Source organism: Hyla sarda, chromosome 10, assembly GCF_029499605.1.
Source record: "Hyla sarda isolate aHylSar1 chromosome 10, aHylSar1.hap1, whole genome shotgun sequence".
NCBI classification, from domain to species: Eukaryota; Metazoa; Chordata; class Amphibia; order Anura; family Hylidae; genus Hyla; species Hyla sarda.
Window position 1 is genome coordinate 2524767 of NC_079198.1, and position 72089 is coordinate 2596855.

The window sequence follows — 72089 nt, forward strand, 5'->3', positions numbered from 1 at the left end:
CATCATACAGGATCAGTGATGTCATCATACAGAATAAGTGGTTATTATACAGGATCAGTGATATCATCATACAAGATCAGTGATGTCATCATACAGGATAAGTGATATCATCATACAGGATAAGTGATTATTATACAGGATCAGTGATATCATCATACAGGATCAGTGATGTCATCATACAGGATAAGTGGTTATTATACAGGATCAGTGATATCATCATACAGGATCAGTGATGTCATCATACAGGATAAGTGGTTATTATACAGGATCAGTAATATCATCATACAAGATCAGTGATGTCATCATACAGGATCAGTGGTTATTATACAGGATCAGTGATGTCATCATACAGGATCAGTGATATGATCATACAGGATCAGTGATGTCATCATACAGGATAAGTGGTTATTATACAGGATCAGTGATGTCATCATACAGGATCAGTGATGTCATCATACAGGATCAGTGATGTTAACATAGAGGATAAGTGGTTATCATACAGGACCAGTGATGTCCTCATACAGGATCAGTGATGTCATCATACAGGATCAGTGATGTCATCATACAGGATCAGTGATGTCATCATACAGGATCAGTGATGTTATCATAGAGGATAAGTGGTTATCATACAGGACCAGTGATGTCCTCATACAGGATCAGTGATGTCATCATACAGGATCAGTGATGTCATCATACAGGATCAGTGATGTCATCATACAGGATCAGTGATGTCATCATACAGGATAAGTGGTTACCATACAGGATCAGTGATGTCATCATACAGGATCACTGATGTCATCATACAGGATTAGCAATGTCATCATACAGGATCAGTGATATCATCATACAGGATCAGTGATATTATCATGCAGGATCAGTGATGTCATCATACAGGATCAGTGATGTCATCTAAAATCATCACCTGACTGGATGACTGTTACTAGTGGGGACCCCAGGGGTCAGTTCTGGACTCTATTCTCTTTATTATATTTATTAATGACTCTGTAGAGGGATTGTATAGGAAAGTGTCAACCTATGCGGATGATACTAAACTGTGTAAGATGATTAACACAATAGAGGATGGCATATACAGAAGTTAACACAGGGCAGTGCACTGTATATAGTAGAGTACACAATAGAGGACAGTGCACTGTATATAGTGGAGCACACAATAGAGGACAGTGCACTTTGTATAGTAGATAACACAGAAGAGGACAGAGCACTGTGTATAATAGATAACACAATAGAGGACAGAGCACTGTGTATAATAGATAACACAACAGAGGACAGGGCACTGTGTATAATAGATAACACGATAGAGGACAGAGCACTGTGTATAATAGTTTCACAATAGAGGACAGAGCACTGTGTATAGTAGTTACACAATAGAGGACAGAACACTGTGTTTAGTAGATAAAACAAAAGAAGACCGAGCACTGTTACACATGGATCTGGATATGTTGGAGGTCTGGGTTAACAATAAAATGATCTGTAGTGACCAGTGTCGGGCAGCTGCTGCCAAGTCAAATAAAATTATGGGGAGGCATCAAAAGGGGCATAGATGTACATGACAAGGAAATTATTCTACTGCTGTACAAATTACTAGTCAGACCACACATAGAATGCTGTGTACAGTACTGGTCAGACCACACATAGAATACTGTGTACAGTACTGGTCAGACCACACATAGAATACTGTGTACAGTACTGGTCAGACCACACATAGAATACTGTGTATAGAACTGGGCACCAGTGTACAAGAAAGATATAGTGGAGCTGGAGAGGGTCCAAAGACGGGCAACCAGGGTAATACGGGGGATGGGAGGACTACAGTACCCAGTAAGATTGTCAGAATTAGGGTTATTTAGTTTAGAAAAAAGGCCTAGGGGCGACCTAATAACTATGTATAAATATATCAGGGGACAGTACAGAGATCTCTCCATGATCTATTTATACCCAGGACTGTATATATAACAAGGAGGTGACCTAATAATATATATAATATATCAGGACAGTACAGAGATCTCTCCATGATCTATTTATACCCAGGACTGTATATATAACAAGGAGGTTACCTAATAATATATATAATATATCAGGACCGTTCAGAGATCTCTCCATGATCTATTTATACCCAGGACTGTATATATAACAAGGAGGTGACCTAATAATATATAATATATCAGGACAGTACAGAGAGCTCTCCATGATATATATATATCCATGACTGTACATATATAACAAGGGGGTGACCTAATAATATATATAATATATCAGGACAGTACAGAGATCTCTCCATGATCTATTTATACCCAGGACTGTATATATAACAAGGGGGTGACCTAATAATATATAATATATCAGGACAGTACAGAGATCTCTCCATGATCTATTTATACCCAGGACTGTATATATAACAAGGGGGTGACCTAATAATATATATAATATATCAGGACAGTACAGAGAGCTCTCCATGATATATATATATCCATGACTGTATATATAACAAGGAGGTGACCTAATAATATATATAATATATCAGGACAGTACAGAGATCTCTCCATGATCTATTTATACCCAGGACTGTATATATAACAAGGAGGTGACCTAATAATATATATAATATATCAGGACAGTACAGAGATCTCTCCATGATCTATTTATACCCAGGACTGTATATATAACAAGGGGGTGACCTAATAATATATATAATATATCAGGACAGTACAGAGATCTCTCCATGATCTATTTATACCCAGGAATGTATATATAACAAGGAGGTGACCTAATAATATATATAATATATCAGGACAGTACAGAGATCTCTCCATGATCTATTTATACCCAGGACTGTATATATAACAAGGAGGTGACCTAATAATATATATAATATATCAGGACAGTACAGAGATCTCTCCATGATCTATTTATACCCAGGACTGTATATGTAACAAGGAGGTGACCTAATAATATATAATATATCAGGACAGTACAGAGATCTCTCCATGATCTATTTATACCCAGGACTGTATATATAACAAGGGGGTGACCTAATAATATATATAATATATCAGGACAGTACAGAGATCTCTCCATGATCTATTTATACCCAGGACTGTATATATAACAAGGAGGTGACCTAATAATATATATAATATATCAGGACAGTACAGAGATCTCTCCATGATCTATTTATACCCAGGACTATATATATAACAAGGAGGTGACCTAATAATATATATAATATATCAGGACAGTACAGAGATCTCTCCATGATCTATTTATATCCAGGACTGTATATATAACACAGGGGCATCCTCTACTTCTAGAGAAAAGAAGGTTTCTACAGCAGCACAGACGGGGTTCTTTACTGTAAGAGCAGTGAGACTGTGGAATTCTCTGCCTGAGGAGGTGTCATGGTGAACTCAAGTAAAGAGTCCAGGAGGAGGGGTCTGGATACATTCTGGAGAGTAATAATATTTCAGGTCATGGAGAACAGATCTATAGGGACAGAACGTTCCTCTAGGGATTTATTCTGACGCCATATTGGAGTTGCTAGGAATGTTTCTTCTGTTGCGGAGCAACTGGCATCAGCCTCATGGGGGGTTTTGACTTCCTCTGGATCAACACAGTAGGGACACAATAGGGATTTTGGGTGAACTTGATGGACTCTGGTCTTTCTTATAAGCTATATAACTATGATGTCAATGGCATTATGGGAATTTGTAAACCCCCCCCCCCCCCCCAACACACACACAGTCACATCTCCCAGGGATTGGGTCTAATACTCTGTAGCCGCAGCAATGAGCTCTGTGCCCAGAAGATGGATGAGGCCTCTGTTCAGGATCAGTGGTCACTTTACAATAAGACGAAGGGGAAAGTGGCTCCTGTCAGTCTGAATTGTTACCAGACTCGGGGCCACTGACCTGTATGACAGGCTCCATATCCCGCAGCTGCCTCCTGTTATATCCTTTACCTACGGTAATGTTCCCCCGTCTCATCTATTCCCATACATGTCCTCCTTTATCCTCCTCATCCGTATGACTATATCCCTGCTGTATAGTGGGAGGCTATCCTCCGCAGTGCAGCATTATCAGAGCTGCAACTGACATCAGTCACATCCGGGGGTCTCAGCCCTGGAAATGTCATAGACTCTAATGATTGGTTTTCTATGACCCAATAAATATAGAAGACTGTAGCCCACACCAATCCCTGCTCAGCTGGTGCCCCCCCCCCCCTGTATTGTGTCCTGGTGCCCCCCATGTATTAGGTCTTAGTGACCCCCGTGTGTGGTGTCTTAGTGCCCCCATGTGTTGTGTCCTGGTGACTACCATGCATTGTGTCCCGGTGCCCCCCATGTGTTGTGTCTTAGTGCCCCCCATGTGTGGTGTCCTGGTGACTACCATGTGTTGTGTCCTGGTGACCACCATGTATTGTGTCCTGGTGCCCCCATGTATTAGGTCTTAGTGACCCCCGTGTGTGGTGTCTTAGTGCCCCCATGTGTTGTGTCCTGGTGACTACCATGCATTGTGTCCCGGTGCCCCCCATGTGTTGTATCTTAGTGCCCCCCATGTGTGGTGTCCTGGTGACTACCATGTGTTGTGTCCTGGTGACCACCATGTATTGTGTCCTGGTGCCCCCATGTATTGTGTCTTAGTGCCCTCATGTGTTGTGTCTTAGTGCCCCCATGTGTTGTGTCCTGGTGACCACCATGTATTGTGTCCTGGTGCCCCCATGTATTGTGTCTTAGTGCCCTCATGTGTTGTGTCTTAGTGCCCCCATGTGTTGTATCCTGGTGACCACCATGTGTTGTGTCTTAGTGCCCCCATGTATTGTGTCCCGGTGCCCCCATGTGTTGTGTCCCCCGTGCCCCCATGTGTTGTGTCCTGTGCCCCCCATGTATTGTGTCCCGGTGCTCCCCAAGTGTTGTGTCCCGATGCCCCCCATGTGTTGTGTCTTAGTGCCCCCATGTGTTGTGTCTTAGTGCCCCCATGTGTTGTATCCTGGTGACCACCATGTGTTGTGTCTTAGTGCCCCCATGTATTGTGTCCCGGTGCCCCCATGTGTTGTGTCCCCCGTGCCCCCATGTGTTGTGTCCTGTGCCCCCCATGTATTGTGTCCCGGTGCCCCCCAAGTGTTGTGTCCCGATGCCCCCCATGTGTTGTGTCTTAGTGACCCCCATATTTTGTGTCCCCGTGCCCTCTATGTGTTGTGGCCCATTTGTTGTGTCCTCGTGCCCCCATGTGTTGTGTCTTAGTGCCTCCCCCCCCTCCATAATGTGTCCCATGACATTATGGGGGTATCCCCTTGGAGAGGAGGGAGGACCACTATCCAGGATCCCCCCATAATTATCAGCAAACACCCTGGGCGTCTGAGTGAGTGGTCCCTCTGTGGACCAATTTATCAATACTTTGGCAACTTTTTGTTTATTTGCTTGTCATCTCTAAAGAGCCTGTTGTGCTCCTTTTTGTTGACCCCTGATGAATCCCTTGCATTGCTTATTTACAGTGTCTTTATAAATAGGGGGGGAAACGCGTCGGGACTTACTGTATATCCATATGTGTATAATTTACTGGACTCTAGGACATTGCAGGTTTATTTACTACAGGATATATTTCAGGATTTTGCCCATTATTTTTGTGTTGGTTTGTTACACATTTTGTGTTATTTGAGGACAATTATTTTATTACCTATTGAATAAATTCTAAGTTTTAAGTGAGTTAATATTTCAGATTTCTGTGAGTTCAATCCTCTGTGTGTCATCCTGACATTAAAACACTTTTAAAACCCAAATACGATTCAATAATAAGATATCGGGTGCAGGCAGGTAACATGGGGTTCACTATGCAAACTTGATGCCATTATTCTCCATTCCTCCAATGCATCTATTACCAACATTGTTTTATATTTTACTTCAAGTTGCACCGGAGCAATAAAAAATAAATAAAAAATCCTTGTCCTCCAGGTAATGCATAACTACAACTCCCAGCATGCCCGGACAGACATTTCATGAATGCATTTCATTACTGTAACTGGGTCATGCAATCACCAGTCTAACCTACACTAAAAAAATCACAGTGCTAAATGGAATGTGTCCCAACCAGGGGGCCACATTATCCTCTAGCTAATACATAACTACAACTCCCAGCATGCCCGGACAGACATTTCATGAATGCATTTCATTACTGTAACTGGGTCATGCGATCACCAGTCTAACCCACACTAAGAAAATCACAGTGCTAAATGGAATGTGTCCCAACCAGGGGGCCACATTCTCCTCTAGCTAATGCATAACTACAACTCCCAGCATGCCCGGACAGACATTGCATGAATGCATTTCATTACTGTAACTGGGTCATGTGATCACCAGTCTAACCCACACAAAAAAAATCACAGTGCTAAATGGAATGTGTCCCAACCAGGGGGCCACATTCTCCTCTAGCTAATGCATAACTCCAGCTCCCAGCATGCCCGGATAGATGTTGCATCAGTGCATTTTATTACTGTAACTGAGTCATGTGATCACCAGTCTAACCCACAAAAAAATAGAAAACAAATCACAGTGCTAAATGCAGGTTTTCCAACCAGGGTGCCTCCAGCTGTTGCAAAAATACAACTCCCAGCATGCCCGGACAGCCGTTGGCTGTCCGGGCATGCTGGGAGTTGTAGTTTTGCAACAGCTGGAGGCAGACTGGTTGGGAAACACGGGTCTAAAGTCTGAATCTGATTCAACGTGTGAACTCTAAATAAACCTGGGCAGTGTCCCTTTAAGGACATTCCAGCTATGACATTACTGACAGTCGATTTACATAGCAAATACTCTGTATCCGTGTTTGCATGTGACGTGGAGCGTTCAGGATGTGTCCGGCTGTCATATATGGACCGCAACCACTGGCGGCACATTAACCCTATGCTCACTTAAAAGGTGTATTCACATGCGGCAGATTTCTTGCAGAAACTTCTTTCGGTCATCTGCACGAGGCGGAATTGCCGAGCAAAAATATTCGGTTGCAGCAGAGTCCTATTAGTTGCAGTGGGATTCTGCCTCACTGTGCACACGGCGCAATTTCTGCGGTCATGGAAATCCTGATTGCAGTGTCTGCAGAATGAATAGACGTGTCTATTCTTTCTGCGGATTCCGCTCGGAAATGCATTGTTGTCTAGGGAGACTGCGCATTTCTGATCAAGTAAATGTGCAGAATATCCGCCAGTATTTCCTGATGGACATTCCGCACATTTTTGGCAATGTCAGTATGGCCTAAAACAAATTTTCGGATGCATAAAATTCCTGCAACAACTCTGTGCCGCGTGTAAATTTACCTTTTTTGATTGTCATTCAGGAAATCTGCGGATAAATTATTCGTAATTGTGGTGCAGTCGGACATATGGCATGATATATATATATATACATATATACAGTGGAGCATATATAACTCTATTACATAGTAATAATTCTGCTTCTTTTTTGCAAAAACAGCACCACTCCTGTCCACAGGTTGTGTGTAGTACTGAAGCTTAGTCCCATTCACCTTAATAGAGCTGAGCTGCAATACCAGCAGGGCCGGCTCTGCCTATAGGCAAAATAGGCAGCTGCCTAGAGCGCACTCTTGATGGGGGCGCTGCTCTGCCCACAGCAATAAAGTTAGCCAGCATGTGAAGCACCCAAGGTGGTTTACATTATGTCATCCTGACAGTAAGGAGATGACATGAGGAGGAGGTTTGTTACAATGTGTCACCCCAGTAGTAAGGAGATTACATGAGGAGGGGGTTTGTTACAGTGTGTCACCCCAGTAGTAAGGATATTACATGAGAAGGAGGTTTGTTACAGTGTATCACCCCAGTAGTAAGGAGATTACATGAAGAGGAGGTTTGTTACAGTGTGTCAGCCCAGTAGTAAGGAGATTACATGAGGAGGAGGTTTGTTACAGTGTGTCACCCCAGTAGTAAGGTTATTACATGAGGAGGAGGATTGTTACAGTGTGTCACCCCAGTAGTAAGGAGATTACATGAGGAGGAGGTTTGTTACAGTGTATCACCCCAGTAGTAAGGAGATTACATGAGGAGGAGGTTTGTTACAGTGTGTCATCCCAGTAGTAAGGAGATTACATGAGGGGGAGGTTTGTTACAGTGTGTCACCCCAGTAGTAAGGTGATTACATGAGGAAGTTTGTTACAGTGTGTCACCGCAGTAGTAAGGAGATTACATGGGGAGGAGGTTTGTTACAGTGTTTCACCCCAGTAGTAAGGAGATTACATGAGGAGGGGGTTTGTTGCAGTGTGTCATCCCAGTAGTAAGGTGGGGTGTGTCAAAGGGCGGAGCCAATGGGCGAGGTCAAGGGGCGGCAAAAATCCTTGCACCAGGCCTGCATACCAGACACAACCTGTGGACAAAGGTGGCGCTGTTTTTGCAACAAAGAAGCAGCGCTTTTCTCATCCTGGAAGACCCCTTTAAATGTAACGAAATGTATTAGGTGTAAGTGCTCTGTCTCCTTACACATCCTTCATCATCTATTGGGTTAATGTTGATTCCAAGACAAAATTTTGTGCCATGACCATAAAATATGCATTTTCCCCCCAAATCAGAAGAAAGTAACTTCCCATCTCGGAGTTTTCGGCAGTGAGTTACGGCACATTGTGAGGTAATTACTGTGAACGTTGGTGTTTTTACCTGCTAGGCTGGTGGATTTATCGTCTCATCCAGTCTTTATGAATGCAGAATAAATGTATTTAGGGAAGAAAGAAAGAAAAAAAAAAAGGAAAAGTTTCCGTCTTGCAGAAAAGACTTCAGTGCAACGCGATGAACTTGCTGGGAGCTGCGGTTTATGTCGGTGCATTTATCAAGAGAATTGCAGGTGTAGACAATGAATAATTAAGACATTCCTGCGTTTATGTCCTGTACGTGGATCAGACTCTGAGGTTCCCATTGGCTCCCTACGTCTTGGGTCTTCATAAAACAGAGATTGTTAAACTTCACTGAATGCCCTTGAATGGCAGAACAAGGATGAGAGGGTAGAGGAGGCCCTTAGGTGAGGGCACAGTCTGCAGATCCACCTCCAGGAACCTGGGAGACACTTCATCCGCCAAGAAACGCAGGTGGAAGTTTCGGCTAATGCAATAGATGTTGTTCTCGATGACCACACACTGGAAGGGCGATGGATACGGCATGGCGTATGTTGCACATTCATACCAGATTCGAGCTCGAATGTTACAGCGGTGAACGCTTATCCCCATGTTACGGTTCAGGTCAAAGCGGTAGAGAAAGTTGCCGGTGGCTATTATCTCTGTGGTTCTGTCTTTGCTGCCGCTGATATGACTGTTCTTCCACGTTTTCTCCCGAAGGTTGTATCTTAAGAGCATATATCGGATGGTCCCACCTGTGACGTAGATCTCTTCATCGTATGCAGTCGCCATATGAGCAACCGCAAAGGTGTCATTTGGTAGGGGCGCTACAAAGCTCCACCTGTTCAGACGTGGGTCGTATCTTTCAACGGTGTGTAGGCATTCCCCCCCGATAGCATAGAGGCAACCATCAAGTGCTACCAGTTTGCAGTGAGGTCTTGCTTCTTTGAGTGGAGCCACTTCCTTCCAGCCATTTGTCAGGGGGTTGTAGCACAGGACGCGTTTGGTTGGTTTCATTTGCCTGTTGAGACCATCAGACCCCAGAACGATAAAAATGTAGTTAAATAGAGTCGCCATTGAGCAGCCTCGGCTGACGGCTTCGCGTGGAATGTGGGATAATGCGTGCCACTGGTCATTGTCACTGTCGTAATAACTTAAGCTGCTCTTGTTTTCAGGGGCATTGTTGGCCTGTGTGTCAATGTCTGCAACAACCACAAAACGCTTTCCCTTCATCCTGCCCTCCAGAATCAAGTCCCTCTCCGTGGCATTGAGACGCCCATAGATTGTAGGGTTCTGCAGAATGTGTAAGTAGTCGTCAGTCATTGTTTTGTAGGTGGCAGCCAGCAGGGCATCATGGTTGTGTTTCTTTGCCAAACACAAGACGTCATAACAGTTTTCCAAATTGAGATGAATATCAAGAAAGGATTCTCCATCCAAAGCAATGCGGTAGGTGTTGGGTCCAGGCTGTGCCGCCATATCACTGTCCTGATCACTGGAGGATGAGGAGGCTGCGTGGACAGAAGGAATTATATTTGTTTGGATTCCTTGGGTTTTTGTGTCGTTGTCTTCCTTTCCTTCCTTCTCTTCATGGTCTTCGTTCTGCTCATGGGATTTGTTCTTTACTTCTTGTGTTTCATCTTTTGTGGTGTCATTGTTAGTTGCCCCTGGATGTACCGTGATGCTTATGTCTTCCCTTTCAGTAGATGATAATAAATCTTTAAGATTTGACTGATGTCCATGAACTCCAGTGTCAACATGAAGATCGACTTCATCTGTGGCCGACTGAGGACTGTATTCCATTATCATCTCTGTGGGCATAGGTGTTGGGCCACCATCTGCAATCACTGTATCCTTCATTGGTATGTGGATGGTCTGGTGTCGTTCTTCTTCTGTTTGGTTTTTGTGTCTGGGGGGCAAATCTTTAGAGTCCTGCCCTGCAGACCCATCGGCCAGCACTGCCTTTTCCTGCATTTCTCTTCCTTCTGGGTCCTGCCTGCAGTCAGGGTTCTGTGTTTTGCACTCATCTCTGTGGCCATCACTATGGCCTCTAAGTTGAGGTAGGCTTTGCAGGGGATCATTCCTAAGCCGTCGTTCTTCACTCTTTAGACCACTTTGATCTTTGCAGGTGACATCATTGGACAGTAATCCCTCCTGAAGGTTCTTGATCCTGTGATCTGTGACCGAGCTGTTCTGCAGGTTGTTGTGTACACTCCTCAATCTCAGGTTTCCAGTTTCATCACCTATGTAATCCCGTAGAGGGGTTTCCACTGTGCGGGTGCTTTTGGCTATGCCACCGGCTGGGTCATGTTTGCCATTTGGCTCAGTGCTCTCAGGTTGTCGTAACTTATAGAATCTATAGGCGAGTGCCAGCACTAATACAGCAGTAGCTGAGAGTGCTACTTTCCCTATCAGCTGCATGTCCGACTGCCACTCTGCGCTCTCCCACACGGTGTTAATCATTATTCTATAACGAGTGGAGGCCAAGAATGTCAGGAATCCGTCTCATTACCTTTGCTGTTGAGAACCAGTTGGGTCCGCTCTAGAGAAGAGTCCTCTGTTTCTCCGTGTTACCTTGTATCTAGGGACTAGTGAGTTTTGGAGAGCCCGGAATCCTGCAGCACAGGCTGTGCAGGACCGCATTGCCATCTGCTCTGCACAGCTTTGCATATTTCAGCAAAATAGGAAGGGCAGGTCACCAAACATCCGTGGAAACAATATAACACTGGGCTACTGTTTACTAAGTCAACACCACTTCTGCATTTTCCTGTACTAAATACAGTACATTCATATTACGTCTAAGCACCTGGACTGACCAGTTTACCTGTATGGACCAGAGTTGCCTATAGCTCAATGTATTCTCTGCATCTGGACTAACTCTAGAATAACTCTGGAACCATGTGTACCATAGAGTCTGTATCCGTAATACTACCATGGATGAGGCAAAGGCAGAGCTGGCTCCACCTGTAGGCAAAATAGGCAGCCGCCTAGAGCGCCCTCTCCATGGGGCCTGCTCTGCCCGCAGCAAAGTTATTGCACACTGTTTCCAGGTCCTGATAGCAACTGTTCAGCCCAGTAGTAAGGTAATTATATGAGGAGGGGGTTTGTTACAGTGTAGCACTCCAGTAGTAAGGTAATTACATTAGAAGGAGGTTTATTACAGTGTGTCACCCCAGTAGTAAGGTGGGGCGTGTCACAGGGAGGAGTCAATGGGCTGAGTCAAGGGGACAGCAAAATTAGCTTCTTCCTAGGGTGGTAAAAATCCTTGCTCCAGTCCTGGGCAAAGCGGTTTACATTTGACATACAATATGGCGACTGGCCCCACTGACAGTTTCAGGTGAGGGTTCACAAAAAAAAAACTATTGTCTTCATGGAATAGAAGGGCAGGCCCTCGATGTCAAGTCAAACGCGTATGGGAGAAAAAACATGTCCAAGGCCCCAAACCCAGGTAATGCATTTATACAACTGCCTCCTAACCAGCTGTACACAGGCTCTGTAGACCATATAAGTGATTTCAGTGCAGTCACATCCAGTGATTCACTGCTGACATCTTCTAAGATTGGAGTCATTCACGCTCCCTTTTTTTCTTCATCCAAGCCAGAACGCCATGATGATGTCTTCCACCTACACCTTATCTCTGCAGACTTTTTCTGCTCATTGCCCCCTATTTCCCACCAATCACATCAAATAACATGCTGGTGATCCCCAATACTGAGCATGTGGCTGCTTCCCCCCTACCCTCATGGCTGTAGCTTGAGGGCCACATTTTGGAGACCTTTTTTAGAGGGGGGGTGTTTTCTTTAGTGCAACATAGATGTCAACACCTCCCAGGAACTAGTACTCAGAGGAAGGGGCCCTGTTGTATAGGGGCCCAGTAAAGAAAAATGTCAGCCTGTTCACCCACACTAAAACTAATACACTGGGTTATAGTATGGGGGAACAGGAGCCCGATGAGGGGTCATTGACTAAAATACGTTCCATCGCTCTGAGATATGTCCCACCGAAGATCCGCTGCTATATTCTCTGAATTGTGCGCTAGAGGTGGGGCCTTGTCGGCTCAATTTGCATATGCACTGTCTTTGACTCCACGTCACCAGGAAGTGGAGTCACAATGAATACTATACTATACCATACTGTAACCCAGTGTATTAGGTTTAGTGTAGGTGAACAGGCTGACCGTTATCCTTTAAAGGGGTACTCCGGTAGAAAACTATTCTTTTCAAATCAACTGGCTCCAGAAAGTTAAACAGATTTGTAAATTACTTCTATTAAAAATCTTAATCTTTCCAGTACTAATCAGCTGCTGTATGCTCCACATTGAATTTCCTTTCTGTCTGACCACAGTGCTCTCTGTTGACACCTCTGTCCATGTCAGAAACTGTACAGAGAGGTTTGCTATGGAGATTTGCTCCTGCTATGGACAGTTCTTGACATGGACAGAGGTGTCAGCAGAGAGCACCTTGGTCACATTGGAAAGAACTACACAACTTCCTATGGAGCATACAGCAGCTGATAACTACTGAAAGGGTTATAACTTTAAGTATTGCAAAGGTTAAGATTTTTTAATCAAAATAATTTACAAATCTGTATATCTTTCTGGCACCAGTTTATATGAAAAATGTTTCCCTCCGGAGTACCCCTTTAAGTATAAGGTATATAGTATATATATAGTTGTCCCCTATGGCATCTATATGAATGTAAATACAAACCCTTTACCCAACAGAATGACTGCAAAAAAAAATATTTTTAATTAAAAAAAGATTCTCTGTTCCGGTGCTAGACTGATGGACCCGCCGCCCCCGCCGTCAAATGTTCGATATTGATTCACGACCCGATCTCTGGTTCTGTGTGAAAATCTAATTTTAAGCCTCTGCCGTGACTTTATTTTTGACTGGCAGCATCTGGCGCCTCCACGTATTTAAATATACGAATCTGGATGCGGTCCCAGGGGCTGAGACGCACTTTGCTGAAATAAATTATTTTAAAAGAGAACAAGGAGATGAAAGAAATAAATGAAGACAGCGGCGGAATTAAAAGATAATTGGAGACTACGGCGGGTTGTGTACACAGCATCCCCGCTTCGCTTTTGTCTTCTCGTGGATAAGTTTAGAACCCCCAATGTTTGCTGAAAGGGCGGATCACAATATCTCCAGCAAATACAAAGTGTGAAATTTAAATAAACAAGTTATTTCATCCAGGATTAACGCCTCATTGTGCGCCGCTCGCTATCACCCGCCTCCTGCGCTTCGCTGGGAACGATCTCACTGCCGCCACCTTTTTTTTTTACATGAAAGTCAAACAAGTAGAACGGATTAAATGGAAGGAATATTCTGTATGCAAGATGGGGAGGCGAGGAAGAGCGATGACAGGAACCGCAGAATTAGTACGTGGAAGCCGGCGCGCGCCACCCGAGTGTCACACCAGTTGCCTTCCTTTTAAGATATTCACGCACCAACTAGTGTGCGGATATCCAACAAGGCGACGATAAAGTTGCATTAATACTGATCTGTAAAATCACCTTAAAGGCAAAGTGTCATCCAAAGAGAACTAGGCACAGAAGAACATGCGGGCGGCACCACTGTGTGTTAGTTACTGAAGATCAAATGGTTAAAGAGAATCTGACACCCTGCACCCAATATACTGGTTATGGTGCGGGTGAACAGCTTTACAAAGAGGGGTCACTTACTTAAATCTGTTAAGGCACTGTAATCTTCCTGCTGCATTGCCATCCAGTGGGCAGTGGAGGCAGGGAACCGGCTCAACTAGCTCTTCTGCCTCCTCCATGTTCTCTGTCTGTCATGCATGCCGTGGGTGAGCGTACAGAGAGTAGAATGCTCACCCGTGGCAGTGATTAGCATAATAATAAAGGGGGCGCTGCAGACGTTGAATATGGAGGAGGCAGGGGCGCTGGGTGAGCCAGCTCCCTGCCTCAATTGCGCACTGGATAGCAGTGCAGCTAAGGATTACAGTGCCAGAACTCTGCATATACTCAATGGATTTAAGTAAGTGACCCTTCTTTGTACAGCTGTTCACCAGTATATTGGGTTTAGTGCGGGTGAACAGGGTGTCAGATTCTTTTTGAAAGATAATACCATGGCAGAGCAATAAAAACGTAATGCTTACATGAAGTCCAATATAATGCACAATGAAAATGTAGCAAAAGTAGAAAAAACATGGGCACTCACCTGTAAAGTGTAGCTTTTATTCCTCCATGTTTAAAAGTGCTCATAGACAGGAAAACAGAGACGACTGTGACTGCTACATTTAAAAAAAACGTATTAAAAACTTTTTACTTATTGCCCATAGCAACCAATCAGAGGACAGCTTGAATTTTAGCAATTCTGGCTGCTCTGGGCAACAAGTACAGTTTGATATATCTGCCCTGTTGTCTTCCATTTTCTTATTATTCTGATCTCATAGACAAAAGACAACATGTCCATTGATCAGCTAAGACATGTTAGGATATATTAGGACATAAAGTCAGAGCATCTCCAGAATGGCCAGTCCTGTGGGGCGCAGTGATCAGTACCTACAAAAAGTGTCCAATAAAGGACAACCAGTAATCACCCCAGTCATTGGGGCTCAGGGAAGAACTAATGGCCACGAGAACAAGGTTGTGGAGTCTCAAGAAAGGCCACCCGGGACAGGATCTTGGGGCCCTAGGAAGGACAATTAGGGACCAGGGACATAGAGACATAAGAAAGGACAACTGGTGACCAGTGATCACCCAGTCATTGGGGCTCAAGGAAGAACTAATGGAGTTATGGAGTCTCAAGAAAGGGCAACCAGGTACAGGATCTTGGGGCCCTAGGAAGGACAACTAGTGACCAGGGAAAGGGTCATAGGGACATAAGAAAAGACAATTGGTAACCAGTGATCGACCCAGTCATTGGGGGCTCAAGGAAGAACTAATGGTCACCAAGGACAGGGTCATGGAGTCTTGAGAAAGGACAGTCGGGGATGGGATCTTGGCAGCCCTTGGAATGACAACTAGTGACCAAGGACAGGGTCATAGGGACATAAGAAAGGACCACTGGTGACTAGGGACAGTATCATGAGGCCCAAGGACGGACAACTGGGGTAAGAGTCATAGGGGCCAAGATTCATTGATGTTTGGGGGTTAAAGGTTAACCCATCTGGTCCAACAGAAAAGCTGCTGTAGAGCAAACTGATCCCGAAGACCGGTCAGAGGGACCATGTGACCCCAGTCCACCACCAATAGTGTCACAATGCGCATCAGAACTGGAGCATGGAACAATCGAAGAAGGCTCCTAGTCTTATAGATGACGTTCTCCATCATGTGGACGGCCAGGTGCGTCACTTACCTGGGCAGGAGATGGCACCAGGATGCATTATGGGAAGAAGATGGCGGGGGGCAGTGTGATGGGGAATGTTCTATTTGAGACCTTGTGTCCTCATCATGTGGAGGTTATTGTGACCTGTACCCCCTACCTAACCATTGTAAAGACCAAGTCCCCCCCTTCATTGCAGCTGGACCCCTAATCGAAGCGAGACCCCCTAATGGCAGCGACCTCTCTTCACATATAGTGGTACGGACAATCATCCTCCTCCTCCTAACCATTAGCTCCTCCCAGGGTGGGCGTGGCTTAGACATTGAAGTCAGAAATGTCACATACATACAATTCCTATATTTCTACACTTGCGTTGGCCATTGTTCGCTATATCTTTGGTGATGGTCGGGGGCCTCCCCGCTGTGGTCCTGTCCTCGTGCTTTACATGAAGAATGGGAAGTGAAAGCCAAAAATAAAGTTTGTCTTATTGATCTGGAAGCTTGGCGCCCTGGACCGGTGTTTTTCTCATTAATATTGTGGCAGCCGATGAACGTCCTTATCATGTGTTTGTTTCTGCCAACGTGTAATTACTTTCTGAGTTTCTGTAATGAATAGAGAGTTTTAATCTCCGGGAAAGTGTCTGCACCGGGGACGGATCTGACGGGAATGGTAATGTCTGCCTTTATGTAAAAACCTCCGTACGGCCCGTTATAAGGACCATTACCCTGCATCGTATCCGAATCATTGGACCACCTCAGAATGGTGGATATTAACCTATAGAAACTTCCATGGAATAATGACATGAGCTGCCCTATGAATTTGGGTTGACGCGTTTCGCATTACAGCAGGTTGCTTCATCAGGCAACGCCTGATGAAGCAGCCTGCCGTGCTGCGAAACGCGTTGCATCTTGGGAAAAATAAACCTATGTTGGCTTTTACCTTTGGTTCGTTCTGTTCAGCACCATAATTACCCACAGCTAGGTGGAAATGAGACCAACCTCCTCAGGGCTGCAGGGGAATTGTAGATTAAACCATAGCACAGCACAGAAGGGAGCTCAGGTGTGCTGCAATGGGTGGGGTGGCTGAAGTATGGGAGGGAGAAAAGTGACCTCACACTTGCAAACAAAGGGTTCCTGGGACTTGTAGTTGGAGGGAAGAAACTTAAACAGGAAATAGCCAGTTCACACAAAGAAAGCAGCAGTGTTTTGATAATATCACAAGGACCACGTTGGGTTGGAAACGTGTTACGCACTACCCTCTTTACATTTTTTTTTCATGGATATTTTTTTGTACAGACTATATATATATTTACATGGTGATAACTTTTTTTCTATAATCAGGAACTTTCTAAACAAATAGATTCACCGACCCGGAGCAACAGAGTCCATGAGGGCCCCACATCCACGGAGGTCCCTGTTTTCTATAAGTCAGTGCATGTTCTATAACAAATGAAAGCAATGTTTTTTATGTCTCACTTAGACGTGTCAGGGTAATAATCCCCATATTGCCCCCGTACTCAGGAGATGACACTTAACGAAAGGCTCAAAGACAGAGAATGGTCTGACAGCTGTAAAGAAAGCGAGACGGGTATCTGCCGAGGACAGCGCCATTTCATTAGAGAGTCCTGGGAAAATCAATCTGGGCCGTTCGCTGGGAACATTGTCAGAGCCGCGGACCATGATCTTTTAATGGGGCTTTCAGGCCGCTGACAGATCTCGTCTGCACTTATCGAGCCTCATACACGCACAATTAGCCTCTTTTAGGGCCAGTCAGGCGCTCACAAAGGACTCCGCTCACTTCATGCTTTTGTTTATCTCGGGGAACTGTTGACTTTATCGCTTCAAATTCAATCACCAGATCCACATCTTGTTTATGTCCAGACATCATTTTACCGTACGGCCACAGGAAAATGTTAGTAAATTCTTTGCAGTTCCATGAAATTCTGGTTAAAGGGGTACCCTGCCGAAAAACATCTTATCCCCTATATTTAAAGGTTAGGGAATAATATGTCCGATCGCGGGGGTCCCCATAGGCCACGTTCACACTGCGACTTTCTTTAGCATTACTGGATTGATTTTAGTTATCGAGCTCCAGCTGCAGCCCACAGGATCACATACAACCCAATGGATTTCTGTGGACTGCAGCTGGAGCCCCATATTTAAAGGAGTAGTCTGGCAAAAAACATCTTATCCCATATCCAAAAGAAAGGGGTAAGGTGTCTGATCGTGGGGGTCCCGCCGCTGGGGACCCCCATGATCTCCGGTGTGGCACCCTTAGTCATCTGTGCACGGAGTGAACTCCGCTCCGTGCCGGATGACTGGCGACTACAGCTGTCACACCCCCTCCCATAGACATGAATGGAGGGGGCGTAACATGACATCATGAACCTGATCAGACATCTTAAAGGGGTACCCCACCAGCCGGGTCCAGAACATTTAGTTCTGAACGCTGTTTGTGTGCTGTGGTGGTCGGCCACGCCCCTAGTGACATCAGGTAACGCCCTCTCAATGCAAGTCTATTGGAGGGGGCATGGTGACCGTCACGCCCCCTCCCATAGACTTACAATGAGGGGGCGTAGCCTGACGTCAGGAGGAGGTGTGGCTGACCCCCACAATGCGCACACACAGCGTTCGGAACTAAATGTTGTGAACTCTGGCCAGTGGAGTACCCCTTTACCCCTATTCTTTGGATCACAGGTGTCTGGTTTATGTCTTATACAGAATGTGTAAAGGTCCACAGTGCAGGGAGAAAGGAGACGATCCAATGTAATACGCTGTAGACGCCCTTTTAGAACCAAACATTTTCTGTAGTTGTAAATAATATTTACAAAGTTGAGGAAGAATTTTAGACCATTCCTCCTTGTAGATGTGGTCTTCTATATTTCTGGGAGGCCTTGTGTGCAGCGCCCTCTTCAGGTCAGGCTACAGCATCTCCATAGGGTTGAAGGGGTATTGCAGTAAAGGATGATGTGTGTCCTATCCAAAGGATAGAGGATAAGTGTCTGACCGCAGGGGGTCTGACCGCTGGGACCTCCCCATGATCTCTAGCTATCCTCAAGTGCCCCCTACAGGTCATGTTTTCAGAATTTACTTGGTCTTTAACAGGGGATATAATTTTGGTCAGTCCATCAGGCATCACCACAAGTGTTCTCTGTATGGGATATCCTCAAATCATACACTTGGGGAACACTGACCCAGTGGGATCTATGTGAATGGCTGCAGTACTGAAGGCCAAGTTTTGCAACATCTGAAGGACTGCAGTTTGAAGACCACTGCACAAAGGCCTTGATTTACCTTTCAGGGACAGTGTGGATCCTCTGGAGAAGGCAGAAAGGTTTTTGGCTGTCCGGGCATGCTGGGAGTTCAAGTTTTTCAACATCTGGAGGGCCAGTGCATTAGATGGAGGTCCTGACCAATCTACCTTGTCCAAGAGATGGGTTAACCCCAAAGTGACTTACATTTGGTACCTCTTATACACTAAGGATCGGGGGATGGACAAGAGGCCACATACTGTTATGTAAAGTGTTGCTCCTTGTATTAAAAACATGTCTCCCCCCCCCCCCCCCCTTGTTCTTTGTAGCTCACGGCGGCACCTTCTGATGAATTCCTGCCTGGTCTTCTGAATACAATCGGCGGTCTCCTCTATCTCTGGTGTAGACAGTCGCCAATATACAGACATGTTGTTCCAATATTTTACACGATGCTCTTATGCCGCGGCATCTTTGTCTCGGGGACTTATGTTTGTGCGCTAATCAATGAGACAAAAGAATCCTTATCCTGAAGAGCGCCCCCCTCCCCCGCCGGTCCCCGCTCACCGTCCTGACTTACACAATTAAGACTCTTTTGTTCTTCTTGTCCCCGGATTGGCCGCCTGTTTACTGCGCTCCTCTCTATAAGTCCGCCACTTACTAATGTCCTCTCTATTGTGCATCTTCTTCAAGAACACTTCTGCCAATATTTCTAATAGTCGCCACATTGTAACCGGGACGGCGGGATGTAAGATTGCGGCTTCTCCTCGAGGAGGACGGGACGTCTGTTGTGCATCACAATGTGGAGGAGATGAATGGATCTTCTGGGGATTTTGTTGGTATTTTCTGCCTTTTTTTCTTGGGTTCATATAACTACGCAGATGAGTCGCGGCAGTGGCGGGAGGCTTAAAGGGGCACTCCGGTGGATACCAAATGTTTTCCAATCAACTGGTGTTAGAAAGTTCTACAGATTCGTAAATGACTTCTATATAAAAATCTTAACCCTTAAAGGGGTACACCAGTGGAAATAAAAATAAAAAAATAATCAAATTAACTGGTGCCAAAAAGTTATACAGATTTGTAAATTACTTCTATATACAAATCTTAATCCTTCCAGTACTTATCAGCTGCTGTATGCTCCACAGGAAGTTGTGTAGTTCTTTCCAGTCTGACCACAGTGCTCTCTGTTGGCAACTCTGTCCGTGTCAGGAACTGTCCAGAGTACAAGCGAATCCCCATAGAAAACTCATCCTGCTCTGGACAGTTCCTTACATGGACAGAGGTGTCAGCAGAGAGCACTGTGGTCAGACTGGAAAGAACTACACAACTTCCTGTAGAGCATACAGCAGCTGATAACTACTGAAAGGGTTATAACTTTTACATAGAAGTTATTTACAAATCTGTAGAACTTTCTGGCACCAGTTGATTGGTAAACATTTGATATCCACCGGAGTGCCCTTTTAAGCCTCCCACCACTGCCGCGACTCATCTGCGTAGTTATATGAACCAAATAAAAAGGCAGAAAATACCAACAAAATCCAATAAAGACCAATTTAGCTCCTCCACATTGTGATGCACAACAGACCACCTTTCTGGCACCAGTGGATTTGAAAATGGAGTACCCCTTTAAGGTGACCGTACACATTAGACTTTAGCTGGGTAAAGAATGTGAATAGGGGTCGGAAGAAATAGCTGTTCGACCAGCGGATGTATAAGGTGAATGACAATTTATCACTCACCGCCATGTAATTCCCGTAATCACCTCCTGTCCAAATGACTCGGATGGAACGGAGAGGATTGATTTACATTAATAGATTTCAGGTTCCTTCACGACCGGTGACGAGATGGACAGAGAACACCTGTCACTGCGAAAAACCTACCGCCCCTGACTGCGTGTTAGTATGGCAGCGTTCACACAGTGTTTGTATTTATCGTATATATATATATATGACTGTTCCCCCGCACTGAGCCCGATACACTGGGTTATAATGTGAACAGGAGTAAAATGAGGTATTACTATTAAGGGCAGAATTAGTGCATAATGAAGGCGGGAGCTGACTTGCCGAGCTTCTCTGCCTCCGTCCAGCATGCTGCGCAATGCCCGCCCATGGGACTCCGGAGACTAAGAACAATTACAATAGGATCAGTATTATCGTAGTTATTTTCTTGTATATAGGGGCAGTATTATAGTAGTTATATTCTTGTATATAGGAGGCAGTATTATAGTAGTTATATTCTTGTATATAGGAGACAGTATTATAGTAGTTATATTCTTGTATATAGGGGCAGTATTATAGTAGTTATATTCTTGTATATAGGAGCAGTATTATAGTAGTTATATTCTTATAACTAGGAGCAGTATTATAGTAGTTATATTCTTGTATATAGGAGCAGTATTATAGTAGTTATATTCTTGTATATAGGAGCAGTATTATAGTAGTTATATTCTTGTATATAGGAGCAGTATTATAGTAGTTATATTCTTATACATAGGGAGCAGTATTATAGTAGTTATATTCTTGTATATAGGAGCAGTATTATAGTAGTTATATTCTTGTATATATAGGAGCAGTATTATAGTAGATATATTCTTGTATATAGGAGCAGTATTATAGTAGTTATATTTTTGTATATAGGAGCAGTATTATAGTAGTTATATTCTTGTATATAGGGGCAGTATTATAGTAGTTATATTCTTGTATATAGGAGCAGTATTATAGTAGTTATATTCTTGTATATAGGAGCAGTATTATAGTAGTTATATTCTTGTATATAGGGGCAGTATTATAGTAGTTATATTCTTGTATATAGGAGCAGTATTATAGTAGTTATATTCTTGTATATAGGAGCAGTATTATAGTAGTTATATTCTTGTATATAGGGGCAGTACTATAGTAGTTATATTCTTGTATATAGGAGACAGTATTATAGTAGTTATATTCTTGTATATAGGAGGCAGTATTATAGTAGTTATATTCTTGTATATAGGAGCAGTATTATAGTAGATATATTCTTGTATATAGGAGCAGTATTATAGTAGTTATATTCTTGTATATAGGAGCAGTATTATAGTAGTTATATTCTTGTATATAGAAGCAGTATTATGGTAGTTATATTCTTGTATATAGGGGCAGTATTATTGTAGATATATTCTTGTATATAGGAGCAGTATTATAGTAGTTATATTCTTGTATATAGGAGCAGTATTATAGTAGTTATATTCTTGTATATAGGAGCAGTATTATAGTAGTTATATTCTTGTATATAGAAGCAGTATTATGGTAGTTATATTCTTGTATATAGGGGCAGTATTATTGTAGATATATTCTTGTATATAGGAGCAGTATTATAGTAGTTATATTCTTGTATATAGGAGGCAGTATTATAGTAGTTATATTCTTGTATATAGGGGCAGTGTTATAGTAGTTATTGTATATAGGAGCAGTATTATAGTAGATATATTCTTGTATATAGGAGCAGTATTATAGTAGTTATATTCTTGTATATAGGGGCAGTATTATAGTAGTTATATTCTTGTATATAGGGGCAGTATTATAGTAGTTATATTCTTGTATATAGGAGCAGTATTATAGTAGTTATATTCCTGTATATAGGAGCAGTATTATAGTAGTTATATTCTTGTATATAGGAGCAGTATTATAGTAGTTATATTCTTGTATATAGGAGCAGTATTATAGTAGTTATATTCCTATATATAGGAGCAGTATTATAGTAGTTATATTCTTGTATATAGGAGCAGTATTATAGTAGTTATATTCTTGTATATAGGAGCAGTATTATAGTAGTTATATTCTTGTATATAGGAGGCAGTATTATAGTAGTTATATTCTTGTATATAGGAGGCAGTATTATAGTAGATATATTCTTGTATATAGGGGCAGTATTATAGTAGTTATATTCTTGTATATAGGAGGCAGTATTATAGTAGATATATTCTTGTATATAGGGGCAGTATTATAGTAGTTATATTCTTGTATATAGGGGCAGTATTATAGTAGTTATATTCTTGTATATAGGGGCAGTATTATAGTACTTATATTCTTGTATATAGGGGCAGTATTATAGTAGTTATATTCCTGTATATAGGAGCAGTATTATAGTAGTTATATTCTTGTATATAGGAGCAGTATTATAGTAGTTATATTCTTGTATATAGGAGCAGTATTATAGTAGTTATATTCTTGTATATAGGAGCAGTATTATAGTAGTTATATTCTTGTATATAGGAGCAGTATTATAGTAGATATATTCTTGTATATAGGAGCAGTATTATAGTAGTTATATTCATGTATATAGGAGACAGTATTATAGTAGTTATATTCTTGTATATAGGAGCAGTATTATAGTAGTTATATTCTTTATACGGTTTAGTAGTCACATAAGTGTATGGCTTGTCAGGAGTTATCACCTATCGGGAGTGTCTTTCCATGTTGCTGCAAATAGTTTTTAAGATGTCTGATCAGGTTCATGATGTCATGTTACGCCCCCTCCATTCATGTCTATGGGAGGGGGTGTGACAGCTGTAGTCACCAGTCATCTTGCAGGGAGTGGAGTTCACAGATGACTGGTGACAGATGACTAAGGGTGCCGCACCGGAGATCGTGGGGGTCCCCAGCGGCGGGACCCCCACGATCAGACACCTTACCCCTTTCTTTCGGATAGGGGATTAGATGTTTTTTGCCGGACTACTCCTTTAAATATGGGGCTCCAGCTGCAGTCCACAGAAATCCATTGGGTTGTATGTGATCCTGTGGGCTGCAGCTGGAGCTCGATAACTAAAATCAATCCAGTAATGCTAAAGAAAGTCGCAGTGTGAACGTGGCCTAATACGTGAGGGGAGAACCACTGTGACACTTGCTGGTCATGGGGATTGACAAGCTGTTATAATGTAGATATTGTAGCAGTGACTGCTGGGAGCCCAATGTCTTCACCGTGTACGGGGACATGTGCGGCGCAGACACTGCGGGAGATCCTTGTGTTTTCCTTCAGATATCCTGTGACTTTCATGTGTGAATGTTATGAAGCTGCAGAACCTTCGGCCCCCTTAAGACTTTTCTTCTAATGGGCCGGGAGTCAGTCGTCCGGATCCCCTGAGGATACGGAAAAAAAAAAGGCAAAACTAATCCTGGATGTGGTGTTTGTAGAGTAAAGTCCTTTATTTCTGCACCTGAGGAGTTTTGAACCAGTTTTTCTAGGTCACCATCTGCGTAGAAGTAGTTTTCATACAATAATAACTTCACTTACGGGATTCACATTAAAGGCGCCGTGGAACTGAATGTGACCCCCAACCTGCAGCCTCTGTCTCTCCAGGCGGAGTGCCACAGAGAACAAAGGCGGGGAGGAGCGGACGCCTCGCCGCCGAGCTTTCTCCAGTTACGGAAGCTGAGGTGCGGCGTATTTGCAGACCTTACTAACCGTGAAGTGCAAACTCCACAACTGCATGAATTTTTTTTTATATCATTTCACTTTTTGCCAATGTTTGACTATTTATTTCTACGGAGTTCTGCATTTCCTCAGTGACATCATCAGTGACATCATCGCCCCCTTCATCTGTCCGGAATATGGTGTTGCAGAGGGTGGGCGATCTCCCAGAGGGATCGCAACTGGGTGAACATTTCTTCTGTACATGACCCAAATAGCTCCTAGAACTCAACTGAGACCTCCCCCCTTAAAAGAGAACTCCCACAAAATGAAATTACCTTTATATAGCTGCACATGATAAGTTATATAACTTTGCAAAATGAAGTGTAATCTTTCCTGAGCACATACCCTGTTTCTCTCCATGCAGGAAGTCCAGGAGATCTTATTCCACTGATGACTAGCGTCTATCATAGACGACACTTCACATTCCCTTCTCCCCAGCTCAGAGAGCTGACAGCTTCAGTGTGCTGTATTTTAGTGTCACTGATTGGCTGGAGGGCAACACACTCCCCTCACTGCTCACTCTCTCAGCTGCCCCTCCATGCAGCTTACACTAAAAACAAGCCCAGTGTGTGTGTGGAGTTTTTTTGCTGACTAAACAAGATTTTTAAAGGCTGTTTATGGGGACTATGGGGGTCTGATTTTGAATCAAATCAACTGGGATACTTTGTGGAGTCGTAGTGAGCTTATATAAATATATATAACTTATCTAAGTTGGGTTTTTTTAACCACTTTTGGCTGGATATCTGTTAATAATATAAAAAGACGTGACAATTGAGTGGGGGTCGGCCACAGCTTTATTTATGAATAACACATGAACAGGTACACAAGGCACACTGGCTTCATGTCGACTCCGAGGGGTACTGCCACATCGCCTCCGGTGCGCAGGTCCACCACCGGGCTGAGCACAACTCTGCCTTATCAAGACCGCCCGCTGTGACTTAAATACACCAACTGTAGCAAGAGAAAAACAGACATGGTCAACAAGAACAACAGGGAGGGACGGCAGGACAAACCTCCTGGCCCAGGGACAGACTGAGCTAACGCCGCGGCAGGAGCGGCTATAAAAACTAGGAGGAGGAGTCTCCCAGATAATCGCCCGGGAAAAATTCACCCTAAGGATTGGGTGAGCTCCTAAGCCCACCTCCCTGAGCAAAAACCACTGCAGCAAAAACATGGGTGTGCCACCGGCTCACCAGTCATGGGGCAAGCTAGTTATGCACTATTTCCTCCTCTATCCTTCATTCATTCTCATCATAAAACATAAGAAGGAAATGGCTGGGGTACTCATCTTCAAGTTGCAGAATGCTTGTTTTTCCGTAACGTATGACAACAGACGGTTACACGGAGGGAGCGGAGTAAACAGGACAACGTCTGTTTCACAGTACAACACTGCTTCTGCTGGTCCCAAAGGGACCAGCAGAAGCAGCGTTGTGCTGTGAAACGGACATCCAAAGGGACCAGCAGAAGCAGCGTTGTGCTGTGAAATGGACGTCCAAAGGGACCAGCAGAGGCAGCGTTGTGCTGTGAAACGGACACCCAAAGGGACCAGCAGAAGCAGCGTTGTGCTGTGAAACGGACATCCAAAGGGACCAGCAGAAGCAGCGTTGTGCTGTGAAACGGACGTCCAAAGGGACCAGCAGAAGCAGCGTTGTGCTGTGAAACGGACGTCCAAAGGGACCAGCAGAAGCAGCGTTGTGCTGTGAAACGGACGTCCAAAGGGACCAGCAGAAGCAGCGTTGTGCTGTGAAACGGACGTCCAAAGGGACCAGCAGAAGCAGCGTTGTGCTGTGAAACGGACGTCCAAAGGGATCAGCAGAAGCAGCGTTGTGCTGTGAAACGGACGTCCAAAGGGACCAGCAGAAGCAGCGTTGTGCTGTGAAACGGACGTCCAAAGGGACCAGCAGAAGCAGCGTTGTGCTGTGAAACGGACGTCCAAAGGGACCAGCAGAAGCAGCGTTGTGCTGTGAAACGGACGTCCAAAGGGACCAGCAGAAGCAGCGTTGTGCTGTGAAACGGACGTCCAAAGGGACCAGCAGAAGCAGCGTTGTGCTGTGAAACGGACGTCCAAAGGGACCAGCAGAAGCAGCGTTGTGCTGTGAAACGGACGTCCAAAGGGACCAGCAGAAGCAGCGTTGTGCTGTGAAACGGACGTCCAAAGGGACCAGCAGAAGCAGCGTTGTGCTGTGAAACGGACGTCCAAAGGGACCAGCAGAAGCAGCGTTGTGCTGTGCAACGGACGTCCAAAGGGACCAGCAGAAGCAGCGTTGTGCTGTGAAACGGACGTCCAAAGGGACCAGCAGAAGCAGCGTTGTGCTGCGAAACGGACGTCCAAAGGGACCAGCAGAAGCAGCGTTGTGCTGCGAAACGGACGTCCAAAGGGACCAGCAGAAGCAGCGTTGTGCTGTGAAACGGACGTCCAAAGGGATCAGCAGAAGCAGCGTTGTGCTGTGAAACGGACGTCCAAAGGGACCAGCAGAAGCAGCGTTGTGCTGTGAAATGGACGTCCAAAGGGACCAGCAGAAGCAGCGTTGTGCTGTGAAACGGACGTCCAAAGGGACCAGCAGAAGCAGCGTTGTGCTGTGAAACGGACGTCCAAAGGGACCAGCAGAAGCAGCATTGTGCTGTGAAACGGACGTCCAAAGGGACCAGCAGAAGCAGCGTTGTGCTGTGAAATGGGCGTCTGGGGGACCAGCAGAAGCAGCGTTGTGCTGTGAAACGGACGTCCAAAGGGACCAGCAGAAGCAGCGTTGTGCTGTGAAACGGACGTCCAAAGGGACCAGCAGAAGCAGCGTTGTGCTGTGAAACGGACGTCCAAAGGGATCAGCAGAAGCAGCGTTGTGCTGTGAAACGGACGTCCAAAGGGACCAGCAGAAGCAGCGTTGTGCTGTGAAACGGACGTCCAAAGGGATCAGCAGAAGCAGCGTTGTGCTGTTAAACGGACGTCCAAAGGGACCAGCAGAAGCAGCGTTGTGCTGTGAAACGGACGTCCAGAGGGACCAGCAGAAGCAGCGTTGTGCTGTGAAACGGACGTCCAAAGGGACCAGCAGAAGCAGCGTTGTGCTGTGAAACGGACGTCCAGAGGGACCAGCAGAAGCAGCGTTGTGCTGCCAATTGGACTTTGTCCCATTTACTCCGCTTGTGGAGGGGAGTAGATGAGAAATAGACACAAAGTGTCTGCAATTCAGAATTTATTTATTATTTATTTATTGGTGGTTACAGGAACGGGCAGTATATATAAAGTACAGAATGTATGATGGGTCTTAGGCCGGGTCTGCGGTCCTAGCGCTGGCTGATCAGGATTTTGTCCGGTCTGAGATTCCGAAGTGTGAACCCGGCCATTCCGAAGCTATGTTCACATGTTGGAATTTCCGCTCAAAGATTCCACAGCAGCAGAGTCCCATTGTATTTGATGGGATGCTGCTGCGTTGTGCACACTGCAGAATTTCCGTGCCAAATGTTTCTAGCAAGGAAATTCCGATTCCACTGTCTGCAGAAAGATTAAACCTGTCCATTCTTTCTGCGGACTATGCATGGAATGCGTAGCTGTCTATGAGACGGTGCATTACCGTGCCATGTTATGTCAGCGCCCGCAGTCTGCGACATGTCCACACACAGGTTTTCCGTGCGGACCGTCGGGTGTGTGAGCCCAAGAAGAGGCACAATGCTTGGTAACACAGTGATCTGGCAGTTCTGGCGCAGCTTACACCAAAATGAACGTCTCTGACTTTGGTGCAGGGGTCAGGGTGTAGGCACCTTACTCTTCCAATCAATGTCCATTATACTCCAGTATTGCTTCTGCCTAAAGCGTTTCACTTGTCTCATGTTTTACGGGCTCTTTACTCTTTCTGTAGCTGTTTCTGGCTCATTCCTCTACCCCAGCCTCTCATTAGTCACACTGTCTCCAGAGGACTCTGACCAGGAATCATGTGACGTCTCTGCAGTCCACAGCCCGAAGAGTGATCCTGACATACACACGACTCCATGCCCAGCACCATTTATTCTTCTGGTTGTCTCTGCTGTTCCTCTAAGGCCAATTTCTCTCTGGACTCTTTATCCCAGCACAACTTCTCTTCGTACATGGACCAGCACTGTGGCACAAACCTCTCCTGCACCATTCATCTCCTAGGTAACAAGGCTTCTATGTTACCCCTGCATGATGCACAAGACCGGAATTCCCCGACACCTTGTTGCTTAACCACAGAGAAACCACAACATACGTAATATATTCAGCTCTAGAGTTTTATACCAGAAAGGTTTTTTGAGGTCATATCAGAACTTATGCTATATATTCGGGGTTTATTAGTAGAATCTGGCACTCTGTTTCCTTGTGTTGGTTGATGAGGTTTGTGACCCATATACTGCTCCCTTTTCCCAGGAATCAATACAATGGATCACCCATAGGGCAATACTCAAAGTGCTGCGGGAGTCTCTGGAGCGGTGCCCCCCATCGTCTTACGCGTCCTCAGGCCTCGCGCTAATCTTGGACGTCTCGCAGTTCTGATTCTAATTGAATGTAATTGTGCCTTCAAAGTTTCATGAAAACATTGAAGAAATTCCTGAATCCGCTAAAGAGGGTTCCTGGGGGGGGGGGGGGGGGGGGTTGTGAATTTTTGAATTTGCCCGAAGAACAAGGATGAATTTTTTACCAACTAATCAGATCTCTCCAGCAGATTGTCAGCAAGCGAGGTGTCACTGCTCATCAATAATGGAGCCATCTAGACAGATTCGAGCCCTGAGCCTCCTGCATTATTCACCGCCAAGGCTTCAAAAGGCAGAAATTCTCCGCTCTTATTTGATGTCCTTTGTAATTTTGCAGTACAGATTGAGTGTATGGCAGAAGAGGACCCCGGCCGCCAAATAAAAGACCCTGAAGGTCGGACTCAATGAAGAAACATGACAGTATCAGTAGATACTATGCGAGTCTCATCCCGAGAAATCGTCACCGACACGTAACAGGTCGCGTACGCAGCTCCAGGGCGGCAGGTCCCACGTCACGTGGTTATAGGACATGGAGGGAATCCAGATTTAATACCAAATTAGGAAATGTAATATTAGTGCCCACTAAGTATCTTACCAACCAGGAGTTTAATAGCAGCCCCTGCCCTGAAGGGGACACATGGCACTTACATACCACCCAGATACTACAAACAGGTCACATTTCTTATATTGTTATCTTGTGCACAGGTCACAGAGCATGCCCAACACTCTTCCATAGAAATTAGTAGGTAATGATCACAGATGACCTTTTCCCTTCAATGTCCCCCTGTAAAGGTCACAGAGCATGCCCACAACACTGTACCATAGAAATCAGTAGATGATGGTCACAGCGTACCTTTTCCCTTCTCTGTCCCCCCTGTATAGGTCACAGAACATGCCCACAACACTGTACCATAGAAATCAGTAGATGATGGTCACAGCGGCTCTTTTCCCTTCACTATCCCCCCCTGTATAGGTCACAGTGCATGCCCACAACACTGTACCATAGAAATCAGTAGATGATGGTCACAGCGGACCTTTTCCCTTCACTGTCCCCCCTGTATAGGTCACAGAGCATGCCCACAACACTGTACTATAGAAATCAGTAGATGATGGTCACAGCTGACCTTCACTGTGACTTTTTCATAGAAATCGGTAGACTATATTCACAGCTCACCTCCTCCTCCCTTCACTATGACTTCTGCACAGATCACTGAGCATGTCCACAACAGTCTTTCATCAAAATCAATAGATGATACTCCCAGCCTGGGCCACAACAACAAAAATAATAAATTTTCACTTACCTCCTGCTGCTCCCCGGGTGCCCCAGATATCGTTCTCTGTCCTTCGGCCCCAGTTTTCTTCTGCGTTCTGGGGCCCGACACATCACACTGTTATGAGCTCATCAACAGCCGCAGCGATGTCCCACTTTGTCCGGTGATACGTTTAGCGGCAGTGTGATGTCACAGGCCTGGGCTCCGCCTTCTTCCTAGTGCTCGGGCCTGTTACATCACACTCTGCCGCTCTATCAAATAAGGCGCAATATTTATGACAGTTGTGCGCCATTATAGTAAAATTTGTTAGTTAAATATAACCACTAAAAATTCTTGCAGTGAAAACGGCATCCTACAGCTAACATTGATAAATGTATATAATGGCAGCACCAGGGATTATATAGTCCGTCATCATACCCAGCCTGAGGGGGGCGCTGCAGAGAGTCTACCACAGAAAATATAGAAAAGCAGTAAATGCTAAATGGCAGAGAGCATGCTCACAAAACTATATAGAAGTCTATAGGTGAAGGTCATGGTTCATATAATCCCCCCCCCCCCCCCACGCAGGGCACAGAGCACGCTCACAACACTATATAGAATTCTATAGGTGAAGGTCACGGTTCACATCCTCTCCCTCCCCACACAGGGCACAGAACACGCTCACAACACTATATAGAAGTCTATAGGTGAAGGCCATGGTACACATAATCTCCCTCCCCGCACAGGGCACAGAGCACGCTCACAACACCATATAGAAGTCTATAGGTGAAGGTCATGGTTCACATCCTCTCCCTCCCTGCACAGAGCATGCTCACAACACTATATAGAAGTCTATAGGTGAAGGTCACAGTTCACATCCTCTCACTCCCCGCACAGGGCACAGAGCATGCTCACAACACCATATAGACGTCTATAGGTGAAGGTCATGGTTCACATCCTCTCCCTCCCCGCACAGAGCACAGACCACGCTCACAACACTATATAGAATTCTATAGGTGAAGGTCACGGTTCACATCCTCTCCCTCCCCGCACAGAGCACGCTCACAACACTATATAGAAGTCTATAGGTGAAGGTCATGGTTCACATAATCTCCCTCCCTGCACAGGGCACAGAGCATGCTCACAACCCTCTCCCATGGACATCAATTGGTGATGGACATAGTCTACTTCATCTCACTCTGCACAATGACCACCTCACAGGTCATGGAGAACGTCCACAACTCTTTAGATGTCATGGGATATTTTCAGAGTCCATTCTCTATCTCTCTCTGTATCGTGGCCTCTGCACCGGTCACTGAGCATGCCCACAACACTCTTCCATAGAAGAGTCATTTCCAGGCTACACTTCCTGTGGTCCATAATCCTGCACGGCCGTTGTGTAGTATACAGCATCTCCCTGCGGGGGCCTGTATACACCTCCGTATAGTGGTGCGCCTGCCTATCCTGATATCGATTAACCCTTTTCTGCCGGTGCAGTGACAGTCTAACGTCTTTAACCCCTTCCATCCCATTCACACGCTCGCGTTGACTTTGACGTGTTTCCGGGACGGTTGCGGCGTCGTCCGGCTCACTGACTCCTCCGCTCCCGAGCTCAGGGCGGTGCAGTAATGTGTGATCGCTGTGTGAACATCAGACGGCTTGACAGCCGGGCGCGACCATCACACCGGTGGCCCAGCGACCTTTACGGCGCTCCTGTGTCTTTTAATGCGTTCTTTTTTATCATGGTTCCAGGCTAAAACTTTTCATTTGCATTTAAATGGAGAGTCGGAAGTCTGTAAATCTCAATTTTCTTAGTGAGTGGGCATAATGGTTGTTTAATCATGTTCAGATGACGCCTGCGGCTCTGGAGCGAATGAGGGGCAGCGCATATCTAATTCTGCACTAGGTACATGGCCCCCACCCCCTGCACCCACCGTCCCCCTAGGCTGACCTAAACGCCCTTGTCATGTGACCCAGTCCATGGAAACATTACAAGAAAAAAATCCTCCTACCCTTGACCTATAAGCTAGTAATCTACCAAAAGGCGGTCCAGGCATGCTGGGAGTTGTAATTTTGCAACAGCTGGAGACACATTGTTTAAAAAATACTGCCTTAAACAGTGTGTCTCCAGCTGTTGCAAAACTACAACTCCCAGCTGTTGCAAAACTACAACTCCCAGCATGCTGGGAGTTGAAGTTTTGTAACAGCTAGAGAAACTCTGTTGGGAAAATACTGCCTTAAACAGCATGTCTCCAGCTGTTGCAGAACTACAACCCCCAGCATGCCCGGACAGCCAAAGGCTGTCCGGGCATGCTGGGAGTTGTAGTTGTGCAACAGCTGGAGAAACATTGTTTAGAAAATACTGCCTTAAACATTGTTTCCAGTGCTTTCCAAACAGTGTGTCTCCAGCTGTTGCAAAACTACAACTCCCAGCATGCCCAAACATCCTTTGGCTGTCCAGGCATTCTGGGAGTTGTAGTTTTGCAACAGCTGGAGACACTCTTTTAGGAAAATACTGTCTTAAACACGGTGTCTCCATTGCTTTCTAAAGAGTGTTTCCAGCTGTTGCAAAACTACAACTCCCAGCATACATGGACAATTAGTGGCTATCCGGACATGCTGGGAGTTGTAGTTTTGCAACAGCTGGAGAAACCCTCTAGTGTTTTCCAAACACTGTGTCTCCAGCTGTTGCAAAACTACAACTCCCAGCATGCCTGGACAGCGAACGGCGCAGAGTTCCCCTTTCTGTTCGCTGTCACTTTTTCACAATTAATTTTTACGCTCTTCCCTTTACGACTTTTTACTTTTCCATCTTTTTACAGCTGAAGCGTTTCGCCGAGAGCGCCGTCCAATTTTTAAGCATTTAACCTGATTTAAAAAGAGGCACCTTCTCCCAGAAGGCAATTGTTCAGATCATTAGGACTTTTATAGGGAGCGACGGCGGCTCGTATGCGCCTCCGACTATTCTGCTTTGTTTTCAGAACTTCGCAGAACTTTCTTCCGAGCCCATAGCGATAAATCATCCGCGTCTCCGCCTCGTACACAGTGCGCACGGTTTTAATAAAGTTAAGCCAATAACAATGTTCCCTTTTCTCTTTTTGGCTCTTAGGGGTTTTTTGTATTTTTCTTTTTTGTTATTTTTTTTTTTTTAAGTCTCTGAATTCTATAAGGAAAGTAATTGTGTGAAAGTTCATGATAAAAAATTCACGACCGGAACATTAAGATCTGATTTATCTTTAAAATCAGCCAGATGGGGGAGCGGAGGCCGATGCCGACCCTATGAGCTAGCAATCCGAACCATAAATACAGTATGTAGAAAATTTACCCCTTAACCCCTTGCACACCAGGCTCATCTCCATTCAGACCTTTCAGCCTGGAAAATCTTTTAATTTACAAATAGACAGCCAAAAACTGTCTGGGCATGCTGGGAGTTGTAGTCTCAAGTAGTATCATATCTAGTAGCAAGTCAATTCAAGTGGGTGAAATGCACCATAAGTCCCAGCAAGGCCACAGGGCTCCTCAAGGTTACACGGCATCTCTTCTCCTCTGCTCTGTAGTGTGTATTTTACCATCTGCTCCTGCCTCAGTTATCTGTCACCTGGCATCAGTGTGTTTATTGGCCCACGCCTGGCCCAGGAGAAGCTGTCTCCACCTTGGACCGTGGAGGTTAATGGTGCCCCGGCATCACAATTTGACTGGTATATCTTGCACCCCCATGTCACCACAAAACGGGGGAGTCACGATCCGGATAATCTCTACCCCTGAAGCTGCCGTCACCACACCAGCATGCCCTGAGATTATCACCAGTGGCATAAATATGAGAGAGGGGCCCCATAACAAAGGTCAAAATGGGCCCCATGTTGCCCCCAGAACAAATGGATCTGGTGTTTTTCTCCATGACCCACTGGTCAATATCCCCTTCATTAAAGAAGATGTCAGGCAGTAATAAACTTAAAGGGGATACGTCTGATTGCGTGTGGGGGGGGGGGGGGGGGGGGGTCTGACCGTTGGGATCCCCCAGAATCTCCTGTACAGGGCACGTTTCGTACCCAGGAGATCTGCTGTTTGAAACCCGCCCCCTCCAGGGGGGGGGGGGGTCCCTGCAGTCGGACCCCCATGATCAGACACTTATCTTGCGGATAGAGGATACATTTATTATTGCTGGACACCTTCTTTAATGTTCTGACAATGCAGATCCTTGGACAGACCAGTATTATAAGGAATGGGACCAACCTGGACCGGACCCCCTCTCTCCAGGGGCCCCATCCTGGTTGATCCCTTGATAATCCCAATAATTTAAGCTATCATTTATCCACAGTATAGGGAATAACTAGTTATTCAGTGGGGGTCCTATTCCTGTGACCCACACCAATGATGATAACACAGGCCAATGAAGTAGATGGAGCTGCAGCGCTGGACTGGGCAATGTTGGGAAGCCCCATAGACTATGAATGGGGCAGTAGTTGAGCATACGACTCCATTCACACAGGAGACAACTGACCTCCGTTCTCGTGGTCGGTGAGGGTCCCAGGAGTCGGAGTAAGTAGCTAGTTATTACCTACATCATGGTACTGAAGCAGCACTCTGTGGCCCTCACACCCACCCCTGGGCCCCGCAGTACATACGTGCATCACTGCGTACTACACAGCGCCATTGCCTATGTTTGATGCTCTGGGCACTCTGCACCTGACCCTTTCAATATACATACAGCACTGTTTGCTACTCCGCTCAGTGTGCTTGAGCAGGGAGTCCAGATTTGAAAGGTGTCCCTGCTTCTGTAGGCACTTGACATAAAAGCGCACTGCCAGTTGTATGCTGTGGATTATGAATAACTTTTATGCTCTTCTTTTAATGACTTTACTTGGCATAAGAAGCTGCAGATGTGTAATTTTGGGGGGTTCTGGGACCCCCTCACGTAACAGTGGGCTCTAATGACGTGATGTATTGTCCCTAAGGCTGAGGCTGCATCTGGGAGACGCAAATAGTGAATGTGAAGAGTCCAGAGTAGGAGCAAATCCCCATTGAAAACCTCTCCTGCTCTGGATAGTTCCTAAAATGGGAGAGCACTGTGGTCATGGTGTCAGCAGAGAGCACTGTGGTCATTGGGTCAGCAGAGAGCACTGTGGTCATTGGGTCAGCAGAGAGCACTGTGGTCATGGTGTCAGCAGAGAGCACTGTGGTCATTGGGTCAGCAGAGAGCACTGTGGTCATTGGGTCAGCAGAGAGCACTGTGGTCATGGTGTCAGCAGAGAGCTCTGTGGTCATGGTGTCAGCAGAGAGCTCTGTGGTCATGGTGTCAGCAGAGAGCACTGTGGTCATGGTGTCAGCAGAGAGCTCTGTGGTCATGGTGTCAGCAGAGAGCACTGTGGTCATGGTGTCAGCAGAGAGCACTGTGGTCATGGTGTCAGCAGAGAGCTCTGTGGTCATGGTGTCAGCAGAGAGCTCTGTGGTCATGGTGTCAGCAGAGAGCACTGTGGTCATGGTGTCAGCAGAGAGCACTGTGGTCATGGTGTCAGCAGAGAGCTCTGTGGTCATGGTGTCAGCAGAGAGCTCTGTGGTCATGGTGTCAGCAGAGAGCACTGTGGTCATGGTGTCAGCAGAGAGCTCTGTGGTCATGGTGTCAGCAGAGAGCACTGTGGTCATGGTGTCAGCAGAGAGCACTGTGGTCATGGTGTCAGCAGAGAGCTCTGTGGTCATGGTGTCAGCAGAGAGCACTGTGGTCATGGTGTCAGCAGAGAGCACTGTGGTCATGGTGTCAGCAGAGAGCTCTGTGGTCATGGTGTCAGCAGAGAGCTCTGTGGTCATGGTGTCAGCAGAGAGCACTGTGGTCATGGTGTCAGCAGAGAGCACTGTGGTCATGGTGTCAGCAGAGAGCTCTGTTGTCAGGCAGAAAGGAAATTCAACAGGATGCAAAAAAAAAAAAGAGGATGCAACTAGTTTCACGCCTTTGTCAAGCTTACACACCTAATACCTACATTATTGCAGTCTTTCCCAACCAGAGTGCCACCAGCTGTTGCAAAACTACAACTCCCAGCATGCCCGGACAGCCAACGGCTGTCCATACATGCTGGGAGTTGTAGTTTTGCACCACCTGTAGTATATGAGTTATTACAATGTATCAGTCTGGAGTCCACTTCCTCTTCACAGGATACAATTGTATCAGATCCTAAGAAGTATCAGGTTTGGATGTAAATAAGAACATTCCCATTCGCTCATAGAAAACGGTGATGAAATTTGTGCAACAAAAGTAAAAAAGAAAGAAAAGTTGAAGAACTATTCATTGTCCGACGATTAAACTTTATTTACATAAAACCCAAAACCCTCTTAAAGTCTCCGATAAGTTTGTTCTGCGCTCAGTTCTCCGCAGCGGGAGACACCGGAAAAAAAAAAAATTGAAAGGAAGAAAGAAAATCCCTGTAAGTGACGTGAGGGGACGGCGGGCGAGGCTGGAAGGATTTCGTAAGATTTGGACTCAGCCGTCAGCGACGTAATCCGCTTTGATGTTCAGGACGCGCGGTTATCTCCCGGAGCTGAAGTGACAGATAAGATTTTATCGCTTGTACCCGGATCCTCATATGCATATTCAAATGATGTGGGCGGGAAGGAGTTCGGGGCCGGGGAGAAGCTTTGGGTTTGCAGCCGTGAAGTTTGTATCTTCTTCCTAAATGTGAATTTCATCGGAAAGTGGAAGGACGCGGACATTTAAAGGGACCCCGCCTAAATATATACAATGACTTAAGTTGGATACTTTTTCCATAGTCCTGACCACTCCCACAATTCATATCTAATGGCTATAGACCCCACACCAAGCTGGTATATTGGGGGGGGGGGGGGGGGTTCTGGCGCCACTTTGTTTAATGAGAACCCTAATGATGGGAGAACTGGGGATCAATATAACGTTACACGGTGCCCCCTAGAGGCGGACGTCAGCGCACACAGTCATATCATACACCGGGGGAAATACAATGTGGCAGGTTTACTAATGTGATGACGACACAAAATATGGCGCGTTTCATGTTAGACACATTCATTACATGTTCATTATGTAACAGCAGAATAGTGAGTGCAGCTCTGGGGGATAAGATGATGTAACAGCAGAATAGCGAATGCAGCTCTGGAGGATAAGACATGATGTAACAGCAGAATAGTGAGTGCAGCTCTGGAGGATAAGACATGATGTAACAGCAGAATAGTGAGTGCAGCTCTGGAGGATAAGACATGATGTAACAGCAGAATAGTGAGTGCAGCTCTGGAGGTGACTGGAGGATAAGACATGATGTAACAGCAGAATAGTGAGTGCAGCTCTGGAGGTGACTGGAGCACAGTGTAGGATGTCCCTTAGTTCACATTGCAGTCTGATATATTTGTCAGCCGATCAGAGTAGAACAAAGTCAGACGTCATCCGGAGATTTCATTGACCTGAAGAAATGTTTTGTGGCCCCCAGGAGCTGCGCTCCGACTTCTGCTGTCCTGGAGGGAGCCACAGATGAATGCACAATGGCGCACAGATGGACGGTGTTTGATCTCCGAGCTCCTGCATAGACAAATCTCTGACATTACACGAAGACGAGGACGTCCTGCATTATTGAGAAGCATCTGCTCGCCGCCCGGACGGCCGCAATCCTCACCTGACTGTGCTGCGCTCAGCACCTCTGCCCGCACCTGCCTTCAGCCCCTTATTCACGCTGCGACACGTAAATGATGGCGTTTGTCCCGGGACGACAAAAATATCTAAAAATGTCTGTGTCATCCGCGAGATCCATCATCGCCGCGACGCTTGGCGTAAAATATACAGATATGGTAGATTTTCTCCATCGGCTGCCATCTGCAACTAGTGCAAAGTGTCCAGAAACACAGTGTTTGCCAAACAGAGTGCCTCCAGCTGTTGCAAAACTACAACTTCCAGCATGCCCGGACAGCCAAGGGCTGTCCGGGCATGCTGGGAGTTGTAGTTTTGTAACAGCTGGAGACACCCTCTTTGGAAAATACTGTCTTAAACAGGGTGTCTCCTGCTGTTGCAAAAGTTCTGGGTCCCCGAAGGATGTGGCCCCTGGTACCCGGATGCAGGGTCCTCACATGTAAACTCCATTATTATTCCGTTTTATAGTTTTGCAGGTCTCCATTGGTCATGAAATGCTTAAAGCTTCCTTTACGCAGCGGCGGCGGCGGCACATGCCTCTCATGGGGGAAAACATTTTAGCATTTAATAAAATCTTTAAATCTCCAGGGAGCCGACCGCGGCCCCGCGCCAAACCTAAAGCAACCGGCCGCGTCAATACGGAGAAGGGCGAAACCGAAAGACTTAAAGGGGAAGACGAGGAAAAGAGACGGGTGAGAGGTAAAGAAAAGAGAGAGAAAAAAAATCATTCGGGACCCTCAGACCCCCCCCATAATATACAGCGTGTCAGTGCCCCAACACACCCGACACTGCCCTGATCACTGCTCTCCTCTCCTAAAATACTCTGCACTGCTGGAAACACTGTCACTTGTCTCTGCACACCAGGACACTGTCACTTGTCTCTGCACACCAGGACACTGTCACTTGTCTCTGCACACCAGGACACTGTCACTTGTCTCTGCACACCAGGACACTGTCACTTGTCTCTGCACACCAGGACACTGTCACTTGTCTCTGCACACCAGGACACTGTCACTTGTCTCTGCACACCAGGACACTGTCACTTGTCTCTGCACACCAGGACACTGTCACTTGTCTCTGCACACCAGGACGCTGTCACTTGTCTCTGACACCAGGACGCTGTCACTTGTCTCTGCACACCAGGACACTGTCACTTGTCTCTGCACACCAGGACACTGTCACTTGTCTGTGCACACCAGGACACTGTCACTTGTCTCTGCACACCAGGACACTCTCACTTGTCTCTGCACACCAGGACACTGTCACTTATCTCTGCACACCAGGACACTGTTCCTTGTCTCTGACACCAGGATACTGTCACTTGTCTCTGCGCACCAGGACACTGTCACTTGTCTGTGCACACCAGGACACTGTCACTTGTCTCTGCACACCAGGACACTGTCACTTGTCTCTTCACACCAGGACACTGTCACTTGTCTCTGCACACCAGGACGCTGTCACTTGTCTCTGCACACCAGGACACTGTCACTTGTCTCTGCGCACCAGGACACTGTCACTTGTCTCTGCACACCAGGACACTGTCACTTGTCTCTGCGCACCAGGACACTGTCACTTGTCTCTGCGCACCAGGACACTGTCACTTGTCTCTGCGCACCAGGACACTGTCAATTGTCTCTGCACACCAGGACACTGTCACTTGTCTCTGCACACCAGGACACTGTCACTTGTCTCTGCACACCAGGACACTGTCACTTGTCTCTGCACACCAGGACACTGTCACTTGTCTCTGCACACCAGGACACTGTCACTTGTCTCTGCACACCAGGATACTGTCACTTGTCTCTGCACACCAGGACACTGTCACTTGTCTCTGCACACCAGGACACTGTCACTTGTCTCTGCACACCAGGACACTGTCACTTGTCTCTGCACACCAGGACACTGTCACTTGTCTCTGCACACCAGGACACTGTCACTTGTCTCTGCACACCAGGACACTGTCACTTGTCTCTTCACACCAGGACACTGTCACTTGTCTCTGCACACCAGGACACTGTCACTTGTCTCTGCGCACCAGGACACTGTCACTTGTCTCTGCACACCAGGACACTTTCACTTGTCTCTGCACACCAGGACACTGTCACTTATCTCTGCACACCAGGACACTGTCACTTGTCTCTGCACACCAGGACACTGTCACTTATCTCTGCACACCAGGACACTGTCACTTATCTCTGCACACCAGGACACTTTCACTTATCTCTGCACACCAGGACACTGTCACTTATCTCTGCACACCAGGACACTGTCACTTATCTCTGCGCACCAGGACACTGTCACTTATCTCTGCGCACCAGGACACTGTCACTTGTCTCTGCGCACCAGGACACTGTCACTTGCTCATGGAAGCAGGGCGGCGCTGCCACTAGGCACACTAGGCAGCCATCTGGGGCGCATTCAGCATCGTTCCTACTGTCTGGTAAACACGGCTGCTTAACAGATCCGGCTGCATTACTCAGCATTGCACTTGATCATTAAAGGGTTACACCGGCCCTAAGACATCTTATCCCCTATCCAAAGGATAGGGTATAAGATGTCTGATCACAGGGGTCCCACCGCTGGGGACCCCCGCTACCTTGCATGCAGCACCCACCTCTGGGAGCTGTATGCAGCGCTGCAGCCTCGGAGTCTGCCAGGTCACGCCCCCTCCCATAGACTTGCATTGCGGGACGGGTTGTGACATCACACAGGGGCGGAGTCTTGACATCATGATACTCCGGCCCCCTAGTTGTGACCCGGCAGACTCTGAGGCTGAAGCACTGCATGCGAGATAGCGGGGGTCCCCAGCGGCTGGACCCCGGGATCAGACATAGGGGATAAGATATCTAGGGACGGAGTACCCCTTTAAAGAACCTGTCATGATCTTGATACATTTTATAATCCTCCCCGGTCACTGCCCCCATCATGATAAACCCCCCCCCCCCCCTCCCGCCTTTATTTTTATTATTTTTTTAGTTTTCTACCTTGATATTGTTCTGTATTTTCCGCTCAATCTCAGTCAGATTCACAGGTTGGGAAGGGGCGTTCCCCAGCAGACGTGACATCATCTGAAGCCATACAGGGGAGAACTTCCTCCCTCACTCTGCTACACACAGCCCAGAGCAGTGCAGTGTGAGATGAGCTATGATTGGCTGAGGCTGCCTACCCCTGACTACCCCTTTTAATAGAAATCCTTTACCATTTATTACTCAAATCAAGCACAGTTTTGTGACAGCCCATGGCTGCCATTATATGTCCTAGAAAAATGTCACACAGCTTTCCCAGGATCCTAAAAATATCTTCCTAGTTCTAAAAAGGCACATCCACTGCTCTCATACTGCTGTGTTACTAGGGTGATTTGTTGTTTGTTGTCCATCTGTGGGGGGGGGGGTGGGGGTCTCTCTCTGTTGGGCTCAGCCCCCTGGGGCTTCGTCTGTCTCACTTTTGGCTCCAGGGACCTGTAGACAGAATCTGGGACACTTCGCTTCAGCGTCTGATAATCTACGGATGCGACCAATTACGGATCCGCCATCTCCTCACGTTGGGGAAGGCGCCGGATACATTCATCTTAGTCACATCATCAGCAAACGACTGAAAACCCTTTAATGAGACCCCCGACCGTCCCCTGGCGACTCCGCGCCATTTACACCTAACGAAAATATCCCAATTATATAGTAGTCCATGAGTCGCTGTAAACGTTGGGCGACCACCTGTATGGTATCCGCCAATTACTGGGGACCCCGGGATCGCTCTATATTGGGGATGTCCAACTACAACCCCCAGCATGCCCGACAGCTGAAGGCTCCGAGTTGCAGTTATGCAAATGCTGGAGGGTCACAGATTGACACACATCGGGGCATGCTGGGAGTTGTAGTCTTGCAACAGCTGTAGGTCCACAGATTGTAGATCACTGCCCTATACAATGAGAGATGCAGTCAGGGCATTCTGGGAGTTGTAGTTTTGTGGAAAACATTATTCTTTATAATGAGGGATGATGTCAGGACATGCTGGGAGTTATAGTTCTACAACAGCTGTGGATCCACAGGTTGGAGATAATTTCCCTATATGGTGACAATGTGTATGTCTGCTGGGAGTTGTAGTTCTACAGCACCTGGGGATCCACAGATTGGAGATCATCCCTCCTATATCAGTGGTCTCAAACTGTGGCCCTCCAGATGTTTTAAAACTTCAACTCCCAGCATACCCGGACAGCTGTTGGCTGGGTCACAGACACAGGGAGGGTCACAGGTCACGAGGAGGGTCACAGATCACTGGAAGGGTCACAGGTTACATAGAGGGTCCCGGGGAGGGTCACAGTCGCGGGGAGGATCACAGGTTACATAGAGGGTCCCGGGGAGGGTCAGAGGTTACGGGGAGGGTCACAAGTGAAGGGGAGGGTCACAGTCACAGGAAGGGTCACATGTTACATAGAGGGTCCCGGGAAGGGGCACAGGTTACGGGGAGGGTCACAGTCACGGGGAGGGTCAGAGGTTACGGGGAGGGTCACAAGTGAAGGGGTGGGTCACGGTGAGGGTCACAGGTTACATAGAGGATCACGGGGAGGGTCACAGGTTACATAGAGGGTCACGGGGAGGGTCACAGGTTACATAGAGGGTCACGGGGAGGATCACAGGGAAGGTCACAGTCACAGGGAGAGTCACAAGTGAAGGGGAGGGTCACAGGTTACATAGAGGGTCACAGGGGGATCACAGGTTACATAGAGGGTCACGGGGAGGGTCACAGGTTACATAGAGGGTCACGGGGAGGGTCACAGGTTACATAGAGGGTCACGTGGAGGGTCACAGGTTACATAGAGGGTCACGGGGAGGGTCACAGGTTACATAGAGGGTCACGGGGAGGATCACAGGTTACATAGAGGGTCACGGAGAGGCTCACAGGTTACATAGAGGGTCACGGAGAGGGTCACAGGTTACATAGAGGGTCACGGAGAGGCTCACAGGTTACATAGAGGGTCACGGGGAGGGTCACAGGTTACATAGAGGGTCACGGGGAGGGTCACAGGTTACATAGAGGGTCACGGAGAGGGTCACAGGTTACATAGAGGGTCACGGAGAGGGTCACAGGTTACATAGAGGGTCACAGGTTACGGGGAGGGTCATGTGGCTGCGGCTGGGCCCCTCTGATCTGGCGCTGGCCTTGTACGGAGGCTTAGCCGGTCTAATATATGCTAATTTGATTTTAATGCGATCGCGATTCTTGGGCTGGAGCGGCAGTAAGTCATAATTACATCTAATTGGTAATTCTAACATAACAAATTCCTGGGATAAATTATTCCTGGTTAATGGCCCCCAGAGGACACCGCGCTGCTCCCCGTAACTGTATCAAATCAGAAGAACTGGGATTCATCGCCCATAAAACCACATTCCTCTCCTCTTTACTGGATTCACTTTAGCGCTGTGGATGGAGGTCAGAGGTCATTGTTACTCCAGGCGTCACCGGATCGGCTCACAGCGTTACCGGAGGGGGGGGGGAATTAATTGTGCGCTCGGATGGTCGCTATTATCAGGAAAACAACCATCAGATCGCACATAAACAAACCGCGCTGATGGTCGTAAATACTTTATGTCGACTCGTGGTTTACGATCTCGCCGCAGCGCACGAGACCCAGAAAGCATTTAGCCGTTTATGAGGCGGGATGTGCCGAGCTGCTTTATACCTGGGAAGATGGAATTATCCTAGATAAAAAAAAGACTCACGCCGCACACGGGGACCATAAAGGATTAAAGTGGACCAGAGGCAGCCATATTGTCTGTGGTCACAGTCTCTCAGAGTGTCGTGTCATCCGCTCATATAAATAAAGTTTAAAGGGGTACTCCGGGGGACTAAACCCATAGCCCATCCTTTTCCATCCTCATCAAAGTATTTAATTGCCTTGATATCATTTATTAGCTATATAGAGCAGTTTCCCCTCATTTGTTGTCACTTTCATGCATTAAATGAGGGAATGACATCATCCAGCCATACATTCTTTCTCTCTTTAAATCCCTCTCTGAAAGCAGCTCCCACCCTCCTAAGAGACACAGACCATGTGGTTTCTGCCCTGCACTGATGAGTCCTGCTCTCTTTAGTGCTGAAAGCTAGGAGGTGTGTGCAGCCTCAGCCAATCAGACACTGAATCTCTCTCTTCTGCTCAGTGCAGGAGGTTGGGGGCTGCTCTCAGAGAGTGAGCTGGATGGCAGAGCAGAGCTGCAATGATTGCTGGGACATGTAGGCAAGGGGAGTGAAGGATTGCAAAGAATATCAAGCAGCCAGAGAAGACAGCACAGGCCACAGGAGCTATGCATATCAGGCAGGATTGATTACAGGGAACATATCCAGGAAGTATGGTGGCTTTGGAGATATACAGTCATGGCCGTAAATGTTGGCACCCCTGAAATTTTTCTAGAGAATGCAGTATTTCACACAGAAAAGGATTGCAGTAATGACACTGATGCTCCCTGAGCCTGCAGGACAGCTTGAATATCTTTGGAACTTGTTTGGGGCTGCTTATCCACCATCCGGACCATCCTGCGTTGGCACCTTTCAACAATTTCATCAATTTCTCTTCCGTCCATGCCCAGGGAGATTATCTACAGGGCCATGGGTTGTAAACTTCTTGATAATGTTGCGCACTGTGGACAAATACAAATCTAGATCTCTGGAGATGGACGTGTAACCTGGAGATTGTTGATATTTTTCCACAATTTTGGTTCCCAAGTCCTCAGACAGTTCTCTTCTCCTCTTTCTGTTGTCCATGCTTAGTGTGACACACACAGACACACAATGCAAAGACTAAGTGAACTTCTCTCCTTTTATCTGCTTTCAGGTGTGATTGTTTTATTGCCCACATCTGTTACTTGCCCCAGGTGAGTATAAAGGAACATCACATGTTGGAAACAATCTTATTTATCCACAATTATGAAAGGTGCCAATAATTTTGTCCGGACCATTTTTGGAGTTTGGTGACATTATGCCCAATTTGCTTTTTTTCCTCCTTTTTTGGTTTAGTTCCAATACACACAAAGGGAATAAACATGTGTATAGCAAAACCTGTGTTACTGCAATATATATATACAGAGGAGAGGAGATCTATATATATATATATATATATACACAAAGGGAATAAACATGTGTATAGCAAAACCTGTGTTACTGCAATATATATATACAGAGGAGAGGAGATATATATATATATACACAAAGGGAATAAACATGTGTATAGCAAAACCTGTGTTACTGCAATATATATATATACAGAGGAGAGGAGATCTATATATATATATATATACAGAGGAGAGGAGATCTATATATATATATATATATATATATATACACAGAGGAGAGGAGATCTATATATATATATATATATGTATACAGAGGAGAGGAGATCTATATATATATATACAGAGGAGAGGAGATCTATATATATATATACAGAGGAGAGGAGATCTATATATACATATATACAGAGGAGAGGAGATCTATATATACATATATACAGAGGAGAGGAGATCTATATATATATACAGAGGAGAGGAGATCTATATATATATACAGAGGAGAGGAGATCTATATATATATATACAGAGGAGAGGAGATCTATATATATATACACAGAGGAGAGGAGATCTATATATATATATATATATATATATATATATATATATATATATATACACAGAGGAGAGGAGATCTATATATATATATATATATATATATATACAGAGGAGAGGAGATCTATATATATATATATATATACAGAGGAGAGGAGATCTATATATATATATACAGAGGAGAGGAGATCTATATATATATACAGAGGAGAGGAGATCTATATATATATATACAGAGGAGAGGAGATCTATATATATATATATATATATATATATATACAGAGGAGAGGAGATCTATATATATATATATATATATATATATACAGAGGAGAGGAGATCTATATATATATATATATATATATATATATACAGAGGAGAGGAGATCTATATATATATATATACAGAGGAGAGGAGATCTATATATATATATATATATATATATATATATATATACAGAGGAGAGGAGATCTATATATATATATATATATATACAGAGGAGAGGAGATCTATATATATATACAGAGGAGAGGAGATCTATATATATATATATATATACAGAGGAGAGGAGATCTATATATATATATATATATATACAGAGGAGAGGAGATCTATATATATATATATATACAGAGGAGAGGAGATCTATATATATATACAGAGGAGAGGAGATCTATATATATATATATATATACAGAGGAGAGGAGATCTATATATATATATATATATACAGAGGAGAGGAGATCTATATATATATATATATATATATACAGAGGAGAGGAGATCTATATATATATATACAGAGGAGAGGAGATCTATATATATATATATATATATATACAGAGGAGAGGAGATCTATATATATATATATATATATATACAGAGGAGAGGAGATCTATATATATATATATACAGAGGAGAGGAGATCTATATATATATATATATATATATATACAGAGGAGAGGAGATCTATATATATATACAGAGGAGAGGAGATCTATATATATATATATATATATATATATATATATATATATACAGAGGAGAGGAGATCTATATATATATATATATATATATATATATATATACAGAGGAGAGGAGATATATATATATATATACAGAGGAGAGGAGATCTATATATATATATATATACAGAGGAGAGGAGATCTATATATATATATACACAAAGGGAATAAACCTGTGTTCCTGCAATCCTTTCCTGTGAGGAATACTTCATTATATAGGAACATTTCAGGGGGGAGAACATTTACGGCCATAACTGTATATATATATATACTTCCCTGGAGTACCCCTTTAATCATCGTAGATCAGAAGGTTCTGCCGCCTTCTGAATGGATTTTCATGGCTGAAATGATCGTTTTGTACCATTAAACAAGTCACACATTTTTCACAAGCCTCGTTTTTCTGTGGTTTGCGCAGTTTTCTGGTGTAAACATTGTGTTCATACTTAGTTCTGCGCACACAGCCGAGGGTTTGTAGCTCTCCAGTTGTTGTAGAACTACAACTCCCAGCATGCCTGACAGTGTCACTGTGTAAGGCTGTGATCTCCAGCCTGATCTCTTAGACTGACAGCTCAGCTCATTGTATAGGGCAGCAGTGACCTTTAACCTGGAGCTCTATAGCTTGTGCAGAACTACAACTCCCATCATGCCCTGGTAGTGTTACTCAGTGTCGGGCGGAGATCTGCAACCTGTGGTTCGCCAAATGCTACTGACCTATGACCTTTTATACAGTACAGGGTGCGAGACAGTGACAGGATGATCGGGGGTCAGGGAAAGCTGGGTGAGATATGAAGATTACAGAAATGGTGACACCCCCGGTGAGCTTTCTAGGGACCTTGGTCAGGTCTGGATGTTTATGGGATGAAAGGCGGGTTTGGTAGTGGGGCTGTTCAATCCTTATTTTGGGCTGCTCCAAGTTCTCAGACTAATCCTGATCAGCACAGGTGCTGAAGACAACTCGTCACTGGGCTTTAAAGTGCAGGCACCAGCAGGTAGGTCATAGGGAGATCGAACTTACCATATCAGCTTGTAAACTTAGATGGCGACTGTTTTGTATTTCTGCCCAACAATTGGAGGGGCCGGCAGACTCTTAGAGCAGCACGCCTTCTCCACACCCTAACCCACCCCCGTCAGTCATGCTGGTCCCATATGATTGACCTCCAGGGCTCCATGCGGGAAGGAGGCGTACCCCAGCGAGAGTCTGCTGGCCCCTCCCACTGTTGGGCAGAAATACAACACAGCCGCCATCTAAGTTTACAAGCTGCGGGCTAAAGTAATAAAGGTACGGTACGTTCGTGATGCCATGTCACGCCACGCCCCCTCCATTTATGTCTATGGGGACCAGCCTCTCCTATAGACTTGGGGGGCGCGGCTGTGACATCATGAGCCTCCGCCCCACATCGCCAGTCATCTGGCACTTAGCGAAGTTCGCTCTGTGCACCGGAAGTCTGGGGTGGGACACCCGCGATCAGACATCTTATCCCCTATCCTTTGGATAGGGGATAAGATGTCTAGGGGCGGAGTACCCCTTTAAGACTAGGTGAGAGTCAGTCTGCAGGAGAGGCTATGAGGAACCGGCACACAGTAGAGTAGGAATCCAGAGGTTTTCAGCCTCAAAAGGGGACATCGTAATCTGTGTGGGTAACATTTGGTGACTGTTGTGTTGAGCGACTGGTAGTAAGCCACCTGTATATAGAGAGAAAAGATCTGTGTAGTCAGTGCTGGACCAAGAGCATTTATTTTGTGTATATAGGCTAAATTTGTTTTGCTACTGAAGCCCTGTTTAATTGTACCTCGGTGTCTCTGTCGCTGACTGCTATTTTGCTGGTTCTATGGAGCTAATCTCTTTAGAGTTATACAGGGATGATGACTTATTCCAGGCAGTGAGGGGTTACGCTTTTCCTGGCGCACTTGATTATAATGTTCATTCTTATTCAGCGTTTATAGATCTAGTAAAAATGTGGCTTACATGAATAATTCTACATGTAGGACGGCGTCTATCTATGATACACGGAAGGTTCTAGAACCAACCGCACTGCGCAATAGCGTCTGATGTATACGGCGGCGTCCTCCGCGGTGCTGCTGTCCGGGTGGCGGTCACTCAGGTGGCGCAGGGACCAGAGATGGAAAGAAAACTCAGGTTACAGCTAAAACTTTCTGATATTCTTTGCACTTCATTGTGTCCTCCGCTTACTGTCAGTGAATGGAAAACTTCGTAGCTTATATCCTGAAACCTGTCCTTACCTCGTCCAGTTCACACAGCTGAGGGTGCGTAACAGTGTTTCCTACACCGATGCTTCTACTAGACAGGAATATTGTATTTTAATTCTTTGCAGTAGTCAGGATCTCTGCTTGCTGTCAGTGAACAGGAAACAGGATTCTTTGTTTATTTTTGGGTCGTTTTGACCTATAGTTCGGCAAACACAAGTCTCTGATACACTGTAACAAAACTGCAGCTTCCATTTTTAAGCGTTAATGTAGTGTTTCCCAACCAGGGGACCTACAGGTATTGCAAAACTACAACTCCCAGCATGCCCGGACAGCCAACGGCTGTCCGGGCATGTTGGGAGTTGTAGTTTAGCAACAGCTGGAGGCCCCCTGGTTGGAAAACCTGCATTAAGCACGGTGATTTTTTTTTTCTGTGGGTCAGACTGGTGATCACATGACCCAGTTACAGTAATGAAATGCACTGTTGCAAAGGCTGTCTTAGCATTCTGATAGTTGTAGTTTTGCAACAGCTGGAGGCACCCTGTTTGGGAAACAGCGTTAATGTTTTCATTTACTGTCAGCAAGCAGGGATCTTGGAAATGAAGAATCGAAGTACAAACTCTATCAGAACTCGTCTTATTACGAGGATTAAAGGGGTATTCAGGAATAAAAAGAACATATCTGCTTTCTTCCAGAAACAGCGCCACCCCTGTCCTCAGGTTGTGTGCGGTATTACATCTCCGCTCCATCCAGTTCAATAGAAATGAGCTGCAATATCCAACACAAACTGAGGACCAGGGTGGCGCTGTTCAGGATGAAAGCAGCTATATTATTCCTAATCCTGGATATATCCCCTTTAATCTTTATCTATATCACGTATTGTTAAGTTGAAGCCGCGGTTGGGCTGCGTTGGTGTATTTACAGATTTGCGCGGCGGCCGCCCTCGTCTGAACTAGATTGTCTCGCACCTGTTTTGATTTGTAAGACGGAGAATTAGTGATTTAAGGATCGGTCGGACTCTGTAAAGCCTGGAGCAGCTGGACGCTCTCGCCGCGCACGATTTGACATTTCGCCTATTGTCTCTCAGACGATCCCCGCTATTGTAGATTTCCGGCAATTCTAATTTTCAGCATCTTAAAAAAAAATCTGTCATTATGGCGACCGCCGCGGCGGTAAGTGCCATTTCTTTGTTTTCCCTCTTGTTACGCTCGGCGTTCAGTGCGCAATTCTCAGCCGCGCTCACTCCCTGGATGTTATATGGCGGGATGTAAAAATCACAGTATTACACAGCGCCGGCTCCTAATGCCGCCATCTCACCCACAACCCAGATGAACCGCGAGGACGGGCGGCGTCCTGACCAGACGCCGGGGAGATATTAACCCTGTGTGGCCCGCAACGTATCTCTGGGGTGGACAATGGTCGTAAGGAAGAGAGGGATGTAAATGGCTGCAGGAAGTGATGAATCTTACAGGGGGCAAATACTTTCTGCTACCATCATCCTCCGGACTAACAAAGTAACGACACCGCATCAGTATGTGACCGGGGCGGGATGGCAAAATCTACTTGTGTGCTGACTGCTCACCTGGCAAAGAGTGACCCCATAACATTGCCATCCCCGGTGCCAGTGCCCACATTACATTGCCAGTCACAGTCAATGCTCCCCTAGCACTGGAAGATAGTCATTGGCTTTGCAAAGGGGTATTTCGGATTTATACATCTTATCCCCTATCACAGGGGTCTCACTGCTGGGGACCCCCATGATCTAGGTGCAGTCCCCCCGAAATGGGGACGTGACATCACGGCCACGCCCCCTAGTGATGTCACTTCACACCCCTCCATTCATGTCTATGGGAGGGGGCGTGACGGCAAGCCGTCACGCCCCCTCCCATAGACATGAATGGAGGGGCGTGGTTTCTCTAGGCGGCGAGGCCGTGACGTCACGTCCCCATCTCGGACACCGAATGCCGGGGGCTGCTCCTAGACGATGGTCCCCAGTTGTGGTAGGTGATAAGATGTATAAAGCCGGAATACTCCTTTAAAGGGGTACTCTAGTGGAAAACTTTTTTTTTTAAATCAACTGGTGCCAGAAAGTTAAACAGATTTGTGAATCACTTCTATTAAAAAAAATCTTTATCCTTCCAGCACTTATTAGCAGCTGTATGCTACACAGGAAATTCTATTCTTGTTGAATTTCTTTTTTGTCTTGTCCACAGTGCTCTCTGCTGACACCTCTGTCCTTGTCAGGAACTGTCCAGAGTAACATAGGTTTGCTATGGGGATTTTCTCCTGCTCTGGACAGTTCCTGATACGGGCATCAGGTGTCAGCAGAGAGCACTGTGGACAAGACAAAAAAAGAAATTAAAAAAATAAAGAATTTCCTCTATATTATACAGCTGCTAATATGTACTGGAAGGATAAAGATTTTTTAATAGAAGTAATTTACTAATCTGCTTAACAGTTGATTTAAAAAAATAATAATAATAATAATAATAATTTTCCACCGGAGTACCCCTTTAACGTTGGCATCCATAGTCAGTGCCCCCAAAATATTGGTTGACAAAATCTGTACCCCATAATATTGCCAGTTACTATCCATATAAAATTTGCAGCCACAGTTAGTGCCCCCATAGTAATGCCAATCACAATGAATTCAGCCACAGACGGGCTTTATAACCCAACTACAGTGCCCGTCCCTTTACCTTCCATCTCTTCCGGTTACATTATCGTCTCACCCGGCTGGACCTGACGTTTAATGGGCGCCTCCCAACCCCACTGCCCCCCGCGCTTCCTCGTTCCGAGCACACGATGTGACGGGCACAGACTATCTGACCATAAATGCCCGTATCAGTCTCCATCTCTCTGACTTATTGGTGGGTTAGATGTGGGAAGTTTAGAAGATGACGCCAACTGGATGGAAGAATGAGACAAAGGGATCATCTTGGGAGCGCGCACCTGGCACGCCGGGCCAATGTCTCTGGCAGCGCCCCCGTGTATGGAGCCAGCATTAAATGGGTCGTCTTGACAGCAAATTGTCCCTGGAAATCATTATAAAACATTGGCAAGTGGGACTTGGCTGGAACCGTCGCATTAAATTAAACTTGTTTGCTTTCTCCGTATTATGACGATGTCGCTGCCAAATGTTTTTATTGATTTTCTTTTCAAATTCATAAAGACAATGGGCCCCGGAAAGTGCCGAAAACCTTTCCACGTTCTCATCCTCCCCCCCCCCCCCCCCCATACTGCCTCTCATCATTTCACCGCTAAATCTACGGAAAATTAAAAGTTACAGAATCGAAAAAAATCTCTTGTGATGAAAACGACATCATAACTCCGTACAGTCCTAGTGGTGAATAGTGACAGGATAAGTAATGGTTCTCCATACAGTCCTAGTGGTGAATAGTGACCAGGATAAGTAATGGTTCTCCGTACAGTCCTAGTGGTGAATAGTGACAGGATAAGTAATGGTTCTCCGTACAGTCCTAGTGGTGAATAGTGACAGGATAAGTAATGGTTCTCTGTACAGTCCTAGTGGTGAATAGTGACAGGATAAGTAATGGTTCTCCGTACAGTCCTAGTGGTGAATAGTGACAGGATAAGTAATGGTTCTCCGTACAGTCCTAGTGGTGAATAGTGACAGGATAAGTAATGGTTCCCCGTACAGTCCTAGTGGTGAATAGTGACAGGATAAGTAATGGTTCCCCGTACAGTCCTAGTGGTGAATAGTGACAGGATAAGTAATGGTTCTCCGTACAGTCCTAGTGGTGAATAGTGACAGGATAAGTAATGGTTCTCCGTACAGTCCTAGTGGTGAATAGTGACAGGATAAGTAATGGTTCTCCGTACAGTCCTAGTGGTGAATAGTGACAGGATAAGTAATGGTTCTCCGTACAGTCCTAGTGGTGAATAGTGACCAGGATAAGTAATGGTTCCCCGTACAGTCCTAGTGGTGAATAGTGACAGGATAAGTAATGGTTCTCCGTACAGTCCTAGTGGTGAATAGTGACAGGATAAGTAATGGTTCTCCGTACAGTCCTAGTGGTGAATAGTGACAGGATAAGTAATGGTTCTCCGTACAGTCCTAGTGGTGAATAGTGACAGGATAAGTAATGGTTCTCCGTACAGTCCTAGTGGTGAATAGTGACAGGATAAGTAATGGTTCTCCGTACAGTCCTAGTGGTGAATAGTGACAGGATAAGTAATGGTTCCCCGTACAGTCCTAGTGGTGAATAGTGACAGGATAAGTAATGGTTCCCCGTACAGTCCTAGTGGTGAATAGTGACCGGGATAAGTAATGGTTCTCCGTACAGTCCTAGTGGTGAATAGTGACCGGGATAAGTAATGGTTCTCCGTACAGTCCTAGTGGTGAATAGTGACCGGGATAAGTAATGGTTCTCCGTACAGTCCTAGTGGTGAATAGTGACAGGATAAGTAATGGTTCTCCGTACAGTCCTAATGGTGACTAGTGACCGGGATAAATAATGGTTCTCCGTACAGTCCTAGTGGTGAATAGTGACAGGATAAGTAATGGTTCTCCGTACAGTCCTAGTGGTGAATAGTGAAAGGATAAGTAATGGTTCTCCATACAGTCCTAGTGGTGAATAGTGACCAGGATAAGTAATGGTTCTCCGTACAGTCCTAGTGGTGAATAGTGACCAGGATAAGTAATGGTTCTCCGTACAGTCCTAGTGGTGAATATTGACCAGGATAAGTAATGGTTCTCCGTACAGTCCTAGTGGTGAATAGTGACCAGGATAAGTAATGGTTCTCCGTACAGTCCTAGTGGTGAATAGTGACAGGATAAGTAATGGTTCTCTGTACAGTCCTAGTGGTGAATAGTGACAGGATAAGTAATGGTTCTCCGTACAGTCCTAGTTGTGAATAGTGACCAGGATAAGTAATGGTTCTCCGTACAGTCCTAGTGGTGAATAGTGACAGGATAAGTAATGGTTCTACATACAGTCCTAGTGGTGAATAGTGACAGGATAAGTAATGGTTCTCCGTACAGTCCTAGTGGTGAATAGTGACAGGATAAGTAATGGTTCTCCGTACAGTCCTAGTGGTGAATAGTGACCAGGATAAGTAATGGTTCTCCGTACAGTCCTAGTGGTGAATAGTGACCAGGATAAGTAATGGTTCCCCGTACAGTCCTAGTGGTGAATAGTGACAGGATAAATAATGGTTCTCTGTACAGTCCTAGTGGTGAATAGTGACAGGATAAGTAATGGTTCTCCGTACAGTCCTAGTGGTGAATAGTGACAGGATAAGTAATGGTTCTCCGTACAGTCCTAGTGGTGAATAGTGACAGGATAAGTAATGGTTCTCCGTACAGTCCTAGTGGTGAATAGTGACAGGATAAGTAATGGTTCCCCGTACAGTCCTAGTGGTGAATAGTGACAGGATAAGTAATGGTTCTCCGTACAGTCCTAGTGGTGAATAGTGACCAGGATAAGTAATGGTTCCCCGTACAGTCCTAGTGGTGAATAGTGACAGGATAAGTAATGGTTCTCCGTACAGTCCTAGTGGTGAATAGTGACCGGGATAAGTAATGGTTCTCCGTACAGTCCTAGTGGTGAATAGTGACCGGGATAAGTAATGGTTCTCCGTACAGTCCTAGTGGTGAATAGTGACCGGGATAAGTAATGGTTCTCCGTACAGTCCTAGTGGTGAATAGTGACAGGATAAGTAATGGTTCTCCGTACAGTCCTAATGGTGACTAGTGACCAGGATAAATAATGGTTCTCCGTACAGTCCTAGTGGTGAATAGTGACAGGATAAGTAATGGTTCTCCGTACAGTCCTAGTGGTGAATAGTGAAAGGATAAGTAATGGTTCTCCGTACAGTCCTAGTGGTGAATAGTGACCATGATAAGTAATGGTTCTCCGTACAGTCCTAGTGGTGAATAGTGACCAGGATAAGTAATGGTTCTCCGTACAGTCCTAGTGGTGAATATTGACCAGGATAAGTAATGGTTCTCCATACAGTCCTAGTGGTGAATAGTGACCAGGATAAGTAATGGTTCTCCGTACAGTCCTAGTGGTGAATAGTGACAGGATAAGTAATGGTTCTCTGTACAGTCCTAGTGGTGAATAGTGACAGGATAAGTAATGGTTCTCCGTACAGTCCTAGTTGTGAATAGTGACCAGGATAAGTAATGGTTCTCCGTACAGTCCTAGTGGTGAATAGTGACAGGATAAGTAATGGTTCTACATACAGTCCTAGTGGTGAATAGTGACAGGATAAGTAATGGTTCTCCGTACAGTCCTAGTGGTGAATAGTGACAGGATAAGTAATGGTTCTCCGTACAGTCCTAGTGGTGAATAGTGACCAGGATAAGTAATGGTTCTCCGTACTGTCCTAGTGGTGAATAGTGACCAGGATAAGTAATGGTTCTCTGCACAGTCCTAGTGGTGAATAGTGACCAGGATAAGTAATTGTTCTCCGTACAGTCCTAGTGGTGAATAGTGACAGAATAAATAATGGTTCTCTGTACAGTCCTAGTGGTGAATAGTGACCAGGATAAGTAATGGTTCTCCGTACAGTCCTAGTGGTGAATAGTGACCAGGATAAGTAATGGTTCTCCGTACAGTCCTAATGGTGAATAGTGACAGGATAAGTAATGGTTCTCCGTACAGTCCTAGTGGTGAATAGTGACCAGGATAAGTAATGGTTCTCCGTACAGTCCTAATGGTGAATAGTGACCAGGATAAGTAATGGTTCTCCCTACAGTCCTAGTGGTGAATAGTGACAGGATAAGTAATGGTTCTCCGTATAGTCCTAGTGGTGACTAGTGACCAGGATAAGTAATGGTTCTCCGTACAGTCCTAGTGGTGAATAGTGACAGGATAAGTAATGGTTCTCCGTACAGTCCTAGTGGTGAATAGTGACAGGATAAGTAATGGTTCTCCGTATAGTCCTAGTGGTGAATAGTGACCAGGATAAGTAATGGTTCTCTGTACAGTCCTAGTGGTGAATAGTGACCAGGATAAGTAATGGTTCTCCGTACAGTCCTAGTGGTGAATAGTGACCAGGATAAGTAATGGTTCTCCGTACAGTCCTAATGGTGAATAGTGACAGGATAAGTAATGGTTCTCCGTACAGTCCTAGTGGTGAATAGTGACCAGGATAAATAATGGTTCTCCGTACAGTCCTAATGGTGAATAGTGACCAGGATAAGTAATGGTTCTCCGTACAGTCCTAGTGGTGAATAGTGACAGGATAAGTAATGGTTCCCCGTACAGTCCTAATGGTGAATAGTGACCAGGATAAATAATGGTTCTCCGTACAGTCCTAGTGGTGAATAGTGACAGGATAAGTAATGGTTCTCCGTACAGTCCTAATGGTGACTAGTGACCAGGATAAATAATGGTTCTCCGTACAGTCCTAGTGGTGAATAGTGACAGGATAAGTAATGGTTCTCCGTACAGTCCTAGTGGTGAATAGTGACAGGATAAGTAATGGTTCTCCGTACAGTCCTAGTGGTGAATAGTGACAGGATAAGTAATGGTTCTCCGTACAGTCCTAGTGGTGAATAGTGACAGGATAAGTAATGGTTCTCCGTACAGTCCTAGTGGTGAATAGTGACCAGGATAAGTAATGGTTCTCCGTACAGTCCTAGTGGTGAATAGTGACCAGGATAAGTAATGGTTCTCCGTATAGTCCTAGTGGTGAATAGTGACAGGATAAGTAATGGTTCTCCGTACAGTCCTAGTGGTGAATAGTGACAGGATAAGTAATGGTTCTCCGTACAGTCCTAGTGGTGAATAGTGACCAGGATAAGTAATGGTTCTCCGTACAGTCCTAGTGGTGAATAGTGACCAGGATAAGTAATGGTTCTCCGTACAGTCCTAGTGGTGAATATTGACCAGGATAAGTAATGGTTCTCCATACAGTCCTAGTGGTGAATAGTGACCAGGATAAGTAATGGTTCTCCGTACAGTCCTAGTGGTGAATAGTGACAGGATAAGTAATGGTTCTCTGTACAGTCCTAGTGGTGAATAGTGACAGGATAAGTAATGGTTCTCCGTACAGTCCTAGTGGTGAATAGTGACGAGGATAAGTAAGGGTTCTCCGTACAGTCCTAGTGGTGAATAGTGACAGGATAAGTAATGGTTCTACATACAGTCCTAGTGGTGAATAGTGACAGGATAAGTAATAGTTCTCCGCACAGTCCTAGTGGTGAATAGTGACAGGATAAGTAATGGTTCTCCGTACAGTCCTAGTGGTGAATAGTGACAGGATAAGTAATGGTTCTCCGTACAGTCCTAGTGGTGAATAGTGACCAGGATAAGTAATGGTTCTCCGTACAGTCCTAGTGGTGAATAGTGACCAGGATAAGTAATGGTTCTCTGTACAGTCCTAGTGGTGAATAGTGACAGGATAAGTAATGGTTCTCCGTACAGTCCTAGTGGTGAATAGTGACCAGGATAAGTAATGGTTCTCCGTACTGTCCTAGTGGTGAATAGTGAGCAGGATAAGTAATGGTTCTCTGCACAGTCCTAGTGGTGAATAGTGACCAGGATAAGTAATTGTTCTCCGTACAGTCCTAGTGGTGAATAGTGACAGAATAAATAATGGTTCTCTGTACAGTCCTAGTGGTGAATAGTGACCAGGATAAGTAATGGTTCTCCGTACAGTCCTAGTGGTGAATAGTGACCAGGATAAGTAATGGTTCTCCGTACAGTCCTAATGGTGAATAGTGACAGGATAAGTAATGGTTCTCCGTACAGTCCTAGTGGTGAATAGTGACCAGGATAAGTAATGGTTCTCCGTACAGTCCTAATGGTGAATAGTGACCAGGATAAGTAATGGTTCTCCCTACAGTCCTAGTGGTGAATAGTGACAGGATAAGTAATGGTTCTCCGTATAGTCCTAGTGGTGACTAGTGACCAGGATAAGTAATGGTTCTCCGTACAGTCCTAGTGGTGAATAGTGACAGGATAAGTAATGGTTCTCCGTACAGTCCTAATGGTGAATAGTGACAGGATAAGTAATGGTTCTCCGTACAGTCCTAGTGGTGAATAGTGACCAGGATAAGTAATGGTTCTCCGTACAGTCCTAATGGTGAATAGTGACCAGGATAAGTAATGGTTCTCCGTACAGTCCTAATGGTGAATAGTGACCAGGATAAGTAATGGTTCTCCCTACAGTCCTAGTGGTGAATAGTGACAGGATAAGTAATGGTTCTCCGTATAGTCCTAGTGGTGACTAGTGACCAGGATAAGTAATGGTTCTCCGTACAGTCCTAGTGGTGAATAGTGACAGGATAAGTAATGGTTCTCCGTACAGTCCTAGTGGTGAATAGTGACAGGATAAGTAATGGTTCTCCGTACAGTCCTAGTGGTGAATAGTGACAGGATAAGTAATGGTTCTCCGTACAGTCCTAGTGGTGAATAGTGACAGGATAAGTAATGGTTCTCCGTATAGTCCTAGTGGTGAATAGTGACCAGGATAAGTAATGGTTCTCTGTACAGTCCTAGTGGTGAATAGTGACCAGGATAAGTAATGGTTCTCCGTACAGTCCTAGTGGTGAATAGTGACAGGATAAGTAATGGTTCTCCGTATAGTCCTAGTGGTGAATAGTGACCGGGATAAGTAATGGTTCTCTGTACAGTCCTAGTGGTGAATAGTGACCAGGATAAGTAATGGTTCTCCGTACAGTCCTAGTGGTGAATAGTGACCAGGATAAGTAATGGTTCTCCGTATAGTCCTAGTGGTGACTAGTGACCAGGATAAGTAATGGTTCTCCGTACAGTCCTAGTGGTGAATAGTGACAGGATAAGTAATGGTTCTCCGTATAGTCCTAGTGGTGAATAGTGACCAGGATAAGTAATGGTTCTCTGTACAGTCCTAGTGGTGAATAGTGACAGGATAAGTAATGGTTCTCCGTACAGTCCTAGTGGTGAATAGTGACAGGATAAGTAATAGTTCTCCGTACAGTCCTAGTGGTGAATAGTGACAGGATAAATAATGGTTCTACATACAGTCCTAGTGGTGAATAGTGACAGGATAAGTAATGGTTCTCCGTACAGTCCTAGTGGTGAATAGTGACCAGGATAAGTAATGGTTCTCCGTACAGTCCTAGTGGTGAATAGTGACAGGATAAATAATGGTTCTACATACAGTCCTAGTGGTGAATAGTGACAGGATAAGTAATGGTTCTCCGTACAGTCCTAGTGGTGAATAGTGACCAGGATAAGTAATGGTTCTCCGTACAGTCCTAGTGGTGAATAGTGACCAGGATAAGTAATGGTTCTCCGTATAGTCACATATCACCTTATATACAGTGATGTCTATCATTTGGAAAGGGGTAAGATGTCTGTGGGCGGAATACCCCCTTTAAATTGAGTTTTTAAACATAATGTAAAGTGTAATGTAAAATTTAAACTGTAAATGTCATAAAATACTGAAGAAAAAGCGGAGGATTCCTTTAAGTGCCCGGACAGCCGTGAGCCGCACGCGCTCTGATGTTGGTCTCAGCCCGAGTCTCGCTGAAGAGTTTTTCTGATGAATTTCTCTGATTGTTCTCACCATCGGGTATATCCGGGGCCGCTCGGGGCCCTTCCTAAGTTTACTGGGAACCTTGAGGAGTTGATCAGTGAACTTGGATCAAGCAGAGAAGTTCTGTGATCTGTTACTTGTGAACTAAATATGTCAGAGACGTCTTATTACATTACAGGTCAAAACATTTCTACTTCCTCTAATTAATACATTAATACTGATAAATTATAACAAATGCTATGTATTTTATATACGAAACGTTCTTATCTACACCAGAAATTAAGAAATAGAACTACAATAATACTGTCTCCTATATACAAGAATATAACTACTATAATACTGCTCCTATATACAAGAATATAACTACTATAATACTGCTCCCTATATACAAGAATATAACTACTATAATACTGCTCCTATATACAAGAATATAACTACTATAATACTGCTCCTATATAAAGAATATCACTACTATAATACTGCTCCTATATACAAGAATATCACTACTATAATACTGCTCCTATATACAAGAATATAACTACTATAATACTGCCTCCTATATACAAGAATATAACTACTATAATACTGCTCCTATATACAGGAATATAACTACTATAATACTGCTCCTATATACAAGAATATAACTACTATAATACTGCTCCTATATACAAGAATATAACTACTATAATACTGCTCATATATACAAGAATATAACTACTATAATACTGCTCCTATATACAAGAATATAACTCCTAAAATACTGCCTCCTATATACAAGAATATAACTACTATAATACTGCTCCTATATACAAGAATATAACTACTATAATACTGCTCCTATATACAAGAATATAACTACTATAATACTGCTCCTATATACAAGAATATAACTACTATAATACTGCTCCTATATACAGGAATATAACTACTATAATACTGCTCCTATATACAAGAATATAACTACTATAATACTGCTCCTATATACAAGAATATAACTACTATAATACTGCTCCTATATACAAGAATATAACTACTATAATACTGCTCCTATATATAGGAATATAACTACTATAATACTGCTCCTATATACAAGAATATAACTACTATAATACTGCTCCTATTTACAGGAATATAACTACTATAAAACTGCTCCTATATACAAGAATATAACTACTATAATACTGCTCCTATATACAAGAATATAACTACTATAATACTGCTCCTATATACAAGAATATAACTACTATAATACTGCTCCTATATACAAGAATATAACTCCTAAAATACTGCCTCCTATATACAAGAATATAACTACTATAATACTGCTCCTATATACAAAAATCTAACTATTATAATACTGCTCCTATATACAAGAATATAACTACTATAATACTGCTCCTATATACAAGAATATAACTACTATAATACTGCTCCTATATACAATAATATAACTACTATAATACTGCTCCTATATACAAGAATATAACTACTATAATACTGCTCATATGTACAAGAATATATCTACTATAATACTGTTCCTATATACAATAATATAACTACTATAATACTGCCTCCTATATACAAGAATATAACTACTCTAATACTGCTCCTATATACAAGAATCTAACTATTATAATACTGCTCCTATATACAAGAATATAACTACTATAATACTGCCTCCTATATACAAGAATATAACTACTATAATACTGCTCCTATATACAAGAATATAACTACTATAATACTGCTCCTATATACAAGAATATAACTACTATAATACTGCTCCTATATACAAGAATATAACTACTATAATACTGCCTCCTATATACAAGAATATAACTACTATAATACTGCTCCTATATACAAGAATATAACTACTATAATATTGCTCCTATATACAAGAATATAACTACTATAATACTGCTCCTATATACAAGAATATAACTACTATAATACTGCTCCTATATACAAGAATATAACTACTATAATACTGCTCCTATATACAAGAATATAACTACTATAATACTGCTCCTATATACAAGAATATAACTACTATAATACTGCCTCCTATATACAAGAATATAACTACTATAATACTGCTCCTATATACAAGAATATAACTACTATAATACTGCTCCTATATACAAGAATATAACTACTATAATACTGCCTCCTATATACAAGAATATAACTACTATAATACTGCTCCTATATACAAGAATATAACTACTATAATACTGCTCCTATATACAAGAATATAACTACTATAATACTGCTCCTATATACAAGAATATAACTACTATAATACTGCCCCTATATACAAGAATATAACTACTATAATACTGCTCCTATATACAAGAATATAACTACTATAATACTGCTCCTATATACAAGAATATAACTACTATAATACTGCCTCCTATATACAAGAATATAACTAATATAATACTGCTCCTATATACAAGAATATAACTATGCTCCTATATACAAGAATATAACTACTATAATACTGCTCCTATATACAAGAATATAACTACTATAATACTGCTCCTATATACAAGAATATAACTACTATAATACTGTTCTATATACAAGAATATAACTACTATAATACTGCCCCTATATACAAGAATATAACTACTATAATACTGTCTCCTATATACAAGAATATAACTACTATAATACTGCCTCCTATATACAAGAATATAACTACTATAATACTGCTCCTATATACAAGAATATATCTACTATAATACTGCTCCTATATACAAGAATATAACTACTATAATACTGCTCCTATATACAAGAATATAACTACTATAATATTATCATGTATTTATGTTGCAGGGCACTGTATATTATAATACCGCCTCCTATGTACATGTCTACTAAATATTTCTCAGTGGTTGTGATATGAATTGTAGTTTCCGTACAGATGACCTGTAGATGCGGAGGGATGTGCGGTATTTCTCTCTGATTGGTGGAGAGTCTTGCGGCAGGATCGGGGGATGCACAGATAACGTATCAATCATTTATAATCCGTTTCCTCTCGTGTTAGATGCAGATAATAAGATGGCGCCACATATCAGTCTCATCAATAAGATCCCCGACCTGCTGGATATCGTCACGCGGGGACATTTCCATAGTCGTCATCCTGGAGATTGATATATCGTCCCATTAAAAGATACCGCCAGCTGTCAGCAGATGCTATTACATTAAACCTGTTGGGTGTCCCCAGGGGAAGGCGCTGAAGACTAAACAACATATAAAACACATGAGCGCCAGGTACGGGCTGACATTTTATTACACAAATGCACCGCAGGGAGCGTCTTTTATAACTCGCGCCTCTTACTAGTAAAACGTAAATGAACTGTATTCATGGCTGAGCGCTGCGCATCGTGGCGGAGGAGAGTCATGTGACATTTCCCCTGCGCCCCCATTATTACTTGCAATAGTGTTTCCCAACCAGTGTGCCTCCAGCTGTTGCAAAACTACAACTCCCAGCATGCCCGGACAGCCTAAGGCTGTCCGGGCATGCTGGGAGTTGTAGTTGTGCAACAGCTGTAGGCCCCCTGGTTGTAAAACATTGATCTAATATATAGGGGAGCCCATATCTATAAAGGGACAGTGACCAATCTATTAAAGGGACAGTGAACCAACGTGTCTCCATCTAATACAGTGTTTTCTATCAAGAGTGCCTCCAGCTGTTGCAAAACTACAACTCCCAGTGTGCCCGTGCAGTTTTTGGCAACAGCTGTAGGCCCCCTGGTTGGAAAACATTGATCTAATATATAGGGGAGCCTATATCTATAAAGGGACAGTGACCAATCTATTAAAGGGACAGTGAACCAATGTGTCACCATCTAATACAGTGTTTTCCAACAAGAGTGCCTCCAGCTGTTGCAAACTACAACTCCCAGTGTGCCCGGACAGCCAAAAGCTACAGCTGGAGGCCTCCAGGTTGGGAAACACTGATCTAACATATAGGGAAGCCTATATCTATTAAAGAGACAGTGACCCAATGTGTCTTCATCTAATACAGTGTTTTTTAACAAGAGTGCCTCCAGCTGTTGCAAAACTACAACTCCCAGTGTGCCCAGGCAGTTTTTGGCAACAGCTGTAGGCCCCCTGTTTGAAAAACATTGATCTAATATATAGGGGAGCCTATATCTATAAAGGGACAGTGACCCATCTATTAAAGGGACAGTGAACCAATGTAGTTTGCAACAGCTGGAGGCAATCTTGTTGGAAAATACAACTCCCAGTGTGCCCAGACAGCCAAAAGCTACAGCTGGAGGCCCCCTGGTTGGGAAACACTGATATAAGATATAGGGAAGCCTATATCTATTAAAGGGACAGTGACCCAATGTTTCTCATCTAAGACAGTGTTTTCGATTTGGCTGCAAATTTTTTTTGGGGGGGACGCCATCTTTCATTTTTTTGTGCCAATATTCCAGATTTTGGCGCAAAACTCTGTAATATTGGTGCAAAAAAAAATTAAGATGTGTCCCAAAAAATTGCTGATTTGTGCGCCAAATCAGCAATTTGGCTGGCGGAAGCAGCTCACATGATATTCCATGATTACTAGTGATCATACAAGAGATCACTGTATAAATAAAACATGTGCAGGGGTTAAATGTGACCTCAGGTGCAGTGACCATGACATTTTTTTTTCTTTTTTACATTTTCCGAACATTAATATTTATTTTTCAATAACTATTTAAATAAAACCTTTAAAAAATAAATAAAATAAAAACTAAAGAAAAAGAACAAAAACAAATAAACTACAACCATTTTTGTGATTTTTTTTTCTGCTAGTAAAGAGTTGGCGTAAATGTTTTTTATATAAAATGGTCTCTCACCCCTTTGAAAATATAATGTAAAACATTAAATTAACATAACCACGCCCACTTTTGGTGTGACTAGTGTAAACCTTGGATCATTCTCATGTCACTTTAAATACGATATTTTATGGAAACTTTTTTGCACCATAATTTTGGTGCGAAACACAAACTTTTTCACGTGAAGAGTTTTAAATATGACCCCTAATGTAACTAAACAACAGACCGTTCTATTGTTGTCTTTTCTGAAGCTGAGTAAACCTCCACCATGCAGGGAAAAGTGAGTGTAATAATCTGTAGCGCCACCCTAGCAGAAGTCGCCCTCTTCAGGTCAGGCCACAACATCTCCATAGGGATCAGGGCAGGAGGTGACTCCAGATCTTTTTCTTTCCCTCCATTGTTTACTTGATCTCCTCGTGGTCATGCCGTCCTCACATCCTCCTCTTCTCTTACATCTCTTAACATATTGTCCTAAATTTACCAACGTGTTAAAATTCTGGCAAAATTTGCACCAAAAACTGTTTTACTTGACTTGCGCCATGTTTGTTATGACTGACACTTTACCGCTGGCATTAGCTTGGTAAAAAGGGCATAGTGTTGGTATAAAAGGGGACACAGCCAACATGCACCAAAAATGCATCCGATTTTTGCCACGTGAAAGAAATAAACATTTTTTTATTTATAAATCGGGACCATTGTTCCCCCAGTGATCACAAGGCATTTAGGGTCTGAGGCAGCAAAGTGGCGCCGAGCCATGTCGCTTCCTCCAACGTGATTCCCCTCCCCCAATCTTCACCCTTTTGTGCTCTTGTGCTGTATAGTTCCATTTTTGTTTCATCTGTCTATAGAACATTTCCCAGCAGCCCTGTGGATCTTCCATGTGGTACTTGACCGAGGCCATCATGTATTTTTGGACAGCATTGGCCTCCTCCATGGGGTCCATCCATGATCACCATTTAATGTTTCTCCAGTAGACGACACGTGGCCGGCGGTTTCTGTGGAGTCCCCCTGTAGATCTTGGCTGTTCCATTTGGGATTCTTCTCTTTCGGGTTCTGAACAAGTTTCTCCCTCCTAGGAGAGCAGCCACAGTCCCGGACTTTATATTAGCAGACACGTCTCTGAGCTCTTCTGGTGACACTAACCAATCTTATTTGGTAAGAACAGATCCGTAGTATCCAGGCTTTGTGCACCTTCATGGTATGGATAAGTCCCTATGGTCCCTGCACTTCATATCTTATCATCTTTTACCAATAAGCTCCTGGAGAAGTCTATAACACAAAGCTTCCTTTTTTCCCCTGCCCTGTTGATGTGTACTCAATGTGCTCAATACTGTGTCTGAAACTAGCTTAGTACCGTATTTTTCACCATATAAGATGCACCCAATTTTAAAGGGTGAAAATCTAGAAAAAAAAGATTCTGCACCAAATACAATGTAAAGTATAGGACAGTGATCTTCAACCTGCGGACCTCCAGATGTTGCAAAACTAAAACTCCCGGCATGCCCGGACAGCCGTTGGCTGTCCGGGCATGCCAGGAGTTGTAGTTTTGCAACATCTGGAGGTCCGCAGGTTGAAGACAACTGGTATAGGAGGTAATACTCAAGTGTCCTCGCCACTCCGGACCGTCACCGCTGCCCTGGATGTCGCCTTCCATTGCTGTCACCGTGTCCCCGTCACATATCTGCTGCCGGGTATCCTCGCTCTCTGTCGCCGCCATCACGTCGCTATGCACGCCGCTCCTATTGGATAACGGGACGTCCTGCGTGACGACGTGATGAAGAGGAAGGAGAACGCCGGCCATGCAGGGAATCCCGGCACGGAGCAGACTCCGAGGAAGCAGGTAAGGTCCCTCCCCGTGTCCTGTAAGCTGTTCGGGACGCCGCGATTTCACCGGCCGGGTTAGTGTCACTTTCGCTTCAGACGCGGCGGTCAGCTTTGATCGCCGCATCTGAAGGGTTAATACAGGGCATCACCGCGATCAGTGATGTCCTGTATTAGCCGCGGGTCCTGGCCGTTGATGGCCGCAGGGACCGCCGCGGTATTTGCCGTAGAAGACGCACCAACTTTTCCCCCCCCAGTTTTGGGGAAGAAAAAGTGCGTCTAATACGGTGAAAAATACGGTAAATATTACCAACCTCTTGTGGGTTTCCCCTTCGGGAAGAGCACTCAACTAAAGTTAAAATACTCCTCAATAGGTGCGCAGTGGTGCATTAGATTAAATAAAGTTTTGAGGGGGGTCTTTAGTTGAGAGCTGTCCCCGCAGGGGGAAACCCCCAAGGAGTTGGTAATATATAAAAGTTGCCCTGAGACTCACCAGGGATTTAAGAATTTCGGTAACTAGCTTAGTTACATAAGCCAGATGACATTATATCAGTATTCAGACCAGAAATCCCGGGAATCCCACAGGGTTCACTTACTTTTTCTTGTAACTGTGTGCTGCATGTATAATGTCGCCGCCTCTGATGCTTTTCTCTGTTTTCGTTAAAGTAAAACTCAAAAACATTTAAAAACAAAAAAAAAAATGAAATCTTGTCTCTCCCCTGTCCGTGCTGGAGGTCTATCACAGCTGAGGTTCCGTTTCAGTGGGTTTGCCTCTGGTTGCTCCGGATCGGCTCACCGTCGGCTTTTCACTTCGAGGCTTTTGTACTTGATATTAAGGTAGAATTGTTTTCTATTTTCCTGAGGGATTTGTTTCCTTGTCTGTCAACTATTTTCATGCTGCCTACAGTAGAAATGTGCGCGGCATCTGGAGGGTAATAAACAGATAAATGAGGGCGATAAATCCTTCCTATCGGCACAATATCACCTGACAGGCGGAGTGTACGGCACCGGGCGCTGCGCACGCATTACGGATATAGAACATATTCCCTAGAGTTACATTGGATCTCATTCTAGTTGATTTCCACATAATAACTATTAAAGATCTATTCGCTGTACAGGTCACTGACTCTCTGGGGAGAACAGACTTGTTTTGGGGTCTCTACCCCTCAAGAATTAGGAATTAAGGAGAAGTAAGACAAAGTGAGCAGGAAAAAGAGGCGACGCTAATTGTGAGAGGATTTAATATTATGAAGAGTATTTGGCGTTCAGGCTGCGGCCAAAAGTGCGCCCTGTTGCGAGACATTTGGCTGAAATTCGTTGGTACTTTCAAACTGTATTAAAGGGGTACTCCACCCACAGAAATCTTATCCCCTATCCAAAGGATGAGGGATAAGATGTCTGATCGGGGGGGTTCCTCCGATAGGATCCCCCTGCGATCTCTGTGCCGCACATTATGTTTAGAACGCAGCTAGAGACGTAATGTCAAGCCACGCCCCCTCATGATGTCATGCCACACCCCTCCATTCATGTCTATGGGAGGGGGCGTGACATCAGGAGGGGGTGTGGCGTAACGTCCTGTCTCCAGCTACAGAAACCCAGCGTTCTAAACATACTGTAAAGAATGCTGCGTGCGGCATGGAGATCATGGGGGGTTCCCAGAGGCAGGACCCCCGCGAACAAACATCTTATCCCCTATCCTTTTGGATAGGGGATAAGATTTCTGTGGGTGGAGTACCCCTTTAATACAGTTTATTATAAAAATGGAAGAGAACAAATTTTGGCCAAATGTCTCCGACATCTTATCCCCTTTACTTTGGATAGGGAACAAAATATCTGTGAGAGGAAAATCCCTTTAAATATTGTAGTTAACTGCACTTAGCAATAAAAGAGGACCCCAAAATACCCTACATTATGGCATTGGCTGCCCGTGTCTGTCTTCATATAGTAACCGATCCTGTCATTTATACAATAACCCGAAGAACATATTTTATTTCTTAGAATTCGTTGTTTGAGGAGTAGAGGATCACACGGAGTGTCCCCTATATTATTGCCCCGATCTAGTCGTAGGTTGGACCTTCTTTGGCCTCCGGGAGCAATCCATCACGGCATAGATTCTATTAAGGGGTGAAATCGTTCTGTAGAAATATCGCTCAAACATCTGCTCAGAACATCTCGTTTTACCTTGTCCCAGAGATTTCTATAGGATTAATATCTGGGGACTGTTCCTTAAGCTGATCCACGACTAAATGATCTTTGTGGATGGTTCATCGTCCTGCTGGAAGTCTCCTTCTGCTATAGAAGAAACAGCTGCCATGAAGGGATCAACTTAGTCACCACAATGCTTAGATAAGGCATATTGGTCAATCATCCATCCACGATCTATACTTGCCAAATTCTAAACCAACTTCCCTCCCCCCAATCTTCTACATGGTGCCGCAAAGATCTGGACCCATCTAACCAGGCCATGTTTCTCTATAGAGATCTGGACCCATCTGACCAGGCCATGTTTCTCTATAGAGATCTGGATCCATCTGACCAGGTCATGTTTCTCTATAGAGATCTGGATCCATCTGACCAGGCCATGTTTCTCTATAGAGATCTGGATCCATCTGACCAGGACATGTTTCTCTATAGAGATCTGGATCCATCTGACCAGGCCATGTTTCTCTATAGAGATCTGGATCCATCTGACCAGGCCATGTTTCTCTATAGAGATCTGGATCCATCTGACCGGGTCATGTTTCTCTATAGAGATCTGGATCCATCTGACCAGGCCATGTTTCTCTATAGAGATCTGGATCCATCTGACCAGGCCATGTTTCTCTATAGAGATCTGGATCCATCTGATCAGGACATGTTTCTCTATAGAGATCTGGATCCATATGATCAGGACATGTTTCTCTATAGAGATCTGGATCCATCTGACCGGGACATGTTTCTCTATAGAGATCTGGATCCATCTGACCGGGACATGTTTCTCTATAGAGATCTGGATCCATCTGATCGGGCCATGTTTCTCTATAGAGATCGGGATCCATCTGATCGGGCCATGTTTCTCTATAGAGATCTGGATCCATCTGACCGGGCCATGTTTCTCTATAGAGATCTGGATCCATCTGACCGGGCCATGTTTCTCTATAGAGATCTGGATCCATCTGACCGGGCCATGTTTCTCTATAGAGATCTGGATCCATCTGACCGGGCCATGTTTCTCTATAGAGATCTGGATCCATCTGACCAGGTCATGTTTCTCTATAGAGATCTGGATCCATCTGACCAGGTCATGTTTCTCTATAGAGATCTGGATCCATCTGACCAGGCCATGTTTCTCTATAGAGATCTGGGTCCATCTGACCAGGCCATGTTTCTCTATAGAGATCTGGATCCATCTGACCAGGCCATGTTTCTCTATAGAGATCTGAATCCATCTGACCGGGTCATGTTTCTCTATAGAGATCTGGATCCATCTGACCAGGACAGGTTTCTCTATAGAGATCTGGATCCATCTGACCGGGTCATGTTTCTCTATAGAGATCTGGATCCATCTGACCGGGTCATGTTTCTCTATAGAGATCTGGATCCATCTGACCGGGCCATGTTTCTCTATAGAGATCTGGAACCATCTGACCAGGCCATGTTTCTCTATAGAGATCTGGATCCATCTGATCAGGACATGTTTCTCTATATAGATCTGGATCCATCTGATCGGGACATGTTTCTCTATAGAGATCTGGATCCATCTGACCGGGACATGTTTCTCTATAGAGATCTGGATCCATCTGACCGGGACATGTTTCTCTATAGAGATCTGGATCCATCTGACCGGGCCATGTTTCTCTATAGAGATCTGGATCCATCTGATCGGGCCATGTTTCTCTATAGAGATCTGGATCCATCTGACCAGGCCATGTTTCTCTATAGAGATCTGGATCCATCTGACCGGGCCATGTTTCTCTATAGAGATCTGGATCCATCTGATCGGGCCATGTTTCTCTATAGAGATCTGGATCCATCTGACCAGGTCATGTTTCTCTATAGAGATCTGGATCCATCTGACCAGGCCATGTTTCTCTATAGAGATCTGGATCCATCTGACCAGGCCATGTTTCTCTATAGAGATCTGGGTCCATCTGACCAGGACATGTTTCTCTATAGAGATCTGGATCCATCTGACCAGGCCATGTTTCTCTATATAGATCTGGATCCATCTGACCAGGCCATGTTTCTCTATAGAGATCTGGGTCCATCAGACCAGGACATGTTTCTCTATAGAGATCTGGATCCATCTGACCAGGCCATGTTTCTCTATAAAGATCTGGATCCATCTGACCAGGTCATGTTTCTCTATAGAGATCTGGATCCATCTGACCAGGACATGTTTCTCTATAAAGATCTGGATCCATCTGACCAGGCCATGTCCCTCTATAGAGATCTGGATCCATCTGACCAGGCCATGTTTCTCTATAGAGATCTGAATCCATCTGACCAGGTCATGTTTCTCTATAGAGACCTGGATCCATCAGACCAGTTCATGTTTCTCTATAGAGATCTGGATCCATCTGACCAGGCCATGTTTCTCTATAGAGATCTGGATCCATCTGACCAGGCCATGTTTCTCTATAGAGATCTGGATCCATCTGACCAGGACATGTTTCTCTATAGAGATCTGGATCCATCTGACCAGGACATGTTTCTCTATAGAGATCTGGATCCATCTGACCAGGACATGTTTCTCTATAGAGAGTTTTGTGTCTATAAAGGTAACAGAGGAGGTTGTCATCCCATTGTCCTGATCGGTGGCTGCAGTCTCGGTGATCCGACTGCCTGGCTTAAATGAAGTGAGGTGACCTCTCGTGTTATTACGGGGCTCTCTCCCTAGTTGTCGGGGCCCGGCTCCTATCGTACCATAGGATGAGCTCTGCGGATAGATATCTGCTTCTTGGTAAACCGCAGTGTGTGTGAACTGTGACGTTCTGTGTATTTAGCAGATTAAGCTTTGTACATTTTACGGTCTTTATCTCTGATTCCATCTAAACTATATTTGTTCCTCCCAAATGAGAATTGCAGCTGAATAAATGTCTGCAAATTGTTCCAGTCATAGAGTAAAATGAAAATTGCTTAGATTTTTTCTTTTTCACCTTTCGAGTTGACAGGTGACAAGCTCTGTCTTCACTCTCCGTGGAGATACACCTTCTTTCCGACAGATGACACAAACTATTTTGGTCCCTGGCTGATGTACACCTCCCTAGTGACAGGTGACACTGACTATCATGAGCGCAACGTTATCTCCTCCTCTGCTCATATGTGACGTGCACGATCCTTAACCTTGAGTTCTCTGCACTTCTCTGTACAAGAATACGTGGTGATTATCCTGGTCCTCAGGAGAGAAGCTCCACTGAATAGATGGATGACCTGCAGTATAGACAGGTGGCCTACCCTCACATGCTTGTGTCATCTCTATAGGGGTCACTAAGATTCTTCATGCGGGGGTGACCTTCATGGAAAGGTCACACAATGTTCCTGATCATTAGAGGATCCACATCTCCTGTCCAGGCTTCTGCAGTGTTGTCAGTGCAATGGTTACATGTCAGTGGTCTCTTAACTGTGGAGACAATGAAAAGAGGAGGAAAGAGTTTGCAAAAAGGTTTTATATAATGTAGATACCATTATATGTATATTAGTAATATACATTGGTTAAAAAAATGGGTATATTTTTGGTTGAAAATATGCTGTCCCTGCAGCTACTACATGTGTGTCTATATGGGGAGACAAAATACGGGAAGTGAGGGCAGGACAAGCAGCGCTCTGTGCAGACTCCTGACTTGTCATTCAGCCTGCTGTGTGAGCCAGGAGCGTGTCATAGAGTACACAGAGCCCCGCCTGTCCTCGGTGCACAGAGCCCCGCCTGTCCTCGGTGCACAGAGCCCCGCCTGTCCTCGGTGCACAGAGCCCCGCCTGTCCTCGGTGCACAGAGCCCCGCCTGTCCTCGGTGCACAGAGCCCCGCCTGTCCTCGGTGCACAGAGCCCCGCCTGTCCTCGGTGCACAGAGCCCCGCCTGTCCTCGGTGCACAGAGCCCCGCCTGTCCTCGGTGCACAGAGCCCCGCCTGTCCTCGGTGCACAGA

The 72089-nt window shown here is 44.7% G+C and overlaps 1 protein-coding gene across 1 annotated transcript; it reads right to left on the reverse strand.

The window, feature by feature from the left end:
• Positions 1-8070: 8070 nt before the first annotated feature.
• Positions 8071-11037, reverse strand: KLHDC7A (kelch domain containing 7A). The gene has a single exon (XM_056544278.1). The coding sequence runs from the start codon at positions 11034-11036 to the stop codon at positions 8970-8972; it is 2067 nt and encodes a 688-aa protein (XP_056400253.1). The 5' UTR covers position 11037; the 3' UTR covers positions 8071-8969.
• Positions 11038-72089: the final 61052 nt, after the last annotated feature.

Bases quoted from the DNA above. Each gene is read 5' to 3' on its own strand.
- KLHDC7A (XM_056544278.1), bottom strand. From the start codon at position 11,036: ATGCAGCTGATAGGGAAAGTAGCACTCTCAGCTACTGCTGTATTAGTG.